The sequence below is a fragment of the Ammospiza nelsoni genome, chromosome 2 (genome assembly GCF_027579445.1).
Source record: "Ammospiza nelsoni isolate bAmmNel1 chromosome 2, bAmmNel1.pri, whole genome shotgun sequence".
Classification (NCBI taxonomy): domain Eukaryota; kingdom Metazoa; phylum Chordata; class Aves; order Passeriformes; family Passerellidae; genus Ammospiza; species Ammospiza nelsoni.
The window spans coordinates 102,710,368-102,782,456 of NC_080634.1; the positions used below are offsets into that span (position 1 = coordinate 102,710,368).

Sequence of the window (72,089 nt, forward strand, 5' to 3'; positions counted from 1 at the left end):
TGTGGCCATCTGGAGTCTGTAGTCTTCTGCAAGGTGAACCTCACCTTCAGCAAAGAGCACCACCACCACCATGCTCCTCAGCCTAATTCCCGACCAGCCCATCACACAAGATTATCTTGCTGCCCAACTAATACTGACATGCAAAATTGCAATTTTTATGGCAGGTGAGAAACCTGAGTAGTGTTTCATCACCGTGTTTTATAATGACAATAAAAATATGCTTAAAAGTTATCTGCATCATTTAACTGTGTACAGCATTCCTCTTACTTCCCAGGAAATGTCCATAACACAGGACCACCTGCATCCGGAGTATCCTTGTACATGTCTACACCAAGGAAAGAGAAGATCAAGGAACAATCTCTGCAATTGAGGCCAACTGGCCAAGAGATCTGAGATATTAAAAGTACCTGAAGTGATAGTGGGGGCATGGGGGAGCTTGTCAGACTGTACTTATTACAACAAACTCATAGTGTGTGTTGCACTCTCTGGGGTGGGGTGAAAATACAGATGAATGGCTGATAGTTTAGCTAAGGAAAAGCTGATACAGTGCAAGAGATCCCTACATGGATACTATCCTGTGGGGGATAGAATGTAAGAAAATAAAGATTGTGCAGGAGGCAATCTCACCCCTGAGGAGTTGCAGCTGTACTAATTAGCAAAGATTAGGAACAGGCCTGACCTTAACAGGCCACAGCTGTGTCCAGTGAGGATGAATGCTATAAAAGAGTGGGTTAGCTGGTTAAGAAAGGAGCTGCAGATTGTTGGCTCTGCTGTGAAGAAGAAAGAGTCAGTGCTGAGGAGCTGCTCGTGGGAAATTGCCAAAAAGGTATGGAACTTTTGCAATGAGATGACCACGCTATCCCATCCCCTCATCCAAGTTAACCCATCCTTGGGACATAAGAAAGTCTTTATTATTTTAGTTCTTTGCTGTAATTTCCATCGTGAGCTGATATCTTTAAATTTGTAGGTATATTAACTACTTTCTGCCTATTTTATTGCTTCTTTGCAATTTAAGGAATGCAATAAAACAGATAAATCAATCCCCTTACAAAAAGGCCACAAATTAGCTGTGTACAGCTATCCTAGTGCAAACAAATCTACCATGTGAATAAGAACAGAAATGTGTGAATAATGAGAGAAATAAGGGAAATTGCTTCATTAAGGAAATTTCCCTGGAAACAGTTATTGCTTGAAGCACTGTAACAAAAGATATTTTGTTTATGCCACAATTTAAAGAAATTATTTAACAATTCCCATGAGCATTCTCTGACTTAAAAATAAACACATTATGTCTTAGTCTGTGCCCAAAGAGTTAATGGCCAAACAAAATAGTTCAGCTTGGCTCTCACTCACATTAAAAGCATTTTGTACTCTGCCAGCATCAAGTAGCCAGAGTTCTGCCAGGCTTAAGAACTGGGAGTTGTACTTTTGCACATTTGGAAGAAGTCCAAAATGTATCCCAATACTGAGTACGTTTTAAGCTGCTTAAGGTGACTTTAAATGATGAGATTAGCGAAAAGGCTCAGGAAAGCAAATGACTCTGAGGTACAACAGGTCCACAGATGCACACTGCCCCCAAAGTTGTAGCAGCCCTGTGACATTCTAGTTGTTTAGCTATTTTTCAAGATCAGAGGTCCCCTTGGGCACCAATACCAGCGGGACTGATATGGAGTATGTGACTGCTCCCGAGAATGAAGAATAATATTTTTGTTACAGAGTGTATTAGCTGCATAAAAATACTCTCTATTTGGAACACAACTGGCTTCCAGATTTGTGGGGAGTTTCTTGCATGTTAAAGCTGTACCTGGTTGCTTTCAAAAAAACTCTGTCCTGCTCCCCCCATTTGGCAAATGGTTAGAAGGTCCCAATGAAAACTGTGTGTTAATAACATTACAAACTGTTCTATTAATATTTTAATGAATATATAATGAATACTGTGAAATCAAAAGACTGGAACAGATTTAGTAAATAAGATGACTTTAAAACGCCATAGAATATTAGAATGATCCTGCAAAATCAGTATCTTTCCCCAAAGACTGAAAATTTGTCTTTATTATGTACTGAATAAGAAACCTCATAATCAAAAACCCCACATTTTTCTTTCAGCCTGAGACAAAACAGAGCCATATACTCAGAAATGTTTCTTCTGAGCTGTGTTCAAGTGGCAGTGATTTACATTTGAAGTCTTGCACTTCCAAAAATACACATGAATTTAAGTGGTCATGCCATCTTCTGATTTAGTAGGTTTTTTTCATTATAGCACCCTTCTCTGCTCAGATGGAAAACAAGTTAGTTGGCATGTGGACTAAAATCAAAAATGCCTGCATGCTCATAAATGTGAGGCTCCTGTTTACCTGCATTTCCACCTTCTCAAGCTAAATTCCTGTCTGTTGCTCTGCACAATAAGAACTGCTTCTCTGCAGGTTTTAATTCTGTAATAATCTGCCTAGACTCCACATCTTTGCATCCCCCCTTGCAAAAAAAATGCAAAAAACCCCCACAATCTGACAGTATACCAAAGGGAATAGAGAATTCCCTGATTAATGCAAAAGCATGCAAAGCTTATAAAGCTGCCTCAGCATAAGACTTACAAAGCTTAATCCAGTTTTATTATATTCTAGACACTAATAGAAAAGCTTTGATTAAAAGGGTACTCTTTGTAAGAGTAAAAAAAAGAAGTGTTAATTTTCTATGTTATTTTGAGCAATTTCTTCTAAATGTTAATCCTGCTTTAATTCCTGTGAGAGCTTACAGCAGTAATGGGAGCAGGTTGTCCTGTGGCGTGCAGAGACCCAAACTCTTTGTCACCTCTCCAGCTACATCAATCTGTTGCTCAGACTCACAGATACTAGTGAGAGAGAAAAAACTATTGTCAGCACATCATGAACCTTTCATCTGCTCTTGGAGGTGGCTTGGTACATCCAGGAGAGCTTACCTGGTGATATATATCTGTCTCAAATATATATAAGCATCGACACATTTACAGAAGTCTGAAGAACCTAGAAGAAGGCTGACTATTTATCTATATATTCTCAGTAAAATGACTTAACATTTCTCTCAACATATACAAACACCAAATTTGGGGTGAAGGGGATTTGCAGATTCAACTGTGTGAATTGGCTTCTGTAGCCTCTGACTCCATAGATTTAGAGGACTTCACTGGCTCTCTGTTGAGTCTTAAGGAATGTCAAAATCAGTCCCCTGTCATCCCTGTTGATAATTCTTTAATGTTTCATGCTCAGGCAGTAACAAATAGACACCTGTAAGGGGCATCCTTCACTAATATTCACAATCCACCTTAAGGATGGCCTCTTCATAAATCAGCCTCAGAGGAGGATTATTCAAAAGACAGCAACAAATCAAGCCTGACACCTCCTGAGAAGTGAGGGGTTCTGAGTAAAAAGCAAAAATGTTATTAATGGCAAAGTCCATTAACACCTAACCAATAGTCACAAAAGTGACTATCAAATAGTAAGACTTATCCTTCCCTTGAATGGGAATGCTTTTAGAGAAGCACTAATACAGCAGGCACAAACATTGCAAAAAGAGGTCACATCACCTTGCAATTAAAATATTAACACCCTCGCTGAAGGAAGGTGTATAAAAAAAGTCTGAAGTGATGTTTTCCTAGAATGGTGAAGTCTAGCACAAAAACAAAGAAAAAACAGAGCTAGCTGACCTCTGTTGTGAGATTTAGCTGTCTAAAGCCTTGCTCTGTCTAATCACACTATCCTTACTCAACAGTATGACTGCAGTAAGTGGCTGGCACTTCAAAACCTGTGTAATCATCAAGAGTCAAGACAAGGGGTGTTTCTGGGCAGACAGTACAGTTTGGTGGCAATTTTCCATAGGAAAAGAAAGTGCAGAAAAGTAGCATGGATAACTTTGAGGAGCAGTGCAGACAAAATTTCTGTCAATTTAAGTGCTTTGAAGTTCATTCTTCCATATGCCCTTACAGGTCACACAGCCATCAGCCACCTGTGTATTTTACTGACAGAAGTTGATGCAATATAAGTTTCCAGACAAGTACAGTCAGGCCCATTCTGTACTGAAAAGATTGCCCAGAGGACAATAATGGTTTTTTGAAATATTCAACACGTCTTCACACTGTGCAATGTCCACCAGCAACCTTCATTTACACTTTTCCAGCTCAAGTTTCATATACAGAAATATTTGGAATCAAATAAAAAACTGCACCAGCTTCTGAATTGTACTGAAATTTGATTTCCATATGTACTGTCCTCCATCTGAGAACACAAAAGAAAGGAAGAAAATAAATCTAATACATAGCATCAGTTAGACTTAGTGGTGTTGAGTAGTTTGTGATGATATAAATGATTTTATATGGGATTTTGAGGTACCATTGTGCTATGAGTATGTGTGCTTCTAGACCTTGATCTGCTATTTCAGCATGCAGGGTTCTTTTCAAAAACCTTTGTAGTAAGCTTCCCATTCTCAACATCTGATGCAATCACTAAGCTATATAACCAAGAGATCTTGGTCTCCAACTATCTTCTCCCACTTAAGATACAAAAGAGCCAAGTCATACTATCAAGATTCTCTTTGCGTCATAGCAGAATCATATTTCTAAATAACAGTAATTTTTTATCATCAATGGATTACTTCTATTTATTTGCTGACTGAATCATTACAAATCAAAGCGGTAGTAAATTTATTCCTGTTGAGAAGCCTTTACAGAATCATTCCATTTCTATAAACATGTTTAATTTCTGCAAGCAATAGTAAGTTATTTCCCTGATTATATTTCAAGAGATTTGTCTTTCATTTTTCTGCTTCCCAGAGTTGTTGATTGAAATCTGGAGGCAGGTGAATAATGACTGGCTTTCTCCAAGTGTTTGAAATGCAATATGGGCTCCATGGTGATTCATTAAATTCAGTAAGAATACATAGAGGTTTTTCCCAAATTGCAGGCAGCTGTCCTAGTTACTATAAATGATAAATATTGTTATGAAAATAAATGAAAATGAAATCATTGCTTTTATTCCTCAGGATGTTCACAAGTCACTCACAATAATGAGTCAAGATTAAATACCTCAACAGTCTGGCAGATCCAGAGTGTCTAAACTTTAGAAATTAAATACCCATGCTTCTTGTCTGCTGCCAGAGACTTTGTCCAGGACAGGATTTCAGACCTCATTAAATGGCCCTTGTCATTTTATCCAAAAGTTTGGATAAAAGTGGCGTTATTGCCATTTGAGAAAAATTGGCGCAATTTGAAAAATTGTGCTTCTTAGAGATATGGACTTAGAATCTCTACTGAGACTAGGGATCGTTGCTGGTGGCCAAAACTTTGGAAATAGGCGTGTTTCTAGGGCAGGCATGGGACAGAAAGTTGAGAGCTCTGCTAGTCCAGGTCTCAATAGGGGCGCTGCCTCTGTGGCACCTCACAGATTTCCCACATGGCACCCATTCAGAGCAAGCCCCACAGGAAACACTTTCATTGCTTCATTTTCTAACTCTGTTTCTACCTGCTCCATAGGCATGAGATGCACCTTCCTCTCAAATCATCCAGCTGAAAGCTCACTCATGCCCAGTTTGTTGTGATGACTCCTGACCTGTCCCCTCCTGGCTGGAGGGCACCTTAGTAACAGTAAAATAGCAGAGTAAACTTGTGAGGAGAAATTTTTCCTTTGTTTTTTTCCCCTGCATAATAGAGAGCTGTAAATTACCAGCACTGCTCTTAGCAAGGCAGATTACATTTCTAATGTCCTGCAGTGCTGCTGACTGCAGTCAGTGCATCATTACACCCTGTGTGGCAAAGGCAGGTGCTGGCTCACTGTAAACAGAGCAGGACTTCTCCCCTCTTCTGCATCTGAAACCCCTGGACTACAGGAACAGCCTGCAACAAATTCTGTGTGGGGCCACAGTGAATCAGGAGGGCTTGGGAACAGTGTCAAAGCAGTGCCCAGGGCTGGCAGAGAGCAAAGGAAAGGAAGGTTTCCCCCTCTAAGGACTAAAAAGGAAAGCCAGAAGGGGTTGCCATAGAAAGGGAGGTAAACAAGGATAATTTGCCAACAGTGTGTTCCAATAAGATAAATGATACACTAAAACTTTTCTAATAAGGAATGAAAGAACTGTCAGGGGTTTAAACATTCAAATAAACACTTTTTACAATTTCAGTCACAAGGAATTTTCTGTGACTGGAGAGAGTAAACAGTGGCTCTCACAGAAGATTATTTCTAAGTTTGTGAGCTGAGGCTCAAGAGACATTTAAAATACAGAGTTTTTTCCTTTTTTTACTCTTCTGAACCTAAGGGGAAACATATAATGTCAAACCTTTAAGTGCAAAGGTGAAGAGCATGTGCACAAAACTTCCAGAAAGCATGGACGGGGTGACTCATATGGATGTGGACAGTGGCTTTAAATGTTTCCATGTTTACTGTAACCAGGCAAGGAATTTTTAATTTTGAAGAAGAGTAATTGAATATTTTAAGAAAACTTCCAGCAAAGCTCCTCGACTACAATTGCCTAGAGGCTTGAGGAAAAATCCAGCCCTTCACCTCTGTTGCAACCTGGCCTAGAAGGTAAAAGTAACTCAAGTTCTTGTTAATAGATCCCTTGGGGTAGATTAGAGTGAAATTACACTGAATGATCAGTGTTTGTAAAAAAAAAAAATATAGACTTTATCTTTCAACAGTTTGGTTGCAATAGAAGCTTTCCACCTGAGCCACTCATAGCCTTCATTTCTTATGGGACTAAACTGTGTTTGGTAACTGACCTCAAGTGCGAGGACAGCTACAAAGAAAATTTTCCCAGGTTAAGGAAAAGAAAGAACATATAAATGGGACAATCCATAAGAAAACAATATTATCTTTATCCTAATTGTTCCAAAAATACCATTAGTCTGCCTTACTCACTACCTGAAAATTATCCAGTATCTTCCATGAGTGTTTTGTGGACAGTTTGCTACAGCAGGGTGTTGTTGAAGTAAAAAAATCAGCTCTTTCCAAGAACAAGGTCATGGATATTTGATGGTTTAGTTAAGGATAAAGAATTGACTAGTAGAAAATTAAGAAGAGGCTTATTGCCTCAGTAACAGATAATACAGCTATGAGGGGAGTGGTGATGTGAAAGCAAAAAATGGGGATTCCTGAAAGTGTTCAGATAGTTTGGAAGCCAGGTGAGCTTCCAACATCCAGTTATACCTAACTGAACAAAACCTTGTTCAGCAGAGCAGATCCCTGATTTTGCAGAGATGCCAGCGTTTTTGTCAAAAGCTGTGATGCTGATTTACAAAATAAATACATCTTCAGTGAAAAATTAAAAAAAAAAAAAAAAGAAGATAAAATAAAAGGGATTAGATGGAGTGGCAAAAATTCTCTCTGTGTTAAAGTCTGCAGAATCAGTGTAGTCAATTCATCTAAGACAGGAAGCATTTAAATAATTATATAGCAGAAGCTTCTTACTAAGATTATAAAGAGCATTCTCTTGAAAACAGCAGTACAGCCAGTATCAGTTAAAGGTGCACAGAAGGTGCTGGACAAGAGAAAAACTGGCACATTTAATTGTTTGAGCTTCAGAAGTACCTAAAGGTTTATAGAATTGCAAAGAAACCATTCCTGCAGATGGATTTTTTAGTGCAAAAACACTGACAAAGACAAGGAAAGATGGCACTTGTAGGGATAAAATTGACTGTGAACTTCCACCTGCTAACTGAAAGAGTGCTTTGTCAGGGTGACTGACTCCATGTGTCCCTGTTATTAAAGAACCACCATGGAAAAACAATTAAGAAAATAAATTATAGCGAGAAGCAAACTGTCATAATGGATTTTTCTATCTGAAACAGAGAAATAAAGATCTACCTGACTTTAACTGCAATAAAATTCATCTTCTAACAGGAGAGTGGGATGGAGTTTCTGAACTGCACTGCACCTTAGACTCTCAGCAACTCAGCATCCTTGGATGTTCAAAGGCAGACATCCCTTAGCTTAGGTCTTCAGTGTACAAAAATGGTGCACAAAACTGATCTTTATTTTCAGTAATTAGTTCATTAACTAGACAAAAGAAATTAATCACTGAGAATAATATGCATTTCTGTCTGTGGGCAGTTGTCAGCAGGATGGGCCCAGACTCTTCAGTGCTGCCCAACAAGAGGACAAGGGGTAACAGTCACAAATTGAAGTTCCATCTAAATATGAGGAAAAAACCCAAAAACTTCTTTACTGTGAGGATGACAGAGCACTGGAAGAGGCTGTGCAGAAAGGTTGTGAAATGTCCTTCTCTGGAGGTACTCAAAATTCTCCTGGACGTGACTCTGTGCAACCAGCTCCAGGTGAACCTGCTTTAGCAGGGGATCTGGGCTAGATGATCTCCAGAAGTCCCTTCCAATCCCAGCTATTCTGGGATTTCTGTCATTCTCTAGATACTTCGGGGAAAATTTGAGCTACACTCTGTTTTTTAGGCTCCCATGCCTTTTTCTAAAGGCCACATTCTGAAAACTGCTGCTTTCATTGTTCAGGTCATTATTGGATCAAATAATATTTTTTCAGGTTCTCTTGGATCAAAACATGATTGTTATAGGTAACTGTGATGCAACATTCAAAGATAGCACATAATGTAGCATTGGTGCTGCAGAGAAGCAGAAGTGCTCTAGTACTCAATTGTTTGTGTCAAGGGCATCAATGGGATGACCAACACAGAAACCCAGAGAAGCTTTGGCAAAATGATGAATTAACTGACATAAAATAAGCTGCTTAAGATGTTTGGCCATGACATGGCAAAAGCAGACACTTTTTGAACGTCCTGTACTGAAGCAAGAAACATGCTCTGAAAAAAGAGAAAGAAAATTGAAGGGAAAGTATTGAAAGTGTCACCTAATAATACAAGAAGGAAATGCACAAAGAGTGAAAGAGGTTAAATGAACCAGTGGAAAGGGCTAGGAAGATAGGTTAAACATAGATGTTTTTTTAAAAAGAAGAGTTGGGATGAAGCATTTGCAGCATATTCCCATTTAATATATAACACAAGAGAAAAGATGACACAGATTAAAAGTACCCCTTTGGAAGGGGGAAAAGAAATAGCAATTTTAGGCAAACATCAAAGGGTAATTGCTCTGTTTATACTGAATGAAAAATGTTCTGCAAAGGAGTCAATTTACATAATGTGGAGGCATTTAGTATGATTTATAGCCCTGCCTTAAAGGCAGTGGAGTGCAAAAAATGTTATTAAAACCCTTATATTTTCTTGGAGGAATAATTGATGTTGAAGAAGAAACTTGTAAGAACATCATGAGTTTAGAGATTGGGAAGAAGCTGCAGGTGGACTTGTGTTGTTGCACAGTTAGACGGGGAGCTGCAAGGGCACCTTTTCCCCAGTACCATTATGGGAAAATGGGAAGAAAGAGCCTTGCAGGCAGCCAGAGTGAGATCCCATAAGACCCTGAAGAGGACAGACTTTCCCCCCAGAGCTCTAATGTGTGGTGATATGCTCTCCATCTTAAACAGTAAACTAGCAGCCAACTGCCCTGCTGAATCTCCCCAAGTTGCCTGCCTGCCTGTGCTCTAGCTCACAGCTAGCTCATATTTTGCTTGGTAAATTCCACACCAAAACCAATCTGGATATAAAAAGTGTTTCTTCACTTCTTTCTGGTCCTGCTGCCAGCTGGACCTGCTTCTTGAGACTGCCCGGGTCTCAGGTGTCAGTACTCACAGGAAAACAAAGGTGGATGTGGAAAATGCTCAGCCCAGCAAGGGGACAGGGCAGCGCCTCTCTTGTGACAGCTGCCCCTCAGATTTTGCAGCTTAAAGCAGTTGCAGAACAACAGCCTCATTCCCTGTAGAGATCCTAGCCAGGAAGAGAGCTAAATCAGTGAGAAGCACAAGGCCTGAGATTGTATCAGGCTTCAACAGTTAAACAACTTTCTTATGCCATTTAAATTACACTCAGGGGAAGAGAAGTGCAGATAACTCAGAAGAGCCTCCTTTACACCAGTGTGACAGGGCTGCCCAAAGTTCCTGGCTGGAGCAGCCTGACACAGAGGTCTGGCAGAGCTTTGAGACAGAGTTCTGTGCAGGTGAGTTCCCAGCTCTGGGGGCTGTGCTGGTCACTGCCTGGGAGCCCAGAGGGTGCACATGGCATGAGCACTTGCTGCTGGGTGCCTTTAGGCTGAGCCTAAAGTTACAGCTCCGCTTTGCTGCTGGGATCCAGGGCAGCTTTATTCCCAGGCTACCTCTGGTCTCATTTTGCTCTTGAAAAGGGACTGCTTTTACCACAAAGGTGTTGCCACAGCACTCTTTATGCTGATCCTTCTGCCCTCTCCTGTTCTACAGCTCCTAAGGCCAGGCAGCAACATGAGCTCCTTGTGACTGGCACATGGATATTCCTGTGAGTTCTGCATAACCTGTGAAATGCTCTCCTTTCTGAGGAAAACTGCTCTGCTACTCACTTTCCAGCTGAGAAGGAATTAATGGCATGCCTATTTTGTTTTGAATCAAAAGAGGTGATCACATTTTGATTTGCCCATGGATAATATTTAGTGCAAGCTTTTAAAAGGAAGTATTTTTGCTTTGTTCTGCAAGACATTGAACACTCCCAAATTTTTAACAGCCTGGTGTAGTGGGACTTGTCCCTATCCATGGCAGGGGAGTTGAAACTCGATGATATTTTAAGGTCCTTTCCAACCCAAACCATTATATGATACTGTGATTCACTGATCTAAATGACAAATCATAATTCCCCACATGATAATGGAATAGTCTTGATCATGTTCTGGTAATAGCCACTGAGAAATTAGTAAAAGCTAGAGCTAACATTCTTCTTTTCAAACTCAGTGTTCTATTTACTTCCTTGAAAATGTGGAGATTGAGTTTCTCACCTGAGCACAAAGTAATTTCTACCAAACAAGTACTTATGGAACAAACTTGTTCATGCATTTTTGAGAGGCATAAAATGAGAACATTTTCATGAAAATTGCTACATAACGTTTCATTGTTTATCTTTGAAAAAAACGTAACAGAACACCATTAAGCTAAAGACTCTATCTCTGCTAGCCAGGGGTTAGCAGATTGATAGTGCATGTAAGATCAATACCAGATAACTTAATTGTCAGCTAATCTCAATTCACACATTCCTAGGGATAAGTGAACTATAGGGATTTTTATCCTGTTTAATTAATGAAAAAGGAAAGATTCTTTCCAAGATTACCCAGACTGTTCATTTTATAGACTGCACTTTAAAAAACACTGTTCTGTAAAATTGAAGAAACAGGAATCTGATACAAATCTAATACAGAAGGTAGTCAGGTAATTCATAATTTGAGCTCCATTCATAGATGTATTAGCTTCATAATGTTAGAAAATCATTTACCCTCTCACACACAGCCTAACTCATTGTCCCTGTCTGGTACTGTGGTCAGGACATTTGTCTTTCGAGCATTATTTAAACAATTTAAACTTATTAGGGACCATAATACCATTACTGACAGGGAGCAACACCTTACATAAAGTGCAGTCTCACCTGTCTCACCTATGGAATGAGACATTGGCCAAAATCAGTACAGACTGTGCAGCAGGGTCCTGAGTGTGTGGTAGCCATAGCAGAAAGAACAGGAAAATGTCACGGCATTATTATGTCAGCACGAAAGGTCTCATTGTTCCCAGTACAATTCTCTTTATTCCTGAGCATGTTCCTTTTACACACTTGCTGTGGGATTTTCAGGCTATTTTAGAGTATCTATGACTCAGTTATGAATCTTCATAAACACAGATCATTGTCAGTATGGGCTCAAGTGAATTCAGCATTTCCAAGGAGAAATAAATAGGCAATAAGAAGCATACTTCTCATTTCACATGTCTATTCAAATACTGTCTCACATCAGTCAGATCCATGCACTTTAAAGCCTGCCTCGAGAGACTATGGCTGCACTTGTAAGTAGCAGCAGAAGCACTCAACAAGCTGAAAAGGAGTCACTGAGGGGATGTCACTGAACACAAAGCTTGGCAGACACTCATGATGGAGCATGACAACATGAAAGCCTTGACTGAATGCAGATCATGTCCATGGTTGTTCATTTGTGGGGTTTTTTCAGGAGAATAATCTTTGCTTCCAGAGTGGTTAGGAGTCTTATTTATTGCTTCATTCACCGTACAACAGCACTTCACTGCTATTTATTTCTTTGAATCACAGGATCAATCATGTTGGAAAAGACCTGTGAAATCACTGAGTCCAACCCACAAGCCAACACCTGCCAACTAGACCAGGGCACCTAATGTCACATCCAGTCTTTCCTTAAACACCACCAGGACAGTGACTCCACCACCTCCCTGGGCAGCCCATTCCAAAATCTAATCACCCTTTCTGTGCAAAACCCTTCCTAATATCCAACCTAAACCTCCCCTGGTGGAGTTTAAGATAATGATGTCCTCTTGTCTTGTCATGGGTTGCCTGGGAGAAGAGGCTGATCCCTGTCTGGCCACAACCTTGTTTCAGGCAGTCACAGGGAGTGATAAGGTCAGTCCCTCAGACAATATACTTTGCTGCTTTGAGAGACCATTTCTGCCAAAGGAACACACCAAAGCTTGGCAATTGTCTTGAAGGAAATAGGTTGGATTTCAGCTGAGTCTCAGTTCATCCTGTCTGTCTGCTTCTCTCTTCAGTGAAAGAAAAGTGAATTGCTGCACACTTCACAGGGCTTTGTTCCAACAGCCATGAATTTGTTGGATGATTACATTGATAAGGAGATGCTTATCTGTCTGAGACCAGTGTTCCTATAAATTATTAGTAAATAACAGCAATCCCATGATAAAGCATTTATCTTCCTTTGTTTCATAACAATTGCATTTGTATTGACTTAATTTTCAGGAGGTAAGCCATTAGAAACCAGATGTTTATATCTTTACATTTGCCTCAGGGTGTAATGCCTAAACATAAGAGGAAGACATAAACAAAAACAAAAACCAGTGTAAAGGAATACATATAACCTATCCTGCATCCATCCCCATGCTGCATGGGCGGGGCCCAAAGCATTAATATAAAAATCTGAAATCCTTTCTACTATTACTTATAAATGATGAATGTGGGGAAGATGAGATGTAGTTTTTTTTTTTTAATCCTAGTATCTATTACAGAAAAGGTGATCGTACTTCATCCCTGACAGTCATCTGCAGGGTGTTTGCCAGCTTGCCAATTCCTCTTGATTAGGGCCATTTGGGTCAGCTCCAGTGAAACTCTTAATTATTCCATTGAACCAAGTACAGGAAGGAAAGGATGGATGGGTTGGTTGGAGTAATGACCACTGCATTCAGGGAAGGTGCAGAACTAAAGGCATTAAAAGGAGTGCAAGGCTCAGGACTGGGATGGAGATGAGAAGCCAGGGTGAGAAAGGTAAGGGAGGACCAGCTGTGGCAGGGCTCTATGTGTGCTTTGTGCCCTCATTCTGGGAGTGAAGTGGGAGTCCTGCCCCACTAGAATATGCTTACCTTCCCCATCTACCCACCTGCTCACTCCTGCAGTGTGCAGGAGAGGAACAGCACAAAATACAGAAGCATCTGAGCTGGCAGTGTGCCCTGGTGGCCAAGAAGGCAAATGGAATCCTGGGGTGCATAAGGAAGAGCATTGCCAGCAGGTCCAGGGATGTGATCCTGCCCCACTTGGCAGCCCTGGTGAAGCCACATCTGGACTGCTGTGTCCAGTTCTGGGCTCCTCAGTACAAGAAAGACTTGTACTGAAGTGGGTTCAGTGGAGGGCAAAAAAGAAAAAAGATTAATAAGGGATCTGAGCATCTCTCTTATGAGGAAAGGTTGGGGAAACTGCACCTGCTTATCTGCAAGGAGAGATGGCTAAAAGGGGACCTCATCAATGTTTATCAGTATCTGAAGGGAGGGTGCCAGAGGATGGAGCCAGTGTCTTCTCAGTGATGATGAGCAATCAGACAAGAAAACAACAAAAATTAAGCCTTTGAACTCCACTAACAAGTTGATAGGTAATTTCTCAGAGTGGAAAACTTTTGCTCATAGCTTTTTATTGTGGCTTAGTTTATCCTCATGAAACACTGAATGAGCACTCTTAATAACCATTCTGAGTGAAAGAGCAGCTTGGGCAGTGAGGTGAAGTGCCTCCACCTGCTGTGTTAGCCCAGACAAAAAGAGCACTTAGAATTGCCTTTACACACACAGAGCTTACTGTCAAAAAAAGGTATTTTCATTTATCAGCTCCCTCACAGAGTTTTCATAATAACTTTTCCTAGCTTTTCTGGTTCTTTGGTCTCAGAGCTATTCAGATGGGAAATGTAGGGTGCCTTCCTGTACAAATATCTTGATACTTTTAGTTTTCAGTTTAGTTAGAATTTTTATGTCAGGAAAATGGCTGCAGTCAGGCATTGGCCAAGAGTGTTCCCAGTGCAGCCTATTGGCATTAATGGAACCTCAAATAGGTTTCCTATTTGACTACCGAGGCTTGGAAAACAACCACAAAATCTGGACTGTTTTTAGATGTGGCTGAAAGTTATACAGCTATGTTGGGTTGAGTCTGCCTCGAAATTGTTTTAGATATTGTCAAGGACATGGTTTCATTTTACCTTCATCGTATTTAACACACTTGAAATGGTCCATTTGCATTGTACATTACAGGGAGAAGCCTGAACTGTTAGTGCTGTTAAATGTCTTATCAGTACTGCTGGGTTTTTTTCATCTAAGGGATAGAATGATGTTCAATTTTGGATGGCAAAGCATTTAATTATTTCTACTCTTTCTTCCCCAGCGTTTTAAATATTAATATGATATCTGTGTTTTGGCACACCCGAAAGAGCAGACTGGATTAGTACAAAAGTTTAATCTCACAGAAGGTGGGCGAAGGATAGTCCTGTTTTCAGTCACTGCTCAAGTTCCTGGAAAGGATTTTCAGTATGACAGCATAATTGGTGTGTTAGAGATAAATGTTGATAATTCAGAGTCCTCTGGTGACTTTCATCTGTGTCCAATACCCAACCAGCATAGCTGGTTTTCTGAGGCTAGAAAATCTTCATTTTACTGACAGCATCTTTGCTAAATAAATGCCTGCTGAAAATATTTTCTTTCCTGTCAAATTTGTGAGGTGGAAGCTGAGGACCTCAACATTCTTCATTTAGTCCACAATGTGTTCATATTGCCTGAAGTTTAAACTTCTTTGCTGAACAGAAGTGAATAATTTAGTTTCAGCTGCAAAGTTACTGACAGCTGGAACAGTCCTTTTGCCTTTTCTAGTGCTGCATATTGCATCCAAATTAACAGTACAAACACACTAGAAGAATGCTAATACAAAGATTGCAGGATGGATGAAAGGCAACCTAAAGTTAAAAAAAAAGATACATGTCCAATGTACATGTGTCCCAAGAAAAGAGATCAAAGCAGTGTCACAACTACAGCTCCAGCTGAATGACTGCAGAGCCATTCCTTGGTAGAGGATCCTCAAAGCATTTGCCAGATGCTTTGTCTTTTCCATATTCACATTTTCACTCAACTTCCAGGATGATACATTCACTTTGTACTTGAATTCTCTTCTCTACTAACAGTGCAGTCTGACAGATAATAAGATTAGCTCCATGAAATGCAGAAGAAGCAATAGTTATACTTGTTGTATTGTTTTAGAAGCCTCTTATTTGGGATTTCTATGAATAGGATGTTTGCTGAAGCACAGTGATATGCTGAGAAAATTATTCAAAAAGTCATTTATTTTTCACACACTTGTCTGTCTGCCCAGAAAACCAATAATTTGTTTACTCAGTTAAATAAGATAGGACACTGACTTGCCAAGAAACAGAAATGAGTACTGAGAGCTGTCAATACATTCATGAATACAGATAGTATTTTACACTGACTTTGATTTAATTTTAGTTGAGGGCTTATGCATCTTCCTGAAACATTTTTTCCCCTGTGGTATTCATGGTAAGAACCATCAGGGCAGTAAACTCCAGGGATCTTCCAGCTCCCTCATTTTGTATGGATAACATTCATCATGGGAAGAAGAGCTGTATTTTATTGGAATGATATAACTGAATTGAGGTCCTATTCAATCATATCCATTGGCACATTCTCTACAAACCTTTGGCACTCTGATTTCTGAGTGAAGTTGAGGAACATGTTTAGAAATGTACTCTACATAGATGGAGTGGGAATTGCACACTGGGCCTTTCTTCCTTACGAAGCATGGAGAGCTTTCTCCTGGTTCAGTGCTGACTTTTCCAGCACACTCAAAGTTCTGTATCTCAATTTTGTCTCTCTCTGCAGTTGCTATAAATGCAGAATTGAATTTGCTGAATGCTGCTATGTGTCTTTTCCTGGTAAATCAAGACAACAAATCACTGAGTTCAGGGAAGTTATGCCATTAGAAAAGCAGTGTGATATCAGACTTGGCTCTCTGCCTCATTGCAACCTAAGCTATGCTCCAAATCAGACTAAGCTTTACCTATTTCACACTTTCAGGTTTCCTTCTGATACACTATTTTTCTGGGGATAAAAGCCCAGTTATTTCAGCATTGCAAAGCCTTTTATCCCTCTGTCTTTATTGTTGCTAATGTAATTGCTTGTTGCAAATGATTGATTTCCCCCCCCTTTTTTTCCTTCATTAGTTTATCATTTGTTGGATGCTCAGAGAATACCATGAGACCATTCTGAACACCCATCTACCATACAGGTAAATATACAATTTTCAGATGTTATTTATACAAAGCACTCTCCTATTTTGTAACCTTTATTAAACCCCAAGTTTATGAAAGCTTTCATGGTGTCCGAGCATAAATGTATTGTCTGACTATCCTTATTTACAACCACACTGCCTCCCAACTTCAGTAACATTAGGTTTGAGGGCAATGGTTTCCTTCTATGAATGTTGTGTTGATTTTCCCCCTACTCTTTGTATTTCTTCTACTGATTTTGTTTTTAAATATGCTGTCTTCTTCAGACACCAGAAGCAAGGTGTCTGCCCTGCAGCACCCTAGCTCTCCACGCTTTTTGGACATCAATGTAACATTTGCACCACCTTTCTTTCTACTACCATTTGTCAGAGCAAAGTCACTACTTGGCACAAAACCCAGCACTGGCAAATTCACAGGAGGTGTTTTAATAAATGGAACTACACTGGTAGATGGCTTTGCTTTCCAGATAATGCAATTCTTCCCGCCTTTCGCAGACATCGGCTGGAGTTAATCAATCAGGATGGAGTCAGATGCTGTGTTGATATGGCAAAGCCACTAAAACAAATCCCGTGGATGGGTGATGGGGAAAATGCACGAAACTAAAATCAGAGCTAAATTAAAGCGAGACAAGAACAGAAAGTCTGCCCAACTTCTGCCTCTGCCTCTCCCTGCTGTAGGAAGACCCTCTCAGTCTGTCACTGTCACCCGCCGGCTTCTCGCCCCTCCTGAGGCCCGAGCGCAGCACAGGGGTGCTCTCGGCCGGCTCTCAGTGCCTGTGGCCGCTGCTGTCGCTGTCTGTACCTGCGATCTGCAGCGCCAATGCCCGGTGGGGCAGCAGCGGCCCCTCCAAAAGCCCTCTGGGCCCCTTCCAGCCCCCTCCCGGCCCCTCACGACCCTCCCCGGCCCCCGCCCGGCCCGGCCCGGCCCCGCCGCCGGCTCAGCGCCGCCCTCCGGCGGCCGCGGCCCGCAGCGCCCGGGGAGCGGCGGCTCGGGAGGCCCAGCCCCGGGCAGGGGCGCGCGTCCCACCGGGCCCGATAAAGCACAGCAGACTTGCTCAAACAAAAGTGCCCTCGGAGCTTCTGTAAGGGTCCAGAGTCCCCCTGCCCGCGAGAAGCCGCTGGAGCGCTCTGCGGGGATGCGCCGAGGGGCTCGGGGCCTTTTGCTTGTCACAACTGCAGCTGCTTCCCCTTGTAACTTACACGACAAATCACTGCCCTTAAATATTTGAGATTTGCTCTCTTTCTCATGTGAGAGAAGATAATAGAAAACCAATCAGATACCAGCTGTAGACAAAACCGATTTGTTTAGAATTGTCATTACTGTCTGACTCTATATTTTGTGATTTTCTTCTTGAAACATCCCTCAAGTACAATATGAAGACGGTAAATGGTAATATTACCTTGCTGTGTTTCTCCAGCACATTTCTTGGTGAGTTATGCCAGGAAGCTTTGGAACCATTTGTTTAGAAAAAGCTTTAACAGCCTTGTTGATGATGGGTTTCAACATATTTTTCTTCTCTAAAATACATATTTGACACTGAGTTGTTTCATTTGTTCCAATCTCCCAGAGTACAATTCTTATTATTAATAATAACAATATTTCCATTTTTGTGTTTTTCTCTTAGGTGGGGAATTGTACTTTCCCATGACAATCAAGATGGGGGGAAAAAAGTGCATCTTACCTTACAAAAGGAAAAGAACAACATGCATTCAGCAATAATTTATTCCACCAGCTGCTTGTCAGTGACAACATTGAAAGAAAAAATGTTCCTGCCCCAGGAGCCCAAGGAAAATAGTGGGATGATGAAGGAAAGGAAGGGAGTAAAGCTGGGTGTGAATCCATCAGCACTGCTCAGCCCAAGGAAGGGCTGGCACATCATAAATGATACTTCTGGCAAGCCAGGGGTCAGGAACAAAGATTTAGTCTGGTTAAATTGGCACCTGTACTTCCTGTGAAGTGACACAGCTGAGATGCTGATGGACACAGGGCTGATGCTCACAATTCTAAGTGCCTTTAGTATTCCTGCCTGGCCTTGCCAGAGTTAGTGTTTGAACAAACTCTCAGGCTGACTCTGCCCAGGTTTCACCAACCAAATAAAGTCTGAGATACCTGCTAATGGTCCCAGTGCTGTTCAGTGCTGTCTGGCAGTAGATCTGAAAATAAGGTGTTGGTAGGAAGGACTGGTAACATTGAGGGTGGTGTTTCATCACCTGTTTTGCAGTGTGTATGCCACTCAATGTTCTGCTCTGCTCAGTGGTCTTACCAGGGAAATGCTCCCACATCCCTGCCAAGGGCCAGCAACTGCAGGAAGGTGCTGGCTCTGCTGAGGGCCAAGAGCAGGAGAGCTTTCCAGGAGTGTATCACCAAAGTGCCCAGTTTAAGGTGCCCTTCAGAAAGAATTAGCAAACTCACGAAAGGCACTTTTTGTGCACTTTTTGTGCCCTTCTATGCTGATGTGTCCAACCTTCTTGCATCCAGATCCTTTTATTCCCCCTTCATCTTGGAAAACAGATGCATGGAAAAAGAGCATCTTCTTTTACAGCTCCAGCCCAAACTTTTAATCCGGCTTAATCACCCCCACAGCACTGAAGTTTCATGCACAAAAGTCTATGATTCTTTAAGATTCTTCTAGCCCAAACTGTGCTACTAGCTTCACCTGACCTGGACATCCTATTTAGGATTATGTATTTGATTATACATTGAACCCAAAATCTTGGTTTCCCCTCCTTTTCTCATCTGCCTTCTCTTTTTCTGCATGCTTTTTCCCTTCTGCAGGATCTTTGATGATTTCTTTTTGTCTCCCCTCAGCTGTTTGTGGGATGATCTTTCCTTTGTATCCTTCCTTGCCTCTCTGAGCTGTCCTTATCCACAAACTTTCGCCTTCTTTCTGTGCAGACAACTTTCTTTCAATGACTTCACCTCCATCTATCAGGATGGGAATCTCATCCTACAACATTTCCTTGGGAATTATTTGCTGCCAACATGAGCTCCACGTGGTTAAAAGAGATGTTAATGTCTTCTCTGCACCAAGGTGGCAGCACTTTTCTGGACTGTTTTTCACTCAGTCCTGCTTCCTACTTGTTGCTCTCCCTGCTTCCCCAGGTCTTTCTGTCTTGCAGGGTGTGGGTGCAGAGAGGTGTCTGCTCACAAAGTATGTGAAATAAAACTCCCTACCTCTTTTTTCGCTTTCTTGCCCATATCTTGCCTGTTACAGCATTCTTTGCTCTCAAAAAATGCATTGTTACTTCTTGAAGGGTTGCCAAGATCCTTTTCCTTGCACTGGGCTCACATCAACACCCTGTGCATCTTTTTCAATTGTGCCCTCCTTGAAAGTGGCTCACACAGGCGTCTCTCTACATTCTCAAGTCCCTTTTCATCCCTCATTTACCAGGTACAGTCTGGCTCCCTGCTCCTGCTTGCCCACCATGCAACCTTTACTTTCTCACTTACAGCATTTTCAGATGCTGTTATGGCTTTGTTACTCTTCAAGCAGAAGATTCCTGTAAACATTTATCTGCATGTGTCTCCTTCAAACACTTCTTCTCCATGAGCACACATCCAGTGTGTTAGGCAGTTCAGACATCCCTTCCAGCTGTGTCAGTTTTTGATGGCTGTGTGTCATGATGAAATGCTGGGAATATATAGGGGATTTGTAAAGCTAAAAACACGCTGAAGGAGTTGCCTAATTTAGAATGAACAAGCTATTTTCAAAGGCACAGTGGGAGCACTTCACATTGTATGGCCTGCATCTTCATTTGCACTGTAGGCTGTGCGTCAGCAAGGCTGCAGGATGGAGGAAACCTGACAATGCTTCATTTCCATTTTTACATATGCAAGAAACCAGCACATTGTGTCTACTCAGGGGATTTTTACACTGTGAATCATATTCAGTTTCTTCCTCAGCCCCTCTGACCCCCAGTCATGCAGGTATGAGTAAAATCTTGGCTCAAGAAAATAAAAAGTTTATGTAATTTACTGTCTGTAAAGCCCTGATATAAATCTGATCCCTGGAATGAAATGGGTTAGAAAATCACCCTTTTGTGAACCATTTCTGTTAACTTTGGTGACTGAAATGGAGTGGTGAACACAGAGCACTATTCAGGCACGTAGGAGTGACAGCAATAAAAATGAAGAATTTGCTTGAAGAGATTATAGGCAGGATGCCTTACACTGCTTCATTCCCTCTGGGAGATGAAGTTTGCAGGAGAATACTTAGTAAATCAGCGGATGTTGTGCTCCAGAAGCTCAGCAGTGAGTAATCCCTGGTTCACTGGTTCCTAGCCCCAGTAATCCAGTTATCAGGAACAGCAAAACCCTGAGCACAGAGACTCCTCCTGACTCCTGACCATGGATGCAAGTTTATCCATCTCCTTTGAGAGGGGAAGAGTTTGATGCAAAGGAAAGTCACACAAGCAACCATGACACCCCTGGCACAGAGCTCCAAGGAGATGATTTCCCATTGCCACCATGTTCCCTGCATGTGGGAGGTGTCTGGTGTGGGGGATGCTGCATGGGCTGCCCACCCTGGTGCAGCAGGTTGCTCCTGCTCTCCGAGGTGATGGCTGGGCCAGCCTCAGGGTCTGCTGGTGGCCACACCAGCATTCTCTGGCTCCCATCACCAGGTCATCTCCCATGGAACCTCACAGAATCCCCTGTTGCATTAGATTTTCCAAAGTGGTCCATTTAGATAGGTAGAACACATGATCAGTGTCGTACAAAAGACCTCGGCACACTGGCTGTTAGGGCTCTGAAAATCTGCCTGGAGCTGTGATTGTGGCAGCTGCAGCTCTCCAAGCACCTTTGAAAAGTGGGTCCTCGTGTACTTTTCTCAGTGCAGACTGCAGTTGTTTGAAACTCTGGCTCCACTTCCAGGTGTTACACTCATAAACAATGTAGGAGCCCAAACTTCATTACCTTTCATGTAGGCTTAACTGCTTTTGAAAATTTTGCCCATCAAACATTTACAAATCTCCCCCACTATGCACAGTTAAGAAAGTTTTCTCTTTGCAGCTGTCATTTGGAGGTTGGACAAAGGCTGAGAGATTAAATAAAAGCATCTACTGAAAGGATGTGTGGAATCTCCCATCGTCCAACCAGAAACCATTATAATGCAGGACCAGGCTCACAAGCCCTGCATCATTCTGTTCACAACTCTGCCAGCAGCTTGTTAAGTAACTTTGTGCCAGGTTTTTGGTGGTTTTGGGTTTGTTTTTTATTGTTTTTGGTTTTGTTTTTGTTTTTGTTTTTTTTTAATGCATGCAGGTTACTCCAGCAGTAAAACAGGGGTATTGATGCTTACTGTCCTTTGGAGAGAGGCTTGGGATCTTGAAAGGAACACAGAGGTGGTATGCTCATGGAAGTGCCCAGACATTTTGCCTGCTATGGGCTGGGGGAAGCTGTGGGGACCTCCCATACAGCCCATGGTAGGGGTGGTTCTCCGAGGGCACCGAGCTCATCCAGGGGGGCGACTCAGGCGGGGACGTGTGATGTTCTGAGGAGGCAGCAGTGATGTGATCATGATCCAGGGAGGCCACAACTGGTGGCAGGGAAAACAGACGTGACAAGTCTTTGTGAAGTACAAGAGTCTATTTTACTCCCCCCCTGTGCCAGGGAGCAGGGCCCGAGAGCCTGAGCAGAGCCCAGAGAGCTGGAAGCGAGCAGACCTGGGGCCATGGGGTTTTATCAGGTGTCCCATGGGAGGAGTCTTACAATCAGATTACAGCGTCCTCAGAACAGGAAGGCTCTACAAGATGTTCTATCTCTGAGTGGTGGGTTTACAAATCCCAGTGTCAATCTGAACGGGAAAGGAGACAAGTCCCCACCTCCTACTCAGGGTAGGTCACTGCTAACTACTGACCAGGCTGCTGGGCACAGGGGTCCATCAGGATTACACCAAGTGGCTGCTCCCATTTCCAGAAGTGTCCTGTCCCCTTTATCCTAATGCTCAGAAGGCACAGTGTGGGAGGAGGGAGGGGGAGGTGTGCATCCCTTTTTCATGCAGCCCCCATCACCAGGCTCCCAGGTATGCTGGGGGGATATTCTGGGAGAGGTGTCCCACCATGGTGTGTGGCAGGGCTGCTTCAGTAGCTCCACAGCTCCTCTCTGTGCCTTTGGCTCTGCTGTGTCAAATATGGCATTGCCTCCCAGGGGCACCCAGCCAGGCTGGCAGCGTTGCCCAGAGCTGGCCCTGACCTGCACAAGTCCCGTGTGCCCCGACCAGAATGCGCACAGTTGCTCTGCGTCCTCTGCTTTTAACCGTGGTAACCTCCAGCCTTTTCTTAAAAGCAGGCTTCTGTCTGAAAGGAACACTACAAAATTTGGCTTCTCCTCTGCACTCTCAAGCTCTCAGCACAGCACTGCCATGTGTGTTTGGCTTGAAAAACATATGGAAGTAGCCCTACTTAAAGTTAAGAGTACACATAAGTCCTTTGTTGACTTAGAGTGGACTGCAGTAAAACAGCTGAAAACACTGACCCAGGTCACGAGAATGAGGCAGAAAAACAGCTATTGAAGCCTCCTGCTTCAAATCCCACCCTGGGACACCACTTTCAAACCCCTGGGGATTTTCCAGAATGTGTCCTGAAATGCTTCTTTTATGCAGAAACCAGTGATCACACTTTAATGCCGGTTTTGAATTGCCTCCCCTCTCACTTCCAAGTAACTCTAGCAGTTGGTGAAACATTCTTTTGCCTGTAAAAATTAGCAGTCGGGAGAGAAAATTTAAAGTACAGCTTCATTTAATTCTGCAGGCTGGTTTCCAAATTAACTATGTATCTCTGCAGTCCAGAAAGTTCTCCTATAAATTCATAAATAGCCTGTTATAAAGCAGTAAGGCATCAGTAATAGTTATATCTTAATTCAGTTCTAAGAAGGATTTTTTTCAGACTGTTATAAGCCAAGCAAATTTCTTTCTGTTTCATCTCAACATGCATTATCTATGGATGCCAATATGATGGGTACCTCATAAATAGAAATTATTGCATAGAATGGTGAACTTTGTCTCTTGGCATTGTTACCTCCAAATTAAAAAATTGACATAAAAGTGTGCAGAGTTAAGGTTTCCCTGTAAAACTTCAGGCTCACAGTGCTGATAATCATTTGCCTACCTTAACAACAATGTTGGGTTTTATCCTAATTGGCTTTATTAATTTCACCTGCCTAGGGAGGAGAGGGGAAGATGAATTTGGCTTTATATCATCATTCTCTTTCACTGGAATAATTGAATACCAGAGTGCAAGAAAAATAGGTGTGCTTTTAGTTAAGAAGGTGGGATGGCTTTCCTGAACACATTGTTCGCAGTATGAAATTGGGTTTTGTTTCGTTGGTCGATTTGTATGGGGTACGGCTGTTTGATTTTGGTGGGTTTGAGGCTTTTTGTGTTTGGGGGGCTTGGTGGGTTTTTTTCGGGAAGGGGGGGAGATTTGGGGGTTTTTTTGGGGGGGGTGGGAGATTTGGAGTTGGATTTTTTTGGGGGGGGGAGATTTGGGGTTGGATTTTTTGGGGAGGGGGGAGGTTTGGGGTTGGGTTTTTTTGGGGGAGGGAGTGTGTGTGGAGCCGGTGAGGCACGTCAGGAGCCCAGAGTGAGCAGACAGATGTGTGTTTTGTCAGCGGAAGGGTTAAGGGCGGCGCTGCCCGGAGCATCCAGCAGGCGGCCGCGCTCCCGCCGCTCCCGGAGCGCCGCCGGCAGCCCGCGCACTCCCCGGGAAGCAGCGCAAGGACTGACGTTCAGAACATCCTGCCTATAGGATCCCGGCCGCCAGCCGAGCCCCGCTTTCCCCCTCGCTTTAAATCCGGCCGGCGATGGCAGGCGGCGAAAGCGGGAGAGATTGGCAATGCAGCGCGGCAGCGACTCCCCAAAGTTCTTGTTTTCTGTAACTCCCGGCTTTCGGACTCGGAGCCGCCGGGCACTGCCGAAGCTGCGAGTTTAACCAGCCCTGTTTGCGAAAATGCCTGCCACTTGCTGGTCTTTGAGTTTGATAATTGGCCTTCCAGAGCTGAGGAATACTTAACAGCAAGAGAAGTCGAGGAGGAAAAGGCAAGTTTCACAATTCGAACGATGCTAAAACAGGTTCTACTTTCGACCTTATGGAAACAGGACTGTGGATTAAGCTGCAGGTGCTTTTTGGTTGGGTTATTGACAAGATGTGCCACAAAGTGATATGACTTTTAAACTCTTCTGACTGTTTAAAGCCAGCAAGGAGCAGCAAAATTGAAGCAAGAATTTAATTTGAGGAATTTTGGGACTTTCAAGGAAGAAAGCTGTTTTCTGAGAAGAGCAAAGTAGGACAATGGCATCTGGAGAGTGCCTTCTGCTAGACCTAGAAACAGATAACTTCGTTTTCTATAACATCTCTGTGAACCAGAGTGCAAACTTCTCCCTCCTGGGGGAAGACTGGTTCTACCCAGCTTTCCTCTACGCCATCCCCACTATCTATGGGATCATCATTCTGATAGGCCTTATTGGCAATATCACCTTGATTAAGATCTTCTGTACTGTGAAATCGATGAGAAATGTCCCTAATTTGTTCATTTCCAGTTTGGCTCTGGGAGACCTGCTGCTTTTAGTGACTTGTGTGCCTGTGGATGCCAGCAGGTACCTTGCTGACGAGTGGCTGTTTGGCAGAACTGGATGCAAACTTATTCCCTTCATACAGCTCACCTCTGTAGGGGTGTCAGTCTTTACTCTCACTGCTCTCTCAGCTGACAGGTAAGCTTGGCTGCTGTTGCCTTGAAAAGAAGCCTGCATAATTATGACTCCATAAAATGTACAATTATAAATTTGTATTTTCGGGTAAAATGTTTCTTTTTAATGTGATGAGGGAAGAAGAACCACCTCAGGTGATTTCTGATGAATATTAGCATACAACTTGAGAAGGATGCAGACTGAACACAGGATACTTTTTCTGAACTGTTTGTGCAACTTAGCTAATAGTCTACATTAATTCAAAGAGAGACAAGAGCAGATCAAGCTAAAGCTAAAGACCACAGAAAGAAAATGCCATTAATGGAGCTCTGCTAAAAGATAGCGTGTTCATATTTGCCAAAAAGATAATTGATCCATACTTCATCAAGTGTGAAGGCACTGGAGCAGCAATTTAAAGTGCAATGAGAATAATTTCTTTCTAGTGGCTTGCTTCCTTGAAGTTAATAATATGTGAGACAATATTTCATAAAATATTTTTCAAATACTCAAATGAGCTTGCCTGAAACCAGGAATCATAGTTGCCACAGCCAGTGTATTTCCCTTGGTTAAACAGTTTGCCCCTTATCCAGTCAAAACTGATCTGTGTTGTTGGTTCAGAAACTTCAGTTTCCAATAATGTTTAGTAAAAAATAATGTGCAGTAAATATGTTGGTTTATTTTCTGAATGCTTCCAAAAGAGATTAAGGAACATTGTTACCATGCTGAAGTGACACAGAAGTACTGAGTGAAAAATTATTTTAGTTTTGTTGTGATCAAAAAACACATGGGGATTGTATCCTTGATCACAAATAAGTGAAACCAGGTTTGCTTTGGGTAGTCTCTTGCATGCCACTGTCCCTTGCTAAGCTGCTTTAAAACATTAGACTACTTTTGTTCAGATTTCAGTGTAGTTCACACACATATTTCAATTTACTTTTTGCAGTCTCAATGAAAGCAGGAGCTCCTTGGTGTTTCAGAGACAGAATGGTCAATATGTTTGTCCTCTCCTCTGTGTTGGGATATATAAAAATAGCACTGTCTGTCCCAGTAGCAGATGACAAACAGGCCTATGTGTAGATAAAAGTCTTAAAGCAGTATGCTTTAAAGTGCTGTGAAGGTAGAAAAAACCTGCACTACTGAAAGACCACATGCACTTTTGCTCCTGAGTTTGATGTGGTGCTTGATGTGGTGTCTGGATCCCGTCTGACCGCTCTGAAGAAAATGTTGAGAAAATGATAAGTATCTCTTAAGGAAAATACATCTTTCTAAAGCTGTAATGTGTTTTAAGGGGTGTAAGGAAAACAAAAATGCATTGTAAAGAAGATTATGTTAGAGATATTTGTTGCTATCTGATCACTTGCTACATAAAGTAAACATTGCAAATGCTTTTACTGAGCAGCACATCAATAGCACTTTTTGCCTGAAGTGGTAGAACAGAATAGAAAACAGCAGCTCTGCCAAGCTTGGGGTTTTGACTTCAAGTTCTGAACTTCAGCCTTATCAGGAACCTGTTAACCATTATGCTGCACTGATGATCAAATGTTTCCAGTTCAAAGGGATCATTTTGCCCTCTTCTAATGCATCTGTGGTCCACTGCCGAAGGAGATATTAATGAAACTTGTAACTTTGTTAGGTCTATGAATCTGATATGCTGTGCATTGAAACACAAATGTCCCTTATCTGTTAAGTTTACAGAAGTTTCGATTTTGATAAATTATCAGCAGTGCTGGGTTAATTTTGTTACAAAATAATACAGCCTGTATTTTGTCAGTTCACAGCCCATTAGTCTAGCTCCTTAGAACTGTCACCCTGAACTCCAGACCCCAGCATTAATCGTGTCAGAATCATTAGGGAAATAGCCTCAAAATGTAAAGGGAAAGCTTCCAAAATGTGAGTTGAATGTGAACCAGTGTGTGAACCAGCTGGCTGAGGGCTGTGGAGGGTCTGGAAGCCCAACTCCTGCAGGTGAGATGCTGAACCTAGCATGTGGGGTGGTTTCATAGACACCCATTTCTGATGACAGATATGGCGCTGCATGAAGGGAAACAGAAAAAAGGGGTGTGGTGGTGAGATGATTAATGTTCAGTGAGGTGAATCCTACATGAGATGCTTACCTGAGGTGTGTGAATGTCCCTGTTCTCACTAATCAAAGCCATAGGCCATCTAAGAGAAAAGGCTCCTAAATCTCCTGCTCTGAATAGCCTTACATGGCACTGTCTCCAAGGAAAGGGAGACTTGTCAGTGTACTACAGACCTTTTCTGTCTATAATTCATCATTTGCAAAAAGTTATCATAAAACCCTCTTGGTTTCAGCATCCTTCCATTGAAAAATCAAACATGGAAACAACTGCTGGCATTACTGAGCATATCATGGTGATGCCTGAGATACATCACAGGGAGCAGAATTCGGATGTGTAAGGAAAAGCATTGGAGTGTGATACAAGAGGGTCATTTCCAGAGACATGAGCATTGAAACACAAGGTGAAAGGCAGTGGGTAAGTGTGATGGACAGAGAGAGTATGTGGGAGTGTGAGACACTTCTGGTGCTTTACAACAACGGCACAAATTGTCCTGGCTGTATTGGATCACCTTCTGAAAACGAGGGGCCCAATTTTAGTAGGTTCTTGCACTCACATCATCAGTGCATCAGTATGTGCCTTCCTGAGGTATACTTTCATTATTTCCATTTCCACTTTGCCCCGTGTTAGGAATCTCTCATCTGCCAGTGACTGCAAACCCTTGACTGAGTGCCAGCCTCCAGCACAGAGCACCTAAAGCTACTCGGTGGTTTGACCCACCAGAATGAGGAGTTGTCCAGAGGATTGATTGTTCACTTGCACATTTCTCAAGGAGAAACAGAGGGACAAACTGCTGACATCAGCTTTTCCTGCCGTGGGAGCTTCTCAGCCTGCAAGTGCTCTGTGCACATATGGACACAGCTGAGCATGCCTGCCCAGGTTTGAGCAGCAAGGCACCAGCCAGAGCATCCCTGGGTGCTTAGGATGGGTCTGTGTACAATCATGAGATTTCTTTCCGATTTCACTGTTATTTCAGAAAATACCTAAGAAAGGACAAAAAAAAAAAAGTTGACAGTATTATAAATGGATTTCCTCTGGGACCGCTCCACTGTCTGCACAGTGCTTGCATCTGTCTGGCTGTATTTGCAGGAGCAGTGGGAGCTGTCAGGAGACACCTCTTTTCCTGCAAGTGTGTCAGATTTTCAGAGCAGCCAGGAGAGGGTTAAGGCGTGTGCTGTGCTTCCAGCCACCTTCCATGAGTGATAAGGCGCCAGCACTGAGTATACAAGAGCGAGGAAACAAGCAGCCCATGTGTGTGCATGATGTTTGTGTTTTAGAAACACTGTAATGAGGTTGGTAGGGGACGGACAGCTGTCTGCCCTGCTGCTCTACACTGTTGAGCCAGTGGTTTCTTCAGTTACTGCTCCGTTTATCCCAGAAAAAACGGGAGTTTGGGTTCTGCCCTCCTCCTCCTTCACCTCCTCCTCAGCGGTACAGAGGCAGCCGTGAGAGCAGTGGCACCTGAGCTTCTAGCCCAGGCAGAAAAGCCAAGGCTGTCTCAGCAAGGGACAGGAGATTAAGGAAAATCTTTGCACAGCAAGAGGAAAAGCAACTATTTAATTGCCCATGTCATGGGAGATGTCTTTATTTAATCGGCTTTCTCCCGTGACTGACAGGGTATGTACATTTGCATTTGAATTAGCCAGGCTGTCAAGCATTGATCATCGTTCCTCCGTGTTAGGCCGGCATGGTAAAAGATCGAAATGCCCCGGTGCTCATGCAGCGAAACCTTTCTGAAGCAATGCTGTTTTCACAAGCACACAGCAGAGTCATGTGAAATGTAATTGGAGTTTACAGGCAGCATCTTTACTTTAAGCACCTTGCATTACGTGGATTCTAGCCCTGGGAAGCTGCAGCATGCCTGCAGCCTGTGGTGGGAGTGACAGCGTTCTGAGATATGTGCAGTGACATTACACTGGAGATTAGGTGGCTTACAGTGGTACAACCAGCTGCAGACAGCAGGGTTGCACTCATGTGGGATGCCTGAGATGAGGATGTTAGCTTTGGAAATGTTTGCCTTAGTGCCTTGGGTGCAGGGATGGATGCAGGAATGCTGCAGGGCTCCCAGCCCTGCTGGGTCCCTTGGAATGCACCACAAACACAAATTTTGATGTTCCTCTGATGGTTTGTTTATCTAAGAAATAAAACTTTGAAACAACACTCCTAAAAAAAGCTTCAGTGCAAGGAAAGAAACAAATCCAGAATTTCTACACTCATCACTTCTGTGATTTAGATGTCTCCAGACCCTATTATTAATATTACCTACCATACTACAGGAGGTGTAATATCTATATGCCAGATCATTTATTTTACTTTACAATCACTGGTTTATATCTCCACTACCGGACTAAGGGAAGTGTGCCATGGTAATAAAAAGCTATGAAAAATCAACTCAGATTTCCCTGAGTTCATTTACATAATGACACTTTTAAAAAATACCATCAGTTGTAAAGTGCCAAGTCCGTAGTAGTTTAGAATGTATTCTGGGCATTCTAGTCACAGGGAAGAAAACTGGAGGGACTTTGGGGCCCAGCCCAAAGCCTTCCCTCACTCTGAAGCACCAGGCAGCCCCATTTCCACTCTTGCCACTGGCACAGTGTCTGTGCTGCTGCCCTTCATGTGCTGATGGATGCAGGATGATGGACACCTGTCTTCTTCAGCTGATCCTGGTTGCTGGACACGGTGTCAGTGCAATATAAACACTCTTTACACCCTTAGTTTTAGCTCTCATTTCCTCAGCCTCTGAATCCATCTGCACCAAAAGCAACTGATCAAAGAGCACAAACTTTCTTAATATCTTGATTAACCAGAGCAGATGGCCAAAACACAATGGATGTACTTCTATAACCAGGAAGATTAGAGCTTCCATTTATAGCAGTGGGACTAGTACGGAAATCTGAGTTTAGAGTCAGTGCTAATGTGCTGGAGACTGTCAATATTTAAGCAATCAAAAGGAAGAAAAGTCAGATTACCTATTGTTTACATTTCAGTAAAACCTAAAACCCCCAATCAGTTGTCATGGTCTCATAGTACGAGGTGCTCTACACACTGTTATTAAGGAGAGCAACTGGCTGCAGAGAATTTGCTGGCTGTGTGTCCCAGCAGTGGGCTGGGATTTAACCATCACTCAAGCAAGGAGATGAGCTTACTGTGGACCCATCCGTTCATGTCTTACTGTTTGATGTTCAGATGTGGACAAGAGCCTGGCTGAGAGGAGTAGGAGGTAGCTGAGCTGAAAAAGTAGAAGCAGGCACAACCACGCTGTGAAGCATCCAGTAACTGTTTTGCTCAGAGATGACCCTTGCAATAACCTGTTTTCCTTTATTTTGGAAAGAGACTTCACCACAGTCCCTAAGGAGCCCCCTCACCTTGTTTTTCAGCAGTTTGACACCCAGGTGCCCACCTCACCCTGTAATATCTGGGACACCATGGGCTGTGATCTCCTGCTCATAGCAGGCTCTGTAACCCCCCACCCACAGTCTGCTGAGCAGGATCTCAGGCAGAGCAAGGGCTCTCAAAATCCCTGTGCCATGGGGCAGAAAACAGGGACAGTCCATGGGCCTCTCACAGTACTGAGGCACCTGAAGGCATCCCAGCAGCAGGCCAAGTGCTCTGCTGTAGAGAAAAGCAGAAAGCTGGAGATGCCTTGCAGAAACTCCCCTCCTATGCCAGGCTAGTGATCAGTTTAATTGGACTGCAGAAAACTGTGGAGCATCAAAGGGAGAAGCATCAGTAGAGCTCTGCCCATCCTGTCCTCACTTGCCCTCTGTCCACAGTCAGTCTCTGCAGCTCTCTGGGAAAGCAGGACAGAAAGCAGTACCATGACACCCTGAGAGAAAAAAATTTTCTTCACACCTTCAAGAACCCTGAAGCATGAGATTGAGACATGAATGTTTAAATTATTTGGGAGAACCAGAGATGTGGATGCAGGACTAGGAGATACCACATTAGCCATCAACTCAGCAGTAGTTCTTGCCCACACCTGTGCACAGAGGCTACTGAGTATCTCACAGGATTTGTATTAAAACAAATCTTTCCAGTGACCCGAGGCTGCTTTCTGAGCAGTCAGACTAAAGGCGCATACATCACTCTGCCGCCTCTGGTGTGTCTGGCACTCTGTTACCCTCTCCTCTTGGAACTCAGGTCATGTTTCAAATTGAAATTTGTCTGACCTCTAACCACTGCATAATAACCCAACTCACAGCAAACCTGAAAGGCTGAGAGCATTGTGGCTGTTCAGTATGGAGAAGAGAAGGTTCTGGGGATATCTGATTGCAGCCTTTCAATGCTTAAAGAGGTTTATGAGAAAGACAGAGCAACTTTGTACGAAGGCCTATAATGGATGAGGGGCAATGGACAGTGGGTTTAAGTTAGACATAAGGAAGAAATTTTTTATGGTGAGGGTTGTAAGGCCCTGGAGGGAGCTTGCCCAGAGAAGTGCCCCACCTCTCAAAGTGTTCAAAGCCAGCTTGGATGGGTCCTTGAGCAGCCTGACTTAATTGAAGATGTCCTTACTTATTGTGGGGGGCTTGTTAATCTTTTAAAGGTCCCCTCCTAACCAAGCTATTCTATGGCTCTATGATTAGAGCAGTCAAGGATAGCAATCGATTGTTCAGCCCCTACATGCTGCTGAAGGTTCATGTAGTGATGATGATCTCTTATGACACCTACATTTACTGAAACTACAGAAGGGACTTAAGGATCATATAACTGGCTTAGCTTTATATGGAATTACACTAAAGCCATAACACCATGAGAATCCCACAGGAGATCTCATTTTGTCACATGCAGAAGAGTCACTCTGATGTCTTCTTTTATCTCTTCTTAACAGAGCACTAATTTTTTTGCATCTCCAGCTCACTTGGCTCCTGTATTTACTATTTTACCCATAACTGAGTTAAAATGGTTTGTTTTAGACTATGGCCATTTACCCCAGTGACTACAATGTTCTCAGTCTGGTTAGCCACTGTATCATCTGCAAACTTTTCCAGCCAAGGTTTTATAGCCTGCTCAAGGCAGGTGATACACACAATAAATAACACTGCAGCTAGAGAAAGTGCCCAGGACCCAGGCTACAAATGGTTCCACACACTGCTTCTTACCATCATGCTTTTTGCACTGCTAGGGAAGCATGGGGCTCAGGGTCTCCACCTGGAATTCCCCCCTTCCCAGACCAGGAGTCCTCATTTTAACCCTCTCCTGTGGGAGTGGGACAGGGATTGCATGGGTAGGAGAGGGAGGATCACATGTACCCTGGTTCACACATGTGCATATCTACATGCACAGTCACCTGTGCCAACATGCTCACAAAAGCTCCAGCTCCTCTGTACACCAGCATGGCTCACACCCTATTTACACTCCCTGTTATGTTGTGACAAGATAAAACAATGCTGACATCTGCTCTGTGTTAAACAAGACAGACATATTAATTATCACCTGTTAGCAGGATTAACCTATCTCTTACTCCTTCTGCAACTGGCCATGGGCAGCACAAATATTTGCACTTTTCTTGGTCACACCATCCAGTTTTTCTGAACATCATATCTTTGAAGCCAGTTCTCCACTTCTGAGAAAATTCACCACTTTTTCAAGATTTGTAAAAAAATTAGCTCCACTTGTTCTTCAGCTGGTTCCTTTAGTACTCCTAGGTGTAAATTATTCAGGCCTGCTGGTGTGAAATTAGTTTGTGTTAGCAGATGTTGGCTCACAGCTTCCTTAATACAGCTCACAAGTTTTCTGCCACATCTGTAGTGCTGCACACATAGTATAGAACCACACAGATCTCCTGCTCATTTGGTTCTGAAGATGACTATCAAGTTACTGCTTTTCACTTTGTCTCATCATTGTTTATATCTTCACTATTTATGAGTATGCCTGCCTTACTGATTTTTTTTTTATTCCTGATGTATTTAAAAATGCACATTTGTCTGTTGCAGAGGGACCTTTGATAATTTGTTGGCTCCTTCAGCTTCCCTTATCAGTCATGAACATTTTAAAACTCCAATACTTGCTGTCATTTACTTTTGCTTTTTTTCCCATCTGTTGCATATTGATTTTTAAAATTACTTCTTTGAGGTTTTAGCATGACTCCTCCTTTTCTGTTATCCAGGGCAGCTTTTTGCTGTGCTTTTTTCATGGCAAGGAGAGAGACACCAGGGAGCAGGCTGGAAGTCAGTGACTAATTTATAGTTAGTGATACTCCTTTAGATTTGTGTTCTCAGTCTGTTGATTTGAAAGCTGATTTTAACTTTAGCAAATCTGCTTCTCTAAAGTTAACATAATCATAGAATCATAGAATGGTTTGGGTTGGAAGAGACCTTAGTGGTCATCTACTTCCAACCCCCCAGAAGTGGGCAGGAGCACCTTCCAGTAGACCAGGTTGCCCAAAGCCTCATCCAACCTGGCCTTGGTTCTAAATATATATAGCTTTTTATTCTATTTCAAAAAAACTAATATAAGCAAACCCCAGCTGCTATAGCTTATGGGAGTGCTAATTTTTAGGTCAATGATGAGCTCTTCTTTCTCTATCAAAACAAGGTACAGTATTGATTTATTGTATAGGAAGGACTTTTTCTGTTGAAAAACTGCCATTTTTAGAAACTCTAATGAATTTCTATAACTGGCTCTGTGGGATACCCAGCAGTTATGCCACCTACTTAGATTACTCAGTGATTCTGTCTTTTTGGACCAAAGGTAGTGCTTTCAGCAGAAATAAGGCAGATTCTCTAGGGAAATGAGGAGTCCATGTCTGAGGCTGCAGCTTTAGTTGCCCTGGTCACTGTTCAATCCTCAGGCCTGCACATCTCCCACTCCCAGGCTGCTGGCATCCCTGGAGATGGGCTGAGGCAGTAGAGCCCAGGATGGAAGCACCCCTGAGGCCTGCTCCTTCTCATGCCAGCTCTGTGCCAGCCCCAGTTGTCCCAGCTGCCTCCAGACGCTCAGCACATCACAACCCTGACACCAGCACATGCTCTGGTGCCACATGGCTCAGGCAGGAACATCCCTCTGGCTGCATCCAGGCACTGAGCACGCAGAAATGTGTGCAGTGCTTGGCTGGTGCTGGGCAGCTGAGTGGGAACTTGCCAGTTTTGAAATTAAAGGATGTTTCCAAGCTGTGTCCAGGGGGGCATCAGGCCCTGCATCACCATACGGGCAGGGAAGGGGACTGTCCCTTGGCAAGGGAGGGGATTGTCCCTCTGGCCCTGCACTGGGGCAGCCTCACCTCCAGTGCTGGGGGCAGTTCTGGGCACCACAATATAAGAAAGATATTAAACTATTACAGAGCATCCAAAGGAGGGCAACAAAGATGGTGAAGGGTCTCAAGGGGAAGCCATGTGAGGAGTGGGTGAGGTCACTTGGTCTGTTCAGCCTGGAGGAGACTGAGGGGAGATCTCACTGCAATTACAACTTCCTCATGAGGGGAAGAGCAGGGGCAGGCGCTGATCTCTGCTCTGTGGTGACCAGTGGCAGCACCCAAGGGAATGGCCTGAAGTTGTATCAGGGGAGGTTTAGGTTGGATATCAGGAAAAGGTTCTTCACCCACAGGGTGGTCAGGCACTGGAACAGCTCCCCAGGGAAGTGGTCACAGAAGTGAACCTGACAAGAGTTCAAGAAGCATTTGGACAATGCTCTCAGGCACAAGGTCTGGCTCTCAGGGTATCCTGTGCAGGGCCAGGAGTTGGATTCAGTGATCCTTGTGAGTCCCTTCCAGCTCAGCATATTCTGTGGTTCTGTAAATGGATGGGTCCCAGCCCTGCTTCAGACAGCAAGTCTCACATCTGTTTGCAAGGATCCATGAAGCTGGCCCCACTGAAATCTTTAACCTGGCATGAAGCTGAAGATCACCTTCTGGGAATAACTACCCTGGGTGTAAAGGGCATTCTTCTGATGTCCATGGAAGTCACACTGTTTCCTGCAGTAACCTTTTAATCCACTGTATTGTGGATTTTCATATGTATAATATGGATGTGTAGTTTTCATATGTATAGTCAATTTCTGAAATATTTTAAGTTGTTGATGATTATGATTAGGAATAACACTTTCACTATCAAATGACTAATGTTTAAGGTCTCCTTCACCAGTATGCAGTACAGTCCAGTGGTCTCTAAAACACTCTGTCTGAATTTAGGCATTCGTATACTGAGATTTTTATTTGTCCCTATTCCAGGATAATGTAGCAGTATGCAGATACAGATTGAATTTTGAACATATGCTTTAAAAGTAAGAGCTGTGCCACTTTCATCAATGCCTCCTTTTTCTTTCCATTTAAGTGTTAAATTAATAAAAAGAGAAAGTAGGCAGTACCTGCCAATGTATTTAAGATTTGCCCATTAGAGATGTCTTTGTGCCCATATGCAATTTACTAAAGATTTTAATAACAGATGTTCACTCAAGAATCATGCATAATAATGATAATCTTAACTAAGTATGCAGAAAGCAGATAGACCCAGAATAGGTTGTCGGAGTGTGTTGATGGGTTAGACAGTCTAGCAATTTTGTGGATTTACTGAATTGTCTTCAGAGCTATAAATATTCATAACATCCATGGTGGAAACAATAAAGAAAGTTTGCGGATTGCATTTGTCATAAATTTCTTGGTATATTTAACAAGACTCTTTTCTTGCTTTCCAGGTGGAGCTTCACACTCAACAGGGCTCCATCTTCTTCATTTATGTAGTTTTTCCATGGCATCGATTTTTCTCTGTTGCCTGAGGCTTTTTTGCATGGTAATTGAGCCAGTCCTTCATATTATGTGGGCAAAACATTAATGTGATGCTCTTAGAACTTAATTGCAAAATCTTAATGAAAGTATTTGTGTTTGGTCTGTTCTCAGGCCAGGACCAGACCAATGTGCCATTAACCTTGCAAATGGAAACAGATGACTTTGGATCAGAGGGACTGCAAATTGCATTTTTCTCACTACAAGGGATTCAGTTACAAGTGGGAACAGAAGAAGTATGGGGGACGTGCTGACTGAGAGGCAGTTCTTCCATCCTTACCACAGGAAGTCATTGCAATTTCGGGAGCTCATTTTCTAGAACTGGGAGGAACTCAGAGTTTTCACTTCTCAGCAATTTACATGACTGCTTCTGTAAGACATCAGTTTGTTCCAGCCAATCCCTGCTTTTTTATTTAAGTCTGAGTTTCAAATTAGTTCAACTTCTCAAAAATAGAGCACAGTTCAAACAGATTCAAAACTTTGCAAGTGGATTTCTCCCTTCAGAGAGAAAGAAAGTAGCAATGTGTACATCTTTGCACCAGCTTCATGCAGTCTAAATAGTGGGATTAGTAATAAAGCAAGAGTGGGCAAAGCTTCTGAAATCGTGTTTGAACAGGTTTTAATACACTTGGATTTTAAACCACGATAAAAATTCAGGAGTGGGGCACAGGATCTTTTTATATAAAATGTGTAGGGCATAGTAAAAGATGATACTACTTGGAGGAAAATTTCCTTGACATTTAAGTACTCCTGCAAATTCATTTTGGAGGGGCACTGTCCCTTTTCTCTGGAGGAAAGATGGGCAGACCTTTTTTTTCCTCTTACATTTCTTGCAAGTGTGATGTTAAGTTGTAGAAAGATGGATGTGCTTGGAAGGACAGAGCTAGAAAAGGGCAGTACTCTGTGGCAGAGTCTTTTTCAGCCATTTTCTCTCCCTACACTCCCACTCCTGGGTCACCTACATTAGCTTTCCTTGCTGTCATAAGGGAAAGAAAGGCATCAATACCAAGCAGTCATGGAGAGGAGAGCAAGCTGAGGCTGCCTATAGCACCAGCTTCTCCACACAGCATAAAGTTACCTCCCTAAAAAAAACCAAAAGCACAAAACCAGAGACTTAGCCATATGGAGCTAAACTAATTTCAAATCCCAGGGAAACATCTGATTTCCCCCCTATGCTTTAGTTGTTTTCATTTAATTTTTATGGCTGCTGTAGCAGGCACAAGTAAGTGGATGAAGGTGACAGGAAAAAGCCATGAAGGAAGCACAGAGGCTGCAGTCTTTGTGGGTAAGGTCCTTTCTTCCCCAGAGAGCAAAACTACAGCCCTTCTGTGATTAGAAATGTATAGGCAGTGTGGCTTTGAAGGTAAAGCCTGTTCATGCTTCAGATGATGTGCATTTTCTTGGCTCAGCTGAGGAGCACAAAGATGGATAAAATATTTTTGTACCAACAGAGAAATACACCTAGGAAACACTGATATCATTTGGGGCCATAATTTGGTTGGTATCTTTGGACCATGTATCTATAAGTGTCTTTTTCATGCTGCAGCTACTTCTGTGTTTATATTTGAAGCTGCAGCTTTGGGGCTAAGTGCATGGTATTAACCAATGTTTGCATACTCCAAGCTTTAGAGTACATTAAGTGATGCTATCCTTAGTTACATTATTATTAATACAGGGACAATGACACAGTTTTCCTGTTTCCCTTGCATAGTAACCTCAGTGGGAAAAGTATTTGCCACAAAAAGACCTTGGGTGTGCCACATTTTAGTGGTTTATGGTCATTTCAGTAGTTTCAGTTGTGAGAAACAATTACTCAATGAGCACCATAGAGATCCTAAGGGATGTGTAAAAGATGTTTTCAAGGATTCAGTGGAGATGCACATGCTCTGTGGACTCCTACCAATCCACAGTGAATTTTTGGGATTGGGTTAAAAAGTGATCAGGTGTTCTGGGTTGAAGGAACACATCTTTCTCACAGCTTTCTCTTGGAGGCTTGAATACTGCCCTGGAGAACAGGGACAGAACCAGAGTCACTGTGGCTGGTGTGGGGAGGATTTCCTTAGCAGGGGAATCCTCACAGTGCCTCATGAATTGCAATTGCATTAAGCACACTTAGGATAGCCCCATGAGTAATTTCTTTTGAGGGCTTATTTGAGTGAGACTGTGAGACAAGGAGCTGACTGGCATCCATCCTGGCTGGGAGGTGATTGGCAGCTGCAGTGTACCTGGCTGCTTCACCATTGGGAACAGAGAAATTCAAAGACTGAGCAGTAGTAAAGGGCAGCATCTCTTTCATATTTCCAATCAGATCAGCAACTCAGTCATTTTCATCTGAGCTGTTTGGCATGAGTTCTTGACCATGTTTTCTTTAATTCAACTGAATCTTCACAAGACATATTTTGAAGTTTTGGGCTTTGTTGCATGCATTAATTGTACTTCTGTTTTTAAAACTTTTCCCAAAAATTCTTTAAAAGCCAATAGGGAAAGAAGTTTACCTGAAAAGAATATATATATATTTGAAACAATAATTCAATAATTAGAGACTGAATGTGTGAGCAGCAGAGGTGATCAGGCCAGGGCCATGTCTAGATCTACTGCAGACAGTTGAGCATGCAATGTGACTCACATTCTCAGAGGGCATGTTATGACCTGGGCTAAAAATTATGCATGAAAACTCAGTTCCATGAGATCCATGGCTCCTCTAAGGTGTATAGGTATATTCATCAATGTCTCCTTCAAAGGGGGTTGAAATATTTACATGCTGGATGTTAAATATGGGAAAGTTGTGTTCCTCAGGCTAACTCATTGAAAAACAAATGGCAGAGGACAAAGCTGTGGAAACTTGAAATATTGTTTGACATACAAACTGGAAATACACATGCTGAAAAGCAGAATGAGCTGCTACTCAAATCCAGTCTACTGGATGAAGTTCTGAATAAATGTCAAATAAATTGTAAGCCCCAGGCTTGACCCTGCCAGGAAAGTGGTATGGAAAAGTAAAGGAGTGAAGGCATTTCTGACCCCTACTCAGGAGCCAACCAGGAGATGCAGCTTTTTCACACCCTGAGCACCAGCAACAGGGAAATCTAGTGCTGTCCCACCCAGCCCAAGCACCAGCCAGGGGAGCCAATTCCTCATGTGTAGCATCCCCTGTGCCCTGACCAGGAGCAGCCCCTGCAGCTGCTGTCCAGAGCCTGAGCTGGAGTGGAATGCTGGAACACAAACTGGAGAGACCCACTGACACATCAGCAAGGCAGCTGGAAATGGGGATTCCTACCAGATCAGTACTGATCACTCACACATCAATACTTGGGGAGTGACAGAGATTACTAGAGATTTCTGCTTAAATTTACCCACCATCAAGGAAGTCATGCAGAAAGTCAGCAAAATAACTTTATTTGAGTGTCAGGCTATTAAGAAAATACCTACCAGGTCCTGTACCTGGGAACTAATATTTTCAAAATCTTTTTTCTAGCTTTGTTTCCTCTGTTTTATCTTTCTCTTTTTTCACTCCCATCCCATGGGTCTACACTGAACCCTTTGCAAGCAAAACTTCTCTCATATCTTCTCTTACATCTGCTGCAGGAGGCTTTAAAAATACACTAAATGCCTAGTAGTCAGTGCCAACATCCTAGACATTTCTAATTATGTTCTGTCCAAATTAAATTGTTTGTGTATGCCATCTCTGATTAAAATGTGCCAATAACTTGAAATGAAGTAATTTTCTGGCTCCCCTGGCTCTGTTAATGTTAATAAAAATTAAACAGTTTCTCTATATTCTTTAACTTACCCATCTTCCTGGAACATAATACTAGAAAATATTCTCTCAGCTGTCTGTATCTTGTAAGACAATCCCTGAAATAATTATGCTAACATGTCATGTTGATAAGCATACAGTAAACATCTGCAGAAAGACCTTTGAATCAACCAAATTTGCTAATACCTTGATATATTATTAATTTCCTTTTGCATTTCTTTTCTTTAAGATTTACTGAAGACTTTCAGTGAGCTAATGTTTCTGTCAATAATCTATATCTGGTCAATGAGACTATAAATGGAGCTATTTTAACACCACTCCTTTAGTAATCTGCCTAGCACTTCTGTTTTATGACTGCAATATCCAGAGCATCATATTTGTTTAAGAGCTGTGACGTTCTTCACCTGAGTTTATGATCTGGTGCTGGAAAATTGTGTTTTGTGTTATGACACCACTTAATCCACAGTTTTCAGAGTGAAAGTTAAAGAGGCACTAAGCAAGCCTTAAAAATCCTGTGTGTGGCCCCTGTAGCTGGATAAAAGGGGAGCTGCAGGGCTTGGAGAGTAAGTGTTTAAACAGCAAACTACTGAGCACGGTGTTGGTAGTACATGAAAGGAAAAGTCCTCTACACAAGACACACCTGCATGAAGAAATACCTGCAAATGATAAAATGTCTAGATGCAGTCTTCATAAAAATAACTGTGTAACTATGTATGTAGTTATGTATACATAAATGTACATGCATATAAATATGTGTGTGTGTTTAAAATCATACACAAAGATACGTAGACACATATATACCTACATGGAGGGAAAGCTGGGTGTACTGAGCAGGATATTGCATATAATCAGAAGTTGAATGCATGCTTACCCTGCAAATAAAGCAATTAAGCAGTTAAAACACTTCAGGACTGATGGACTCCTCTTTCAGATGTTGAGCTTTAGGACAATGCAGGCTGTAGCAGGGGGGGACTCATGGAGTGTTTGTAGAGCCTGGTTTGTGCTGCTGCATGGAGGGGCCCTGCTGTGCCACCCGCACTGGGGCAGGGTGTGTGTGCTCACTGCCTCTGCTCCCACCCAGTGCCCACTTCAGCTGTCTGAAGGAGCCAGGATGCTGGAAGGAGCTTAGAGATGGACTGAGGAGCTGATGGGATGTACCCTGCCGTGCCAGAGAGGGCTGGGACTGCCCGGGACCCAGGCACACACCAGTCCCAGGGAGCAGTGACCAACGGGGAGCCAAGCACACCATGGCAGAGTGAGGCAGATCCTGGAAGAAATATCCAACAGTTTGTAACTTATAATAATGACCCTCCATGCTAGTTTGTGAAACGTGTAGATACTCCTTCCTAATCACCTTTTTTTTCTTCTACTATGCTCCTTAAAAGCATATGTGAGTTGTGGCTTGCTTGGAGTGTCAAATCCTGCCAAAGCAGGGTTCCAGCATATATTAAGCTCTGATGTTTTCCATTCCTCTCATTACACACACCAATTTCAAATAAGTTTCATTCTTTGATATCCTTGGATTCTAAAGTACAATTTTCTGAAAGGCTGAAGTCATGAAAGGCAACATTTCAAGTCAAAAAATGTCTCTATGTATATAGAACAGCGAGCAATAATGGTGATTTTCTGCAAGAGACTCAGTTAGCACTTCTGGCTACTTTACCTCAATGCATTGAGCTACTCTTGGCAGCTACACCACCAAACAGCAATTAAGCAGGCAGCATGCTCTTTGTAGCTTGAGAAAAAATAAGATTTGCAGGAGACCGCTATACTCACAGCTTGAAAAGTGTGTCAAAATCTCAGCCCAGTTTCCTTCAACACTGTTCTGGGGTATAAGCTGCTGTACACTTTGGAAGAGAAGTTTATGATTGCACTTCCTGTCTTAATGCTGTTTGCACACATATTAATGTCATTAATATTAATTAAAATGTTAATGTCAGGGAGCCCTGTGCTTTGTTGGGTCAATTACAAATTAAATGAACTCAATACACATGAAACTGAATGAATTGATGACAGGTGGCGCTGGGTTTAAATTGAGAAATCTATTGAAAATATTGAAATGAAAAACACCAGAAAAAATCCTGTCTTGAGTAAAGAATGGTTTTGTTTGTGTTTTTATTTCTGAATGGAAGGGAAAAGCAGTAATACTATGCTTGAATGTTGAGGTCAATAAACTATATCCCTTTTTTGTTTGTTTTTTTAGGTATAAAGCTATAGTAAGGCCAATGGAGATCCAAGCATCGCATGCACTGATGAAGATTTGTGTGAGAGCTGCTATAATCTGGATTGTATCCATGTTGCTTGCCATCCCTGAAGCAGTATTTTCAGATCTGCACCCTTTCCATGACAAAGGGACTAATAAAACCTTTATCAGCTGCGCTCCTTACCCTCATTCAGATGGGCTGCATCCCAAAATCCACTCAATGGCATCCTTTCTCATATTTTATATTATTCCCCTATCTGTAATTTCAGTATATTATTATTTTATTGCTAAGAATCTGATCCAGAGTGCTTACAACATCCCCGTGGAAGGAAATGTGCATGTGAGAAAACAGGTAGAGATTTGACTTTCTTAAAAAATCCACATTTTCTTTGAATCTGGGAGGAAAGAGGGAATACAGGGAAATTTATACTGTGACAGACTGTGTCTGTCATACTGATTTTAATAGATTAGGTGGGGTAAAAGAATTAAAATGGATGAAAGAAGCCATAATACCGGGCTAAACAGTTAAAGCATCTCCTCCTGTTTGTAAGTTCAGAGACTTTGGCAGAGTGGTCACCATGGCAAGCATAGCAGGAGACCCTTGCCAAAGCCTGGAAAGGTACTGACTAGGATGCAGGGAAAGGGGCAGAGCAGATACAGCATTGCAGATTGAAGCAAAGGGGTGATATGGGAGAAAATCAAAACTTCACAAAGTTGCTTTGTCAGAGGGAGGACCTTGGATGAAGCCTTGCCTGTTTCTAAACAGCCTATTTACCTTGAGGTATTTATCTTATTTTGCCTTACCTCCTCTTTTTAACTGAGGTGTGCTTCAACCTCAGCAAAACTAACACAAGCCATTCGTAGCTGAGCAATTGTCCACTCAGTTGCTCCCAGCTAGCGCCTCCACCTTAGACTGACGCAACAAAATCATCTTACCCAGCCTTCAGGTGCTATGCTGAAGCTGTAAGGCTGGAAAGACTTGGGTTTTGCCCATCAAATGATGTGTGATCCCTGAGATCCTTATCCTTTTTCCCTTCTGAATGTGCGTAAATCTTTTCCCCCGCAGGCCATTTCTCTGCTGATTCGATGGCTGTTTTGATTAGTGGCAATAAAGTGAGCAGTACAAGCAGCCCTTTCCCCTTTGGTTTTGGGGAGAGAGCTCTAAAGAAAGCAAAAGGCCAGGCTGGTCTAGCACCCTCCGTCCATCATTCCCATCCTGCAGTGCATTCAAGTGCTATACGTCTCCATCTGAGATAACTGGTATCGATTTCTTTATTGCATTGCTTCCTTTCTTTATAGTGCAGATGTGGCCTCAATAGCCCTATATCAAATTAAGAATACATTTTAAAAGAATATATGGTTTAGCCAAGGAGAGCCCTTTCTCAAAGGATTTAATTTTCAGCCTGCTCGCTGGAGATGTTATCATCTGGTGCATGTCAGTCCTTCCTGAGCTCAATGGCTGATTTTTTTAGTCTGTGCCATTAAAGGGGCATGAAATAAAGTCCAAATGGGCTTGCAGTGTCTCTCCTGCCTACTTCCTGCTTGCAGCTGTCCTGAGAATAGATCAGCCTGTGTGAAATGCTCAGTTTCTGATTTACCTGTGGAGCTTGGAAGCAGAGTGAGGATGGGGCAGTGTCCTGGGAGCCTGGCCAGGCGCTGTGGCCGCACTGGGGCAGGAGCAAGGGCAGCAGGGCTGAGGCTAGGGGCAGTTGCAGGCCTTTCACATCCTACTTAAGTACAAGAAGTGGGATGCAGCTAATTCTCTAGGAGTGCCAGGGAGTGTTAGTGGGATTACCACACAGGAGAACATTAGGGAGCCCTAAAAGATCAGCAGTGTTACATTTCCCAATCCTGCAAACTCTGGTGGCATTACCTCTCCCAAGGAGTGATGCATTTTAGCAGGTTTTTCTGGGCAGCTCTGTCCTCTCTTTTTCAGCAACCTCCTTCATGGCTTTTGCATTCATAAGGAAGAGAGATGTGGTTTTCAGTGGCTTTGTTATCTTAATGTACAGCATTTGTAGGCAAAAGACAAGGTGTGGTTTACCTCAGCTCCCCTCAGTTGAGCAATACCTATGGGTTGACTCCAAGCCTGTGGAAGCAAAAAGTAAAACAAAAGTGTGGCTGGTCTGCATGAAGGTTACACTGCGTGCTGGCTGGCTTTGTGAAAGCACCTTTCCCTGACAAAGCTCAGATTCTGCCTAGAGGTGGTCATCCATCTATTCACCACCTGCAGCTCTCTCCTGGTGGCTCCAGTGCTTTCAGCTGAAGGGTCCACCTCGCTGCTGCCTTGGTGTTCCTCCAAGTACAGAATATCCTCTTTTTGTTTCTCCATCTGCTTCAGACTGAGTGCTGAACTTGGTCTTAAAGGGCTGTGAGCTGTTGACAGCACTTTTGTGTACATACACCACATGGCCCCATGGCAGAATGTCCTGCCTGTGAGCTCTGTGAAATATCCCAGACTCCTACATGATTATTAATTATAATAATAGCAATAATAATAAGGTAATTTATTAAAATTACATTTGATTGTATATATTATGTGTGGATAACTAATGCAGATTGTCCACACTTTTCTTGCCAGAGCTGGGATTTTGCAAAGTGACAAGCCACTGGAAATTTTATTTCTAAACAGAAAGGAAAAGAAAGACTACTTCTTATGTAATAAATTCTCAGAATTTTTTGTTTATAAGGGAAGGGGGCTTGAGGAAGACAAGGAGAATTTTTGACTGTGTTCACCTGCAGTCCAGATTTCTTGACTGTGTTCACCTGCAGTCCACATCCCTGCTCTGGGTGTGCTATGTGCCATATATTAGCTGGAAAGCTGCAGCACTGGCAGAAATAGCCAGGCCCTGGTCTGAGCTAGGACCATCAGCTAATCTGTGTTTCTCTTCTTTGTCCAGATTGAGTCCCGTAAGCGCCTGGCCAAGACCGTGCTGGTCTTCGTGTGCCTCTTCGCCTTCTGCTGGCTGCCCACCCACATCATCTACTTGTACCGCTCCTACCACTACTCCGAGGTGGACACCTCAGTGCTGCATTTCATTGCCAGCATCTGTGCTCGGATCCTGGCCTTCACTAACTCTTGTGTCAACCCCTTTGCTCTGTACTTGCTGAGCAAGAGCTTCCGGAAGCAGTTCAACAACCAGCTGCTGTGCTGCAGGGCCCGCCTGCTCATCCGCTCGCACAGCATGGCCAGGAGCACCACGCGCATGACCTCCCTCAAGAGCACCAACCACTCCCTGGCCACCTTCAGCCTCATCAATGGCAACCACATCTGCCACGAGGGCTGTGTCTAAAGGGCACAGGCAGGGACGTGAATTGATGAGCGTGGCTGCTGGACTTTGCTCCGTGGGCATGGTGAGCAGCGCACGCACGCATGCGCACGCACATGCAGGGAGGTGTGCTGTGCTCAGAGAGCTCAGAGGAGCTTGAAGCAATCGGCATTTCATCTTGGGCTCAGGCTGAAGCATCCAGCATTTCACCCTGGACTGAGGCATCGCCAGAGCATCAGATCATTGAGCACCAGCTCACAGGATCTCCCTGGGAAGGGCTGCTGTGCTTTCAATGAGAGCAAAATGAGCACCTTAAGATCAAATCTTTTTTGGCTCTGCAGAATCCTCATCATTTCCTGCTCAATCCCATACTTATGCAGACTTGCAGCAGTGATAAAGACCATATCAGGTGCACACAATTTGTCAGAACAGTTGCATCCATCACTTCATGGTGTAATGTACTTTGACATAGAAATAAATCCATTCAAATAAGGTAAATACTTTTACAAAAGAGTTCAACATAGGTCATTTACAGACTTTTCAAGTATTTATTAATGTCCTGAGTACAGTGTTAATTCATGGTCTAAAAGATATCAAGAGTTTACTGGGGCATGTCTGTGGCCCCATCTGAAATGAGCACTATCTTGCACCACGTCAATGTGAAAGCAGTAACGTGAATAAATGTGAGTTGCAATATGTTTACAGCTTTCAACTGTGTGAGCTTTTGCTGTGTTGTGGAAGAGACAGCAGGGCAATTTCCAAGCATTACTGTTTTGTTCTTCCTGTCTTCAAAGGTGTGAGGTAGTGAAAGTTCCATCACCTAAGTGGTACCACAAAATTTGAGTAAGGTTTAACTAAGGGCAGGCAATAGCAGAAATTGATGTACAGCTATTTTTCTTGTAGTAGTGCTTTGTAAAGCACTAGTTTTTCAGCAAAAGCTATCAGCAATGCAAGGTGTGATCTCCAGCCTACATTTTTTCCTACTGTCCTCACAGAAATCTGTGGAGACAGAGTGCCAAAACTGGCTGACAGATTGGAGAAACAGATCTGTAAAGTTTGCCCCAGAACAATTCCTGTTCCAGATATCATCTGTTCTGGAACAGGAGCACAGTGTCCTGCAGATAATAAACTCCTGAAGCGCCTGGGCTATAAGACATTCAGTGAAGCTGCACACCTGATAAATAAAACTGCTGCCAAATGAGGCCATAAACCAATCACTGTAGCAGAATATTGGGTTTTTAATGGTCCTTATCCTCTTTGATGATGATATTTTTCATTACCACACCAAAAGATACATTAAAGCTGGTAAAACTTTACCTGGGTTTGCTCTGTGTTTGTAGAAAAAGTCATGTGTGCAGTGTAAAAGCTCTCAGCCTGTGTCTGCAGCTGCTTTGGGATGCTGGTGGGATCTGCCGTCTCCAAGGACTCAAACAGGCTCTGATGGCAAAGGCAGAGCCCTGAAAACTTCACCTCATTTTCCCTTTTGTGCTCTGGATGAGGCTGGGCACGCAGGTGAGCTGAGGATGGGGCCACTGTGCTGCCAAGGGTGACACTGCCCTGCTCACCCCAGCCCTGGGCACTGCCACCTGTGTGTCACCCCCTGCTGCAGTCATCAGTGCCCCACATCCCAGGCAGGCTGAAAACTAATGGGACAGGGTTATTTTAAACATGGGTCAATGCCCTTGCTTGGCTGACTGTGTCACTATGATGTTAATTTCAATTTACTGAGCTATCTGAGGTCCTCCCTTACTAAAATTTTCAGTGCTTTCCCTAATCTTTCCTACAAAGCCACATACAGTACCAGAAGCTCAGTCTGCAACCATTTCAGAGAGTTTGGTTGAATTCCGAGCTGTTTATGACATTTCAAAATGAGAAAAAATTATCTGGTGTAAGGTAATTTTATTAAATATTTTCTTTAGCCTTGTAAGAATTTAATCAAAGGGAAGCAGGAATTACATACTTCAACAGCAAACACACCAGGAATTACATATTTCAACAGCTACACAATGTGTCCTCCTGTTTGGTAACAAACAAGAGATTACTGTTGTTCTACAAGAGACTTCAAAAGTTTCTGATTTTTTTTTTTTTCTGAGAGAAGGGACTAAAATCATAAATCATGAATCATAAAAATGAGAAAATCATAAATATGGGGGAAAGAGCACGGTTATAACTCCCTTAGGGCTATGCTGAATCAAATAGCCTGCCTCTCTGAGAAAGGCATTGTTTTGAACACAGGAGAGCTATGAAGATTTAGCACTGTAGATTTAAATAAGTGCTATTGATTATATACTTCAAACCCGAGCTAGTGACTCCTCCAAGAACAGAAAAGGGTTATGGCTCTGGTCTGAAAAGTGCTTTCCAGAAATGCAGCTGCAGGTTGTCCACATGTGTCACAACCTCACTCTTGCTTAAGTTGCTCACTAGTGTTTAGTGATGGACTTGGCGCTGCTGGTTGAACTCAATGACCTTAGAGGTCTTTCCAACCTTAATGATTCTGTGATTCCATGATTCCTTTTTACTTTGTTTTTGCATCTGATAGGCTTAAATTTAGGGGGGGGGGGCTCCATGCAAAATGCAATCTTTTCATCAGAATCTAAGACACATACAAGTTGTTTTAATATTTAGAAAATTAGATCAAGTCTTTTCAAATGAGATGTCAATTTTCATTAACATTCTTCATTTTATTCAGATCCGTGACTCCCTGTTCAATATCTTTAAGACAATTCGATGGGTCTGTGAAAAAAAATACTGAAAAAAGTTCCTTGCAAAAAGTATTTTGAAACACATTTCACAAACTTGCACTCATTTTTTAAAACCACTGAAAGAGCAAACCTGTGGTTGGATTTATTTCTATTTCATCCTCATATTAAAATAATGAAAAATATCAATGCAGCAGGTGAGATCAGAGAAGGAAGGAAGATTCAAGAAAGTTTTCTGAAATATGCCAGCATGTAACTGAAATATTTGTAGCTGCATTTTTTATGTGTGTTTCTCACTCCTTGTCTCATTACCTTGGTTTCAAAAACACGATGTACTTTACACTGTTGCAGCAGCCTGATCCCTTATCTAGGGCTCTCCCAGTGTTTGCCGGCACAGCTGCAGTGCTGATTCTTTGAACATGGAGCGTTGTCTGCAGCGTTTTGTTTGTTTGGTAAATTTTCAAAGTGCCAAAGATAAAACCTGTGCCCAAGGATATCCCAAGAAAACCTGTGCCCAAGATAAAATCCTGGCAGGCAGCTCCAGCCCTGTGCTCTCAGGTAGTGCCCAGTCCTGGGAGGCTGTGCAGTCCCTGGCTGTGACCCTGGGGTGGCTCTCCACCCTGCTTCCAGCTCCCTCCATCAGCACTGGAAGCACTGCAGCAGTGACTCAGGACATGGTTTTTGAGGAATGCTATATTTCAGTGTCCCTGGAATGCCTGGCTCCTGGGAGACTGAGGAATAAAGTGGAAAGGTGAAATTCCCTTTGAACCAGGCAGCCCTTTGGGTCAGTCTGGCCTGTCCTGTGTGACACATGGCAGTTGTGCCATTTCAGGTGTCTGCAGGCTGGCAGTGTGGGTCAGTCTGGCCTGTCCTGTGTGACACATGGCAGTTGTGCCATTTCAGGTGTCTGCAGGCTGGCAGTGTGGGTCAGTCCGGCCTGTCCTGTGTGACACATGGCAGTTGTGCCATTTCAGGTGTCTGCAGGCTGGCAGTGTGGGTCAGGCTGTGTGAGTGGCACAGCAGGGCACTGTAGCTGTTCCCACAGTGCAGCTCTGCTTTCCTCCTGGGTCACAAGCGCTACCAGGCAGAGAGGCACTAAAAGAATACATGGCTGCCATTTGCTGAAGTGGTGTGAAATGCAAAATTAACATTAAACAGGGATGGATCCAGTACCTGAAGGGGGACTGCAGTGAAACTGGAGAGGCACTCTTGATCAGGAACTGTAGTGACAGGACAGGGAGCAATGGGTTCAGACTGAAAGAGGGGAAATTTAGGTTTAGGCTTACAGAAGAAATTATTTACTGTGAGGGTGGTGAGGCACTGGAAGAGGATGTCCAGAGAAGCTGTGAATGCCCCATTCCTGGAAGAGTTCAGGGCCAGGCTGGATGGGGCTCTGAGCAACCTGGTCTAGTGGAAGGTGTCCAGACCCTTGAGACAGGGGCTGGAACTATATGGTCTTAATGGTTCCACCCAAACCAAGCTATTTTTTGATTCTACATTGAGTTATGTTCATGCTTACATTGAGTTATGTCCCTGCTTGCTGAGGAGGAATTAAATAGGATAAAAAATTGTTCTTCATTAGGAATTAATTTTTTTCTGAAATTCCTGAATTCCTTTCCTGAACCTGGTGGGAGATGAAGATGCCAAGTAAATCAGAGCTTTCAGCTGTTCTTGCTTTATTTTTGGATTCTTTTGAGCAATTTGGCTCTAAAACTATTTATTGTAGGTTTGAAAAATCACCACAAAGAAACTTGCTAATACTGACACCAGATATACAATTCATATTCCTCACCTCTGTCTGCAAGAGAAATTTTTCTTGCAGTATTTCCAAATGTCGCCTTTTAGAATATGTTTAAATATGAAAAATAAAAGGTGTAAAATTCTGCTACATGGCAACAATAGGTGCAAACAAGAAAAAATATCAGATGGTGAAAAAATATCAAGATGGCAAGAAATGGTGAAAAGAAAGAGTTTAAGTTTTAAACACAAAGATTTATTTATGAAAATATTTGTTGAACTCAGTTATTTTTTAAATCTACCAAAAATGCAAAAGGTAATGACTTTTTCTTTGTTTTAAATAACAAACAAAAATTCAAAGCATCTCTGTTCACCTAACAAGAAAGAAGGAAGCCTGTTACAGATATGTGTAATCCTGATTCTCCCAATTAGCTTGATTTATGCAGAATGAATGTTATAGTTAAACCCCAGAAAGATTATACTTTTATGCATGGTTTGGCAGAAATAATATACCTTCTTCCTCATTTTTCTGACAAAATATTTTTTTTACAGCAGAAAACTGTGTGTATTCAGCTGGGGAAAAGTCCCTATCTTTCAGCCTTCTTTAAAGGCAAGAAGCTCAGTGCTGCTTATCTGAGCAGTGACCAATCCCCTGAATGCTAACTGCTCTTTGTTAGTGCTGGGCCATGATAATAGGGTAGCTTATCCTCTCCATCCTAGGAAACCACAGCAGGTGATGGGCCTCTGTCATTCACCATAAATCATTAGAGATTACTGATATTGCCCTTTCCAAGACAAACATGGCAGCAGTTTGAAGATGCAAGGAAATATTTAGATGGCATTGTTCAAACCTGAGAGTTTTCTGCCCCTTACTGAAATATTTGTGCTACCCTCACTTCATTGTATTTTTTTAATGACATAATCTTTATATGTGATACTGTCTTTTAACACTAAAAATCATGGAGGGAAAATAGCTGATTTTAGCTGACTTGGGTCTTCTGGCACAGGGTGTTTCTTGCAGGGGTTGTACATCTCACATGCACCTCTGCAGCCAGAGCCAGCAGCCTGGGCCAGCCTGGTGCTCACACACTCCCTTTGGTCAGACACCTTGCCCTGACCCCTCTCTCCTCGCAGAAGGGCTGGCAGGGTTCCACTGCTGCCATCCCACTGCAGCTGGGGCTGTAGGCAGCTGCACCCCTGGAAGAAGAGGCACTACACATCTCCAAATGGTGCTTCAGGCACCCCAGGTGCTGCTGCTTGGGCCCAGGCTGCAGATCTCCTGTAACTTATTTCTCCATTGTAATGGCTCCCCTAGGAAGGCTGAAGTTTGATTACTAATTCTTCAGGCCACCTTGAAAGGCTCAGCACCTTGAAATTGGTGGAGTTCCATGAGGATTCACACTTAACCCATGAGTCCTCACACAGGTAGGGCAGCTGTGCAGGTCATCCACAAAAGGGATGAAAGAGTTCCCTTTGGAAAGAGTCCCTCCTTAAAAAGTACCTCACTGCTGGCCAGCTGGATTAGTATTATGTCTTTATTACTTCCTAATAATTGAGCACAGCAATTGTAAAATCTTTAAAGAATAGAGACTGAATAACATTCTGCTTAATGCTAAGATTATCAATGAAGACTATGTCTCATTTTGTATTAAAATCACATCTAAAAGTCATTTTATAAGTGCCTAATTGCTTGTTTATGGAAATAGCTACTTCAAATGATTTCTGTGATTAGCCTGACTGTTTCACTGTAAGTGGATATGAATTAAAGAGAATCAATCCTAGAATTCTTTTGAAATAAAAGATTGAATCTATCTTAATGTAAATTAATAACATTTACTGGAAAAATGCCTGCCTTATGCTGAACATCTCTTTGTAACGGCTACTCTGTGTTTTCCAGGCAAGTCAGGTCCACCCAGTGTGTTGCTCTGAAGTGATGGATCTGAGCTTTGTGTCAGCACTTCCAGCTGCAGAGTCAGTGTATTATCCACACCAACATCCCTCTGCAGCTGGGCTTTAGTGGGAATGGATTTGACTCCAGGCTCTGCACTGAGGTAGAGAAGGAAGACTATAACATATGTCCATTGAGTAAGTCTTCTTGTCCAAAACGTTTCAAAGAGTTAAAGGGAATTAAAAAAAAAAAAAAAAAGAAAAAGAAAAGAAAAAAAAAAAAAAGATGTTTCTATCTGTGTTTTATGATTGCCTAAACTCAAATCAAAGCAGGTAGAAATGGGTGGCTCACTGGCCCTGGAGGTCAGCAAAAAAGCTGAGCATAGTTCCAAAGGTGTGGGGTGCCACTCTCCTTCCTACAGCACTGATAAAAGCAGGCACCCAGCCTTGTTGAGCATCCACCTTGTCCTCACCAGTCCATGGAGATGGACAGGCTCATCCTCACCAGTCCATGGAGATGGACAGGCTCATCCTCACCAATCTATGGACATAGACAGACACATCCTCACCAATCCATGGAGATGAACAGGCTCATCCTCACCAATCTATGGAGATAGACAGACACATCCTCACCAATCCATGGAGATGGACAGGCTCATCCTCACCAGTCCATGGAGATGGACAGGCACATCCAGTGCACACTGTACCCCCTGTTTTGGACACCACCCTTTGCATGAGACCCAGGCCCCATCTCCCATCTCCCAGACCAACTCCAGCTGGCCACATGGGCTGAATGCCTAACTTTTAAATGGCTGATGTCTGTCCAGCTAAGTCCCAGCACACTGATCTGAGTCTCTCTATCCAGCCCTGTCTCCCTGCTGGCCAGCAGAAGGATGTACCTGATGCCCCATTATTCTATTCTTACCAGCTGCTGCCCTGTCACTACCATCTCATGTCACCTTAGGTTGGCTCTCAGGTTTAACAAGGAGAATGAGTCTTTTACTCCCCACAAGTCACCTTAATGAGGCATATAGGAGACCTCTTCAGATGGTGGTTCAGTTCTTTGCTCATTTGTCCCTCTGAGGTTGTCAAATTCCCCACTGGCATGATAAGGGGAATTGGCTGTGAAAACACTCCCAGTGGCCACAGGGACCCTGTGGGACCACTTGAGACAACTTGCTCAAGCTCTGCTAGACCAGAAGTCTAATTTATGGCCTGTCTCCCATGTGCCATCTGGTTACATAGAATAAAAATGTCTTACTGCCATTCAGAAGAAGGTAATCCAGGAAGTTCTCAAGCCAATCTCATGCCTACAGTATTTACACTTCTTCTATCTATGCCAGAGGCTGAAGGCAAAGAGCAAGAGAACTGGTCCTTGATCTGAAACACACTCATATGTGCCATGAAAGGGACAATCTGTAGGAAAAAACAATTTATGGATGACCAAAACAAAACTTGGGAAAAGTGGGTGTGTTTCTCCCTATAAGTGTAGTATTGCATTTCAGGGAAGAGGCAAACTGCACAGTATCATCTGAGGGACAGTCTAGGTTGAAAAACACTCTAATTTTGTGCCCTCACTCAGCAGTTAGCAGTGTCCAGGCAGAACTCACCTCTTTCCAAGAAGTGGAGCCCTTTGAGGGAGCGGTGAGTGCTAAACTCCAGGGAGGCATTTCAAGTTCGGTTGTTTGTTCCTGGAGGAAAAATCATTGAGCGCTTCCAATCATTCTGAATGTGCATTCAAGACCAGTTGCTGGCAATCTAGAACAAGCCAGGAATCGATTCAGGAAGGTGGCAATCCATTACCATGATATGCACTTAAAAATATCTTAAAGAGACCACGCAGTATTTGCTTTTTATAAAAATCAGAACAGCAGGATGAGAAGCCACAGCTTTATCAGCAGTGCACTCTGAGGACAGCAGAAGACACAGCTCCCGTCATTTCAGTTTCCAAGTGCATATGTGCAAAAGCTTAGTTACAAACTACAAGATTGTACATATTTCATAAAATGTGCAAAAATTTGATACTTCCTATGAATATTATTTATTGCTTTGTAAAGTAATGTATGTATGCATTCAGCCATCTGTATAGAATGTATATATCTTGTATTGCTGTGCACACAGACAGTGCAGTTTATTTCATCTGAAACATACTTTGCTTTCCTTTTCCAGAGGTATGTATAATCTGCTATGAAAACAGGGAAAAATAATTTCCCTATTAAAAGAAAATTTGCATTAATGTCAATGTCTCAGCTCTCTTGAAATAGCATTTAGAAGGAAATTTAGAAGAAAAAATGTCAAAAAAATGAAAACGTGTTACAATTTGGATTTTTTTCTGTGACTTTGATGTATTTTCTAATTTTATGCACTATGCTTTTAAAATTGCTCATGACTGGCCTCTACATAAATATGGACTCAGTTGAAGACTGTCAAATGTGAATATTGAATTGCACAAAACTTACATCTAATAAAGCATGACAGACAAAATAGATTACATCTCTTGCTTCTTAGTTAGAAGAAAACCTACAAGTTTCATAAACATGTTTATCCACTTGCTTTTGTGTGAATTTTCAAGCATCAGAAAGGGTTATCTTCCAGTGACCAAACAGACAAGACCAGAGGCTGTGCCACCAAAAATCCCGCTGAGAACCTCATCCCAGGTCCAGTTTGCTCCCATGGGCAGCACTGGACTGGCAACAGGTGTGCAAACCCAAAGGGCTTGGCAGAGGAGAGGTTTTTTGATGCTCCCATTTCTGCCACCACTGACCTGCAGCACTGGTGGAGATGTGAATGCAGCACCGGGGGCTGTGGAGGGAGCAGGGGAGAGATGAGGCCACAGCCTGAGCAATGAAAAGCTGCAGTCAGCATTGCCTGTAAAAACAAAGGGCTCTGAGCAATTGTATTAGAATAATTGGATACATCTAACAGTTATTGGCTGTGAAACTCAGCTGCATAAGGTTGATTAATTAATGGAAATATACAGAAGCATGTTGTGAAAGCTCTCCTGTGACAGGTTGGCATCGGTGGACTTTGTGTCTGGCTCACTGGAAGGAAACTGTGAGTGACCTTTGCTTCAACATCCATACCACTTAGAGCATCTGTTACACACAGTTTTGGCCCTCTTAGAATCAATTGCAGCTCACAATTGAAGGAGATGTTGCTTTTGTGGAGAGTTATTGCACTTGAGGTCATCCATCCAATCCACCAGGTCCATGGCTCTTTTCCATCCTCACTACAAACATTGTGAGCTGGATGCAGATTTAGGAATGTAGGAGTGCTGCAGGAGGCAGAATGTCACACTAACTTCATTTTCTTCTGCTTGGCATTGTTTTATTCAGATTCATAATGCAGCTCACACTTTGCTCCATGTTTGACTTATTATTAATAATATTATTTAAAGCATAAACAGTATAGACAATTGACAAAAGACTGTTTATTGGGAAGGTTTTCTTTGTATGTTTAGACCATCCCTCATTTAAAACTTCAATATCCTGTTGGCTACAGTTCTGTTCTATATCATTATACAAAACTGCTTCTTATATTGCATTGTCTTCCAAGTGATCTGTGTATTATAATATTAAACACTACTAAATAATCTGAATACTGCATTTGAGTAGATATTTTTCACAGATTACATGTATCAAAACAGACCTTTCACTGTGCATTTAACATTAAAAGGTATGGAGCACAGTAATCCCATTAGTTTGGGGGTTTTTTTTATGTAGCACTTTGCACAAATTGGAAGTTCCCTGATACTCACTGGAAAATCTATAGAGAAAAGTGTTGCAAGACACTTCTCACAGCACTGCAAGCAATGCAGTTCCCAGAGGCTGCAAATTCTACAAGTCTGCAGTCTGGTTTCTTTCTGCTCAGGCAGACAAGGCCATTACGAGTTGTGCTGGCACATCAGCAATCTCATGGCTTGAACACACAAAGAAGTAAAGAAATTCTCTGAGCAACCTGTTCCAGCATCTCACAGTAATGAAGAATTTCCTCCTGACATCTCATTTCAACCTGTACTTTTTCAGGGTGAAGCCATTCCCCCTTGTCCTAGAATTACAGGCCATGGTAAAAAGTCCAGCTCTCATTTCAGTGCTTTGGGTGCTGCAAGGCTGATAGCAGGTCAGAGCCTTCTCCTCTCCATGCCAAACAGCCCCAGCTCTCTCAGGCTGTCCTCATAGGAGGGGTGCTCCAGCCCTTTGTCCCTCTCATGCTGGGTCCCCAGAGCTGGCTGCAGAACTCCAGGTGAGGTCTCATGAGAGTGGAGCTGAGGGAGTGAATCCCTTCCCTCGACACCCCTCCTGGTGCAGCTGAGGACTCTGCTGGCTTGCAGGGCTGTGAGCACACATTGCTGGGTCATGTCCAGCTCCTTGTCCACCAACACCCACAATTCTTAGAACAGCTTTGTCATATAATACAAGAATGGTAAAAAGTATCACCTTATGCTGCCTGACATTACTTTCAGATAGAAATGTTCTGGACCAGAACTGTGCTTCTCTTGGTTTCTGCTGCATCTTGTCCAGTGTTGACATTAATTACCAGTTTACATTGTATTTCTATTTGCATGAGAGATCTTGGGAATTCTCTACTGGAAAAATACATTTCTTTGCTGTTTCATACTATCAGACATAGGGATTTATTAAGATACTCATTAAGAAAATATGTCAAGTCTCTTACCTAATAGGTTTTATTAAGTTTGGGGTTATTAACTTTACTGGGTTTTATTAAGTTTTCTGCCACTGGCTTAAAGGACACTCTTACCAGGAAATTAAGTTAATGAAGCTTATTTCCATATTATACTTATATTAGGAATATTATGTGCACCCTCATTCAGAGCTGGTCAAATGTAAATAAGGATATCTTTACTGGGAGTTACTCTAGGGTCCCTCAAGCCACTTAATTCAGTTTCATCAGTATGACTGAGAACTGATTCTTAAGCTTTCTTGTGTAACCTCAACTTCTTGCTAATCCTCCTGCAACAGATTATTAGCCTTTGATTAAGATAGGTTATTATTTTCTTTATTATAATTTTTCATTTGTTTGTAGTAACCATACTTGAATTTGTTAAGCTTCAGGGGGCACTCCAGTGAACTTGTGAGTGCAGTTTCCATGTAAGAAGGGAACAGATCTGGTAAGTCACTATACATTCACACAAACACAACAGACCCTAGAACAGCTCTAAAATTCAAATTAAGGCAGAGGATCTAAAACCACATTCTCTTGCACTGAAAAATTAAATAAATGCTATTGGGGGAAACAAAAAAATTTTTGCTGAGAGAAAAATGTGCTCTCCCTGCTGCTTCACCAGAGCGGGATAATTTTCTGCAATGACACTTTCCAAAGCCTACCCAGTAGATATTTTCCAGGAACAAGAGGCACAGGAAGAACAAAATGAAACATCACTACAGCTGAGTTGTGGTGTTTCATCCATTGAGAAACCTGAACGGAAACATTTCTGATGTTGAAAATGTTATAGAAATTGTTACCTTCAGCACTGGCTTCTTTGCAGACTTTTTCTAGATGCCATGTGAAAATAAGGCTTTGAAGAAAACAGTAAAGATGGATGGGGTGAGTCTTCTCAAGCAATGCAAGATGTTTTTTGATAAAAAATGTTACTGTGCCTGGTGAAAAGAGCAGAGAGACAACTGGAAAAAAAAAAGTGATGGAGATATCTAAGAGAAAGGCTGAAGTTTGAAAAAGTGACTGGCCATACAGGCTAGCATTACTTTCAGTGAAGAAAAAAAGGTTATCCTACTCTTTTTGAAGATCAAAACAGCAGGACACATCTCCAAACATTGCAGGCTCTGCTATTACCTCTAGCATGGGCACTGCAGAGAGCTAATTCTCACCTAGATTAGGCTGAACCCTGTCCATTGAAAAGAGGCAATCACACTGATTTCACTCCTTCTAAACATTTAAATCCTTTCTGTTACATTATTTTATGGAGTATAATTGTTATGCTCAATTTTTCTAAGAGCACAGGACCAGTTTTCCATCTGAACACAGGTGTTCACAGCATATGGAAGATGTCAAGGTGAGCGTAATCATAATTTCCAAAAAAAGTGAAGGCACATGGGTGGAGACAAAATAATGACTCTTTGCTTTTAGATTTTGCTTCTTTCTTCAGTGAATTAAACTAAATGCAGTATAGACAAAGTGCAAATACCAGAAAAGAAATTATCTGTGCTTTCATAGGTAGCATTGCTATAAGAGCTACATCTCCAAAGGTATCAGGGAAACAAAAAGATAACATTCATTTTCATGCTTCTAAATGATGAGTTGTAGGAAATCTTGACAGCTCCTTTATGAAGTAGTCCTTTTGATGAAGCATTTATCAGTGTTGTCAGTCCATATAAACTATAATGCCAATGACAAGTTCATCTTCTCTCTGTGTGCTACAATGATTATGAGATGGACACACAACAGAACACACAACACTCCTGCCTTGCATTGAGGCTGGGCAGTCAACTGGCTTCAAAGAGGTTGTGAGAATCTGTTAGACTCTTCTTACTGAAAGATACAAGGAGTTAGGTGTTGGTTTGGGTTGACTTTAGCCTTCTGCACCTTCCAAAGTAGAGAAACAGGCTTGTTTTGAACACTGGAGAGGTATGTGAGTGTGTGCCTTCTCTGTATATGGCTGTATATGAATGATCCTTGCCTGCTGATGGTTGTTCTTGTGTTTGTCTGGCATGGATGTGTGGGTTTAGAAATGCTTTAGAAAAAAAATTTATCAAAATGCAATTTTTAATTGTCATTTTAGCCATGTATGGGACAAGTCATTCCCTTGATGAGTGTGATGAGTGAGGATCCTAAGGCAGCTCCCATTTGAAATGGCAGATTGCCACCAAAGTCCTTTCTAATCTTTGGAAAAGATGGCACCAAGGCTGAAGAGTCAGATGACAGGTTCACACTTCTTTTCAACATTGCTTTGGTGAACACATATCCCTGATAGCGTTTAAAGGGCAGGGGAGCAGCACTCAGACTTGATGGGGTACAAGTCTATCAGGTGCACAGGTTTGTTGGAACTCTAAATTTCTAGCTTTTTCTAGTGTCTAACCCCAGTACTGTATTCTGCACAAAGCTGGGATCTTTGGAACACTTTCATGTAAGTGTGGCAATTATTTTGGCTCCCAGTGCATCCAGTCTGCTTACAGCTGATGGTGGCATACCTGCCTTTAGGTAGCCTGAGGTAAGTGCAGATCCTAGCTGGTACCACCACGTTCCAGAATTTTCCTGAGGAAGCTCCAAGACTTGATTCTGTCAGTACATAGAGGAATGCCTTTCCATGGGAAGCTGCAAATGCAGCTGCAGTCAGGTATGGACATCGTGACACCAGCCCTGGTTCAAGCTGTTTGCCCAAGGGACCTGGCTCTGCTGCACCAGAGCGCCTCAAACTCACTCCAGGTTGCCTCCCAGTAACTTGCTGGCATGTCAGTTTTTGTAAGCCAAACAGGAAACACTAGTTGAGCTGAGAGATTCAAGGGCACCTTTCAGTGCAGACATGCTTGTATTTGAAATTTATAGCACCCTGCATAAAATCATGACTTACTGCTTATGTCATGGAAATTTCAATTCCCATGATAATCCAATCTTCTTCAAACCTAGTTAAGAGATGCCTTATTATAGCTGTTGAAGTAGATCACAAAGCCTAAAATTCCCATTAGATTAATTAACATTTTGAAGGCACACTCCTAAGACACTTCTTGAGAGCCCAGGACAAGAAATAAATTTCATCATGACACTCACTCTGGTCCTGCCTTCCAAAATGCCCAAACCTTTCAGGGTAGCTCATCACTCATGTGCCATGGATGAAATGTTTATTAGATGCTCTGCATCTGTCCCTGTCTTTGCAGAATGTTTTCTTGAATCTCTCTAGACACAAATTCTATTACTATTTTTAAATTGTCTTTCAGAACTTGTTAATCTTCTCTATTCTTCAGTCGTTCTGTGAGTTTCTCTGCACTCCTGAAAGATTATTTTAGTATCATAGATATCAGAATTTCTTTTTAAATAAAAGGTTAAATCTGTACTTTAATATAATTCTTATTATCAGCAGGAAATTAGGATAGCATCCAGGCAATTTACAGAAAACTAGGAAATGAGAAACAGAAGTGAGCAAGAAGCCTTCAATAAGTGTATAACTGCAAGATAAACATTTTGGGAATTTATTGCTTATCTGGATTATTTGCCATATTGGCATCTCTGGAGCTGCTGGAAAGAAGTGAGAGAAAAATCTGTTTTGCTATGGTTTTTGCTAGGATAGAGTTAATTTACTTCAGCTGGCATGGGGCTGTGTTTTGGATTTGTGCTGAAAACTGCTAATAACACACAGATGAAGGAAGTGGCGGAAGGAAGTGGCAGAAGTGGCGGAAGGAAGTGGGGGAAGTGGCGGAAGTGGCGGAAGTGGCGGAAGTGGCGGAAGTGGCGGAAGTGGCGGAAGGAAGGAAGGAAGGAAGGAAGGAAGGAAGGAAGGAAGGAAGGAAGGAAGGAAGGAAGGAAGGAAGGAAGGAAGGAAGGAGGGATCACCAATCACAGTTGCAGCTTTGATCCAGCTGATGGGTGTCCTAGGATGTGTGCACCCAGGCTTAACAGGGTTTACAGGTAAGTTTTCCCCACCCTGCAGCTAAGTTTCTTGCTTTCTATGCTAATTAGTTATCACACACAGTTTGTTTTTCTAGACCTTGCTGGAAATGGGTCAGAGGGCTTCAGTGATCTTTGGTCGTCTTTCTTGCAGATGGCAGAACACCCATCTGCCCGTGGGAATTGGCTGCATGGGGCTGAGCTGCCAGCTGAGGGTAAACCAGGAGACAAACCTTGCTGTCATTCAGTGATCTGCAACAGCTGGAAGGGTAGACCCAGCTTCTCACTCTTGTGATATGCTGCCAAGCCACAAATATATATGACTTTTTACCCTTTAGTGGATGTTTTTATTTGTGAAATTAGAGAGGATGAAGCAGAGATAGATTTCTTCTGACTGTGCCAGCTGAAGTAGTACAGATGATTTTGAAGATTCTCCAGTGTTCTCTGGAGTTCAGAGGTGCAATTCCCACCCTGATCCAGCCACCCGCCACCCCCCTCCCCCCCCCCCCGCCCCAAAACTAATCCTTCTCCAAAGCTAGAAGAACAAATTATTCTTTGCTTTTTATATTCTTGACTGCATCCCTTTGGACAGCCCATCAAACACCCAACTTTACCCCTCTCTCTCTAGGAAAAGTTTCCCAGATAAAAGCTATCCAGTTTGCAAGATATGGCCGACTTCTGGAGCTTGCACACCCCCTTCACAATCCTCTCCAGCCCTCTCTGGGGTCAGCTGTCCTCATGGTCCTCTTCAAAGAGAATTGGTCATGACAGTTGTACCTGAAGGCTTTTGCAGCTAATAAAAAAATAACCCTGGCTTTTGGTGACCTCTGGTTCATGCCCTGATTCCATGAAAGGTCTAGTAATAAGTTTTTTCTACCTCACATGATGATGACCAGTGACTGATGTTTGAGAGCTAAGTCAGCCTTTCACAAAAATTTCATTACTCTGTTTCACCAGGTCAAAAGGCTTAGGAAACAAGACACTTAAAGAGCTGTGACAGAGGGAGCAGTGAATGAGCAGGAAATGAAAAGGGCTTGCTGCCTGCAGCCATTCCCACTGCACTGACTCAGGGGAGCTGTCTGAGAAGGGACTCTGATTGTTCTGGTGTTTCCATTACCAGGGAGAGGAATGAATTCTTCACTGCAGCACCTCACCCAGGAAACACTGCCAGAGCCCATGGCTTGGGTTGTCAATGGGAGCAGAGTATGTCACACTGCTATTTCAGCATGTACCCACTGCTCCTCCTTGCTGTCCTAGGAATTCATTCCTTCTTCCTTTGCATTTTTACTTACAAGAAAATACTGTGATCTCCATGTGTTAAGTATTTGATGATCCATATTCAAGTTGTACCACTGTCTTACATATTTTACTGGAAATACAAATTATACTCTGTTCTCTTGTGTACTTTCAAAATATATATAATTATTCCATGTAACATTTTGGTTGTCTGATTATTCCAGGTGTTTATATTATTTCTGGGCCAATAAATTACAGCAGCTATAAAGGTAATATATTATAGAGAATGGAGACAGTCTTTATTGTCGACTGCAGGGGTGAGAAGGTAAGAGAGCAAATCTAACACAGGACCATGAAGTGTAATGTAAGGAACTGCAAATTGTAGAGAGCTGGAGATGAGCTATGCTGAGTACTCAGGAGACTGGAATGGGGAAAGTCCTAGTAAAGGGGTAAAGTCCTACTAAAGCAGTTTGCTGCTGCAAATAATGATTTGGCTTAGTGGGTTTGAGAGTGGTAATTGAACCTTCCTAACTTATGTTTTGCCTATGTACCACCTACTCCATTCTCTCTAAATAGGCAAAACCAACAAATACACTATTTTAGCTGCTTGTATATTTTGCTACTACAAGATAGGACCCACAAGCTTCAATTAACACAGTGTTGCTGGGGCAGTGGGGGAAGAATTATCACATTACGAGACACATTAACTATCATGATCAAATATTTCAAACTGCAGTGACTCTCTGTTGCAGTGACTGGCTCAACTGAGAAGTTTAGAAATCAGGATAGACTTCAGAAAGAGGCATGAAGGGTTCTGAGTAGCTTCTCTGTCACAGGTGTGAGCCGGTGCTATCTCATGTGGCTAATTACAGAGACTTTGCCAGACCTCTTTCTGAATTGTTCTTTTCTTATCCAGCCATAAGTCTCTCCTTGTGATTTAGTCCTTGCATAGCTTCACTCAGTGAAAGATTTCTGTTTCATCCACACTTCATCCTGCTCCACTCTGCAATGCCATCTGAGTCACCATCTGGAAAAGGAGATGTCTGTGCACTGAGGGCTTTCCTCAGCAAACATGAGGAACACAAGTCCCCACAGCAAGTCCCTGTGGGACTTCATTCTGGCTCTGGTTTGTCAGGGAAGAGGGATGCATCCACTATGAATGCCTTCACCAGATATCCCAAACAAACACCACAATTAACTTAGCTGTGTTCCTCTGACTTTTCCACCAAAGCCATCACTCAACCTAATGTCCTCCCTTCAGGACAGGAGCCCAAGTATATCTGCACTGTGGAAAGGAATGCTCACTCCATCTTCCTTCAGTGTTGCAAGTGCAGAATATGAAGATTTTGGTCAGCAAATAGATAAAGCAAATTCCCAAAGTTTCCTAGAAGGATTTAGGCAAAGCAAAGGCTTGAAGTAGTGCAATGTCCACGGCAGAGCTTCATCAGTAGCAAGTGCTCCTTGGAGACCATGCAGTGATCCTCACTGTCTCCAGTGGCCTCCATTCCCTTTTTCTGGAGGTGGAACTAGCCCACTGTGGCATCCTGGTTACCCCTCTGTGTGCTGAGGCAACAGTGAGAGGTGAAAAGCCATGATGGGGAAAAGATGCAAAATTGTGCTGCTTCTTGTACCCAATTCCTGGCTTCAATGTGGCCTTTTTTCCTGAACCATCTAGTGAAGTGAGGGAAGTCATGCAGACAAGTATTTTATAAATGTACAGTCATTCCAGATCTGTAAATACCACAAACCAAGAAGACAAGAGAGAAGTAACAAAACCATGAAGATCATCCTCCCTCAGTTGCCTCAAGGAAAGTGAGAAATTAATGGTCTTGTGGCTGGGTACTCCCACTGAGAGCATCCTCTTCTCTGTGCAGGGAGGATTTCAGAGGCCTAATGATGCATGTCACTTCTTGATGCTGCAGCTGAGACTGTCCTGCCGTGGCACCATCCCTGGGAAAAAGTAATTATTGAAGCCTGGCCTCAGATGCTGAAGGAAAGAAAGGAACTGCAAGTGTGCATATCTTAGAATAGATATTGAAACAGGAGTATGGTTGACAGTACACCAGGCCCCTGGGTTGAATACCAAGCTATTGTATACAATGCAAAAAGCTTGGGAAAGGGGAAAAGCTGATGACTACAAATTAGTTGTTTAGGAAGGCATTGAAATGGCCTCTGGAAAGTTCTTTATTATGCCCTCCTTTACTTTATTTGGGAAAAAGAATGGTGGTGGGAATGGAGACATCTCTTCTGTGCTACGGAGTAGTGGAGCAAACTAAAGGCATGATGTGAAAGCACAAGTGATTTTGCAAAATTTGTTTGAAAATATTGTGGGAAGGCATGACTGTAGCAAGATGCTCTGCCCTGGAATGTGATCAAGCAGCTTGGAAAATGTCCTGTTTGCAAAACTATTAATAGTGGATTGATTGAGAGGGGCTGCCACGTGCTGGTTTTGCTGTTTTGAATTATGCTAAAAGCAGTCCAGCTAACTACCCCCACATTATCATCCTGATAGAGAGGCAAATATTTGGCAGATAAGCTGCTAAGCTCTCCTGGATACATATGATGGGTAGTCAATCACTTTATAGTATAAAAGCACTTTCATAGAGTTAGGTTCTTCCAACACATTCCTGCTTGGAATGTGTGAAGTTTACTCCCTTGGACAGGGGGAGACCCCCCACAGATATTCCTTGAGGTTAAGAGAAAGGGATCTGCCCACAAGCACTGGTATGGTGAGTTACACCAATCTCTACTTAACAATTATTTCTTTTTGCTAGCTTTAATATAATTGCTTTGATATAGTGCACTATACTACACTACACACTGCTAATAGTTTTAGCTTTTTATACTGTGTAGTAAGTAACTCTGATTAAGATCTTTTGTCTAATCATTTGTCATAATAAATAATTCATATTATATGAATATATCTGATTTGCCATCATTAAAGCCTGCAGGACAAAGTTACTTGAGCCATTGACAGTCTGTGCCAAGATGAGATCCATCTGCCCCCAGGTTCCTCTCTGAGAAAGAGTTTAGTACACAAGGGGGTCCTTTCTGCACCTCAGAGCTCAGTGGCAGGGCTTCTCTAATATAATTTTCCTGAGGCTCCCGCAACAATGACTTAAAGGCTTCTCATGCTGTGGTATTACTGAGGTAGAGTATAGGATGAAAATGAAAAACATCTCTGTGTCAGATGATGAAAACCTAAGTACAATATGGCAAGAAGGACCAGCAGCTCCCATAGGGTGGTGACATCTTGCCCTGACACAGAGCAAAGCAGACTATTGTGCAAAAGAAAAACAATAGTCACAAGAGTAAAAGGCAGAATCTTCAGAAATATTGAGTGATATCCTCTGTAGGTATTCTTCCATCTGAGTCCCCATAGCACTACTAAAGGTAAAATAACACCACAGCAAAAGATGGAGACATATCTACTGCTCACCTATTAAGAAATCTCTCTTTTTTTTGTTATTTTATGTCCTTAAATCATTAATTTAATGGATAGACTTTGCACTTTGTAGTTTTTTGAAAGGATGTGTGCTGGAACTCATGTTATCCCACATGTTCATATGTCATCTGGAAAAATGAAGTAATGAAATTTTCTGATGATACTCTATTATTTAAGGCAATAAAATGGAATTCAACTGTGAAGAGTTGCAGATGGCCCACAATACCAAGTGATTGTGAGAAAAATGGCAGATGAGATGCTGATAAATTTGAAGTATTGCACATGGAAATAAACATTCTTAACCATGCATAACCGTGATGAGCTCTAAATTAGCTATCAGCAAGCAGGGAAAAAAAGATTTTTGAGTTGCCATTGACAATTACAATAAAATCTCAATGCCATGCTCAGGAGCCATCAAAAAAGTAAATAGAACATTAAGAATTCTTGAGAAGGGAACAGAGAACAAACAGAATAATAATCCTCTGTCACTGCATGATCATATTGTGCTGTTCAGATTCTTTCCTCCTCCAGGAAAACAGAAGTAGAATACATATATATATGAAGGTAAGAGCAGTCAAAGCCTTGGAATAGCTTTTGTATCAAGGTTAAAGAGTTCAAAATATTTTCATCTTTGAAAGAAAAGGCTCAGAAAGGAGCCTGTGTGTCTTCATGTGTACACAGCCATGAATGGCATGTAGCCGTGAATAGGGACTTGTATTCACTATTTCTCACAACAAAATAAATAAAGGTCACCTAATTAAATTCGCAGGCATCATGTTTAAAACTTTAAAAGAAATGGTGCTTGTCTTTCATGTGGTGGTGCCAGGCATTTCAGACTGTGATAAAGGTCATGAAATCATGCATTTTGTCTATAATTCAAACAACATCAGAGATAATTTCTGGACACAAGCAATGTGAGTAGCCTCAAATGCAACCTGGCTAGAAGGGTAAAATTACTGAATAGAACAAAATGCCTGCTGAAATATATTGACACAGAAAATTCCTGCCAGCCTGGGAGCTGTGAGCCTGGGATCCAGGCCTGAGAACCAGAAACTTCAAAAATGAAGCAGCTTGTCTTTTTGAAATATACCCAGGGTGCCTAGAAACTAGAGACATTCTGAGATAGCACCAAAAAGTGGAAAAACAAGGACCTTTAATGACCATTTATAATCTGTAAAGGTGAAAAGGAGTCTAGAAAAATAAAAATTTATTCGAAAAAGTCAGAAAACACCAGCTATCATTTGTTATATGGGAAAAATCAAGTTTTGCAACATCTACTGGCTGCTTGAAGGGATGATGTCTACATCCTCTTAGGCGTCTGTGATGTGAAAAGGACTTAATTTTTATGCAAAATGAGTACAACAACTGAGAACAATACATGCTGCATGCATTTTTTATCCTTAAACAGGCTAAATGCTCCACATGAACTCTTTACCAGATGTTGGGCTCTCACTGGGGATCCAGCTGCAAGCCCTATGATGTGAGATAATCTCTGAAGTGAGAGTCTCTCTGTTATCTTACTAGACACCCTTTGGGCCCACTTTTGGAGTCAGTTTGGTTTGGTTTGTTCTCCCACCTGCGGGATGGTTTGGGCCCTTCTGCAATCTGTCTAACTCATTTGACATGGGCATTAGACATCTATATAAGTAATCTGTCATAAGCATGTGTGCTGCTAATTGTTGAGAAGCTTACTTCACTAGTGATGAGGGTGTAGTAACCTGCAACCACCCATTAGGGTGGTTGGCTATTGGTTGCTATAATATTGATTGCTGCTATGCAATTGATTGTTGCTATACCACTGGTGGTGCTGTATTGACTGCTGATAGTAATTTTAATGGCTTGATAGATATGTAAATGTTATTGATATATGTATCCTTGCATAGCATTTGTGGTGATCTATAATAAAAACAGAGAAATTTAGAAGATAAAGCCTCTCGTGTCCTTGTGTATTAAAAAATCCTGCAAACCCATGGTCATGATCTCTATATACCCAAGGACCATGTAACATTTAGGCCATAACAACCAGTCACTGGCCCAGCTGGACTTGGGACAGCTTTGCACTCTCCTGGAGAGCTGCAGGACATACCCGATGAGTTAGCACAGGCCAGGGAACTGTCTGTCTACAGCCAATTTTAGAGGGTAAAATATTTCCACAGTACAGATGTGCTCACATTGCTATTCTGACATTCTCCAATTGGCCTCCATCTTCATTAAACCACAGTGCCCAAAACTGGACAAGATATTCCTGCTCGGTTCTTCCTGATACCTTGGGTGTTTTGCCAACTCCACGTGTGTTTATAGATCATGGTAGGTTGTTTGCCTTTTTCATAACAGTACAGAGTCGTGTTCTGCTCATGATCCTTCTCCAAAACAGCAACCTGGCTACTTGTTAAATGCACTGCGCCCAAGCAGCTGGGTGCTCATCCCTTGAAGCATTTCCTTGCAGCAGTCCTTGGTTTTTATGCCCTTTCTCTATACTGCCAAGGAACTTTGAACCTTGAGCTTGTGTTCCAACCCAACTCTGTGATATCTGTGTGATCAGCAGTGCAAGCGCTGGGCAGAACTGGAACAGAAAGACCTCTGGAAGAGCCTTGTTGACACTTTAGATTTTGCCATTGAAGTAATTCTCAGTATAGATACAGAACATGTTTTGGGTTCACCATCTAGTGATTTAATCCATGCTGTATGTCTTTTGCTGGCATACAAGAATGTCATGTGAGATCAAATCAAAAGAGTTCCCAAAGTGAAGTTGTATAGATTAGTTCTAGATCTGCTTTTCTGCTGCAGAGGAAAATTAGATTTTTTTGTAACACAATTTGCTCCTTACAAATCCCCACTACCTCCTTAACTTTCTTTATCTTTCAGGTACTTTCTGAACAGTTCATCATTTGATTAAAATAATTTCCAAGCACACTGACACGTAATTCTCTATATCGTCTTTTTTCACGATTATTGGGAGAGTCACTACCATTGATCTGAGATGGGTCCTTCAGAAGAGCAGGGAAGCAAAATGATTGCTATTGAATTCATATCCTAGACCAGCTGATCAGGTCTAGTGTAATAATGAGAATGCTCACCATTCCTAGAGGCTTCCATAATGTGACAATTCTGAAACACATCCTCAGGAAAGGTATAGAGTAGCAATGTCTTTTTACACTATGCATTTCAGGCAAACTGCTACCAAGTCTGATCTGTTGTGGGAGGTGGACTTAGTACAGCAGTGGTAGAAGTCAGTTGTGTGGACAGGCCTGCTCAGAGCATCACAGAAGCTGGATGCAGTGGGCAAGAGAGAAGAGAAAGAAGGAGGCTGCAGAAGAGCAACTGTGCAAAAGCTGATAGAAGTTATTCCCACTTTTTCTGCAGAAATGTGCCCACAGACTTGGCTAGACAGGGTTAAGTTGATATGAGACACAGCTCTGTTGTACACAGTTAGCAGGCTTCTCTGCTTCTTTCACATGTCACTGCCCGTGGAAGGAGAGAAAGCATTGAGTGAGGGAGGAACAAGGCACATGGTGATCAGGGCACATCAATATCTCAGCAGCAAACTACTTCACAAAGAATAAAACACTACCTTGTTCCTGTATCATGTTGTGTGCTTGTGCCCTCAGCACATCTACAGGGTTATCACACACTGTGGTGGCCCATTGACTGCCACTGGTTACGAGGAAATAAAGTAAAATTAGCTGTGACATAAGCTGAAATGTCAGGCTCTGACTTGCTGACAGCCCTTATCAGCTTTTAAGATGAGTAATGATCAACACCACCTGCCAGCCCCCAGGCCAGCAAGCCAGGTCCAAAACAGTGTCCTGGGACAGAGATGGGGAACAGGACCCACACTGCCCTATCTGAATCTGTCTGTGGGAATCTGCAGCTGTGGGACTGAGGTCAGCTCTGACCATGGTCATAGCTGTCAGCCAGGGGAAAATGCCTTGTGGGCTTCCCCCAGATGGTGGCATCACCTCAGGGGCTCATGCAGCATTCCAAGGCTGGCCCAGAGGCCCTGGTACCCAATACCCTCCTGCAGCAGCTGATTTTCAGTCAGTCACTTTGGCTCTCAAGATATCCAGGACCCAGACAACCCAGATCCTCAGGGACTGAGCCTCAAAGGGGAGCCTCTAGTGCAACATGCACCATACTGACCAGGGACCTTCTGGTAAATTTGGTGCAGTGGAAAGTTGCATTTCCCAACAGGACACCTGAAAAAAATCAATTGAGTGCTTAAATTCTTGGCTTATCAAAGACACATTTTACTTAAAATTGAGAAGAGCCAAGAGGTCCAGAAATGTGCAGAGTTCTTGCTTTGAAAAAAAAAGCAGGTAAGCAGAGTTATTGAAAGTGTTTGAGTGCTGAAAAATAAATATTTGAGTCAAAGCAGGGTTCCTCCCAATAAACTGTTCTACAGTAACACATCTAAATAAAATAGAAATCAATATTATTCATTAATAATTCAATTTGGGGATTTTCTTGGCAACTTTCAAATAGAATGTATTTTATCAGTTCAGTGCTCTGGATTTCATCTCAAGAAAGGAGTAAAAGTTATTCTTTCATCTATCTTTGTCTACTTTGGGGGAAATAATTTCTGTATTATTACTGGGCTATTTTTCAAAATTTCCTCCATTCTTATAAATGGATCAGGATCACCTTGGGCAGCACTGTACAGAACAAAGCTCTTAAAAGTGGATGGGAGAGGACAACCTCCTGTTTTCTCCATGCATTTTTTCACAGCCCAGCCTGACATAAATTGTAGTTAAAATGCCAGAAAAAGCTAATGTAAGGATTTGATTTTAAAAAACTCTTAATTATAGGAATATAGTTATGTTGCTTAGCACAACGTCCCAGATAACAAAAGTCTTATCAAATAAATAATGATTTCATTCTTCATTAAAATGACATATTTCATGATTAAAGATAACTTCTCTGATATAACAGTCATACACTTTAGGTGTCAGGAGATGACAGTCCTCTACTTAAAAACGTAAAATATAGCACAGGCTGGAAAGAAAAATAACTGCCTTGTTGACAGACTTCAAGTTTCTGTCAGCATGGAGGTCACTGAGTGGGGACAATTATCTTCCTCATGGGCTGATCCAGGTACCCAGCATCCTCATCAATCCCTGCAAGCAGATACACACTCACTTCTGGTAAACCACAGGCATGACAGAGGTTAGCAGGGAGGTCAACAAACACTAGAGACTGGGGCAAGAGAGCACTTTGAGAAAAGTGCTTGAGTGCAGCTAAATGCCAGTTACACATCAAGGCAAGAGAGAGAAGAGGCATTCCTGCCTAGAAAACCAGGGTGTCTGCAAAGCGCATTGGTCTTTGAGAGGAGAAGCAATCTCAGTGGAAAATGCTTTGGCAAAAAGAGTAAACAAAAAGATTATCCTGGAGAATTAACTGGGAGAGATCAATATTCAGTTGTTTCTTAGTACCACAGCTCTAGGGAGCCAAGTCCAGCAAGAGCAAACAGCAGGAGAAAAGAGAATCAGACCCAGACATTTCAACTGGGAAATCAAAGAAGGACACCACTGGAGAATGACTACTGAAGTACCTGGAAGAGCTTGTCTTGGCATCAGGGTGACACTGACATGAGAGGAATGCACTTGAGCTGTTTCTGAGGCTGAGAACAGGTGTGCAGGTGTACCAAACTTCCTGTACAGCCTGTAAACCAGTCAAAGAGCACTCAGGCTGAGATCTTCCCTTACACTGGGACTTTGTATTATCTATTGGTCCTGCAGAGGTAATGGGTTCCTGCTATATGAAGGGAATGCAAGGCTCTAAAGAGGAGCAATAACAATTTATGTAATTGCCTGTGTTTCAAGTGTAATACAGATTTATTATTTTATCACTGCAAATTATACTGAGCTTTTAAAATATGTGTCTGACTCTTAATTAACTCAATGTGCTCATCTTCCAAACAGTTATCACAAACAATTTGTGAAGGTAGATGGCAGAGGAAGTGCTTTAGGGAATGACAAAGGGTGTTTGGAAGCCAGGCAGAATTAACTGTTGAACTCTGCAAGTAGTGAAGCATACTGCAGCGCTTGCTGACTTCCACATATGGTTTGGTTTGGGCTTTCCAAAATTCAGGTTATAAGTTACTGTGCAATGAACTGAACCTTCCAAGACAAACAGTTGTGTGCATATGTCTGAATTAATCACAGGGATACAGGGTAATGTTATCTGTGATTGATATAAGGTGACATTTATTGGAAATACAGCTTTAATTTTTTGTTTTAGTGAAAAATGTGGACACAGAGTACAGAAAGAAACAGACACAGCATTACCTCTTTCATCTAAGCAGCCAGACCACCAAGTAAAGCAGCCTGCCTGGTATCTTTGAAGTTAATGGAATTAATTATGCTGACTGCAGATGTGCCATTACAGAGGCATCTTCTGAAAATGTGGCTGCTGTCATCCTAATCTCCACCCCATACACCTGTGAAGTCCCATAAGGGTGGGATGTGTCTCTGAGACCCTGCACCCTACCAGAGCAGTCATCCTCCAGCTCCCAGGTGTGAACACCTGCCCTCAAGGCTGTTCCCACAACCTCATTTTGAACAACATGTCTCACAAGAGAGCCAAACACAGAATGGCCACATTGACAAGTGACACCACGTCCAAAGTGTCTGTTTATAGGGACACAGAGAAACCCACATAGGGACACGACAGCCAGGCTGGATAGGAGGCAGCAGGTAAGGGCAATAATTCACTGGAAGATATATGAGGCTGTGTTTCATATGAAAAGATCTGCTATATGCTTTGATTCCTTTTTCTTCTGACACTCTTAGCTGCAAATCACAACTATTCCATATTACAAATAACACATGCCATGGATTTGATTTTCTGCTTCTGATCTAAGGGTTACTTTTTATTTCACCAGAGTCTTCTCTTTTTGGTAAGTAACAATTCCCTAGACAAAGAAAGATTTTTTTCACTTCATCTTTTAAATTCTGGGATGTTTTTTTATCATGCCTTGCTTTGGTCTAAGATCATCCTTCCTGTTTAAATTCTATACCGCACAGCATTCTAAAGTTGAAGGTACTAAACTCCACACTGCAACCTCATACATTATTTCCTTGGAGTGGGAAGAAAGGTTTTGGGGAGTTAATACATTTGTGTTAACCAGCCCAGCAAAGATGTGGGCTGGCTTTTTGGTTGGAATCAGCTGCCCA

At 42.4% G+C, this 72,089-nt stretch overlaps 1 protein-coding gene across 1 annotated transcript; it reads left to right on the plus strand.

Moving 5' to 3' along the window:
- Nucleotides 1-24,523: 24,523 nt before the first annotated feature.
- Nucleotides 24,524-46,488, plus strand: GRPR (gastrin releasing peptide receptor). Its single transcript, XM_059466231.1, has 3 exons — nt 24,524-25,334; nt 42,068-42,419; nt 44,968-46,488. Exons 1-3 carry the CDS (start codon nt 24,916-24,918, stop codon nt 45,358-45,360), a joined length of 1,164 nt encoding a protein of 387 aa, XP_059322214.1. The 5' UTR covers nt 24,524-24,915; the 3' UTR covers nt 45,361-46,488.
- Nucleotides 46,489-72,089: the final 25,601 nt, after the last annotated feature.

What these genes read in the sequence shown, in the direction of transcription:
- GRPR (XM_059466231.1), top strand. Translation starts at nt 24,916, where the DNA reads ATGGCATCTGGAGAGTGCCTTCTGCTAGACCTAGAAACAGATAACTTC. An exon ending in ACTGCTCTCTCAGCTGACAG is followed by an intron (nt 25,335 to 42,067) that starts GTAAGCTTGGCT and finishes TTGTTTTTTTAG; the next exon opens with GTATAAAGCTATAGTAAGGC. An exon ending in ATGTGCATGTGAGAAAACAG is followed by an intron (nt 42,420 to 44,967) that starts GTAGAGATTTGA and finishes TTCTTTGTCCAG; the next exon opens with ATTGAGTCCCGTAAGCGCCT.